Genomic DNA, 61,045 nt, shown 5'->3' with positions numbered 1-61,045 from the left:
ACAAAAGTCAGGGTCAAACACTAACTCACGTTGGCTTATTGTTGAAAAAATCATCTTTAATCATGGTCAATTGTACGTGGCTTTTTCCCGAGTCACTCATCCTTATGGCCTAAAGGTTTTAGCTCTAGACGATAATGGACAAACTTCTGTTACTACTACGTACTAATGTCGTCTACAAAGAGGTTTTCAACAATGTCTAATTCAAAACAGTTATATTATGTATTCTTCTTGCAAAAATATAACAAAATTGTTACATATTACGTATATATTCCGTTACAAAAATTTCTATAGCTAAATTACTACACATAAAGATAATGAGACCAATTAATTCAATTTTAAAACATTCATACAAACCTTAATTTAACGTTAAATTTACACTATCGAATATGAAGCAAATTACAATTCATATATTATAACGAATACATTTCGTGCATCGCACTATATAATATTTAATGTTCTAATTTAAATAATTATATATCGATCCAAATATTCTTAATATATTACAACAAATCTATTCCGTGCATCGCACGGGCGCAAATACTAGTATACATTAACAATTTTAAAGTTTTATCGTCATCTAACAAATAATAAATAAATGATTTTCAAATTGTTATAAAACACAAAAGGAAGGGGAAAAAAGGGGCGAGAAGGGGGCCAAGACGTCGTCGTAGGGTATACTCTATTATCTGATTCTCTTGGTTTGCTTAGACACAAACCTACCGATCTGTCTTCCCTCGTTCTCAATCAGTGCGATCTGAGCTTCACAAATGGAAATGGAAACGGTTCCCGGCGGCAACTCCCCGCCCTCCACCACTAGCACCACCTCCACCGCCGCCACTCCCGCTGTTCCCTCCCCCGCCGCACCCTCGTCGAAGCTGAGCCAGCTAACGGAGTCCCTGAAACTGGAGCACCAGTTCCTCCGCGTCCCTTTCGAGCACTACAAGAAGACGATCCGCTCCAACCACCGCATCGTCGAGAAAGAAATCTCTGCCGTCATATCTGGAGTCGGAGACGCCACTGACTCTGACTTATCTGGCGATGAAGCCGCTCAACGCCTCAATTCTCTTGTCTCCAGGCTGCAAGGTCTTAAACGGAAGGTATCTGTATGAAATTCGTTAATTCGGTATTGATTGAGATCATGATATATAAAGACATTATGATGGAAAGATATAATACATAACCTATATGCACTGCTAGTCGGAATGTAGGATGGCCAACAACCTAGCCAAGGCTCGGTGTTATTTTTCCGGTTTGTGCACAACAATATTTTGTGCCACCTAAAAAAATTGAATTCTATTAGTTTATGAGGATATGCTATGTTAGTTTACTATAGTAAATTTAGTTAAGTGATTGTCTTTTCAAATATTAAATATTTAATTACATTGCTTATAAGTTGTTTATTTGTGAATAATCAGTTGGAAGAAAGTGGTAGAATGGAGAACTTGCAAGCACAGAGATGTCGAGCACGGCTTGACCACCTAGAATCAATGGATGTGGAGAATTTATCAGATTGGAATCGCACCCGCTTGAAACGTATACTGGTGGATTATATGTTGAGGATGTCTTACTATGATACTGCTACAAAGTTTGCTGAAAGTAGCAACATTGAGGTAATTTGGCCCTGGAATTGCTCTTACATCTTTGGTCATTTTGTTGGTTGACGAATGCATTTCCAATGCAAAGATGGTCTGTGATGGTAACTGGATTTTTTATTTTCTGTACCAGGACCTTGTTGATATTGATGTATTTCTTGAAGCAAAGAAGGTCATTGATGCTCTCCATAACAAGGAGGTAGCCCCTGCTTTGGCATGGTGTGTAGATAACAAGTCCAGGCTGAAGAAATCAAAGGTATGGGTATAGACCTATTTTGGTTACTTCAGCTTACTTTTGATCATATAGTTCAAAATGTTTACTTGGTGTATTTCTACTATGTTGTTTTGCTGGGTTATTGACTTAGAGTGTTTTGAATGGATAACTTAATTGTACCAGAGATTTTCATAAATCAACTAGAGTCATATGACTAAGCATTTGTCTCCAAAGCTTTCTGACTATGACCTTGCTACTCTCCTAATCTGAATAATCCAGTAACTATGCCTCGCATAATGATCTTGTTCTCTTAGTGAACTTTATAATGTTCAGTGTGAAGTCATGAAGCAGGAAAAGGTTTGCTTAAAGTCGCCACCACATTAGTGGCATCTCCAACATTGTTCATGCGTGTTTGAGTTAATTAATGCAAAAGGGGTTTGGTTAGCCTAAAGAATTTGATATTTCAGTCTGTTAAGAGTCCCCCATTGAAAATATAAAAGAGAATATAAACCGCATAGATTCGGGTTGTTCGGTCCGGTTAGATTCAAACAGATTGAATAGAGCAACAAATGGATAATGTGCCTAATGTTGCATGTTAGGAGTAAAAAATGTGTCTTTATTGTTATCAAGCACAAGATAGGCTCTGTTGTTTCTATATATATCTTGAAATTATGTGTTTAAACAGCATCAAGGGTGATTATACATTCTATTATAGTAACAGTAGTTGCATAGAGAGCAGACCCAATAAATCAAGTCCTTGCAATGCAGCTTAATCTTGGTGAAGTACTGAAGCGTAATAGATGCTGAATATTCTGCTTTTGCTTTAGTGCTTTTTGTTATCTCCCATTGAAAAACAGTTCCAATCTGCTGTTGGTAAATTTCATTGCTGCATTTGGCAACGAAATGTCAAAAGCAATTGATGATAAATTATTTTTGTGATGGCAGAGCAAATTTGAATTTCAGTTGAGACTGCAAGAGTTTATAGAGATGGTAAGAGCTGAAAACATGATGCGAGCTATCACATATGCTCGGAAGTATCTGGCACCTTGGGGATCTACCCATATGAAAGAGTTGCAGAGGGTCATGGCCACACTTGCTTTTAGGAGTAATACTGAATGTGCAATATACAAGGTATGCACCTTTTTCTCATGGACTTCTATGATTGAAGATTTAATATATTGATTCATGCTGAAGAGAATAAACATCTCAAACAGTTCCTTCAACAATTTTTCTATATAAAAGAGAAGAGATTGCTTCCCCACTGTAGACTATCTTGTTTACTGGATTAGTAGGCTGTTAATCTATGTTTACTTCAACTGAAATTGGATCATGTTAATAATTATCTGAAGATCTAATTTATTCCCCTCTTACCAGTCCACCAAGGAAGATACGGAGTATTTTTTATGCTTGAATAATCACTTATCTGCAGGTTCTATTTGACGCAAAGCAATGGGATTACCTAGTTGACCAATTCAAACAGGAGTTTTGCAAATTATATGGCATGACTCTTGAGCCATTGCTGAATATATACCTTCAAGCAGGCCTTTCTGCATTGAAAACTCCGTATCCATATGACTATTTTTTTGGGTTATCTAACACAGTATATTCATTTCAGAGTGCATCTTCTGAACTTTCTTTTCCTAATCAGTGAGTGTTGGGCTTTATTGCATGAAACATGCCACATGGTTTGTGGAAATCTAATGCTAATCACATGCTGACATGCAGTAGTATCACTTTCCTGTGAAGACAAGACAATAAAAGATGTGGAAAAAAGAAAAATTAGGAATGTATTATATACATGTTTGTCTTGACCAAATATAGACTCTGTTATGAAGATGATTGTACAAAGGAGGACCCCCTGTCACAGGAGAGTTTCCGCAAATTAGCACAACCACTACCATACTCAAAACAGCATCACTCAAAACTCGTTTGCTATATAACAAAGGAGTTAATGGATACTGAAAACCCACCGCTTGTCTTGCCCAATGGCTATGTCTACAGCACTAAGGTAGTGCTTCATTAGGTGTGAACTTGTAACTTTGGTAACTTCTTGATGTGTAATCTGACTTGTATGAATGCCGACAGGCACTTGAAGATATGGCCAAGAAAAATGACGGAAGAATCACATGCCCCCGTACCAGCTTCACCTGCAACTATACAGATCTAGTGAAGGCATATATTTCATGAGTGAATTGTTCCCAGCTGGTTTGTCCAGTGAAATCTGGGGAAGTTCCTTAATATTCTGACAACTGCTTTGGACCAGCTCAAATCAGCTCCTGCAAAAATGCTTTAGGGGTCTTACTCTTTGAACTTTATACTCTGTGTCTTAACATATCACATGTACATAATGAACTTTGCCTGTAATTAGTGGGTATTTATTTAACTGTTGTTATTTTGTGGCAGAAATTGCTTCCACTATTACTGCAACAGTTTGATAGTGTTCATTGTGCTGTGAATTATCTCATTTATCAGATATGTATCTGCCAGTCTCCATGTTTTGCTAATTAGTGCTTTTGTGTGCTAGTTTACCAGGCAAAAGTTTTGCTATGATGATTGATGACACACTAGAAAGCACGGGGCGAAATCCTGAGCATATGCCTATTGTTGTGTTTCATAGAGTTTGTGTAGTGCATACAAGGTTCATGTCAAGTCCTAGTTTCGGGTAATAGTGACAAATTTTCTCATTAATCAAAGTGCTATATTTCTGTGTGTGGGAGTAAAAGTTGAATAGAAAATGAGAGTACATATAACATTTTATATTTTTACATAAGACACTTTTGTAAATCAAAAGTTCTATATTCTAAAAGTAATGACTACTTTATAATAAAAATTAGATTATTCCTCTCCCTTTTATTTGGAATATTGCAAATAATATTAATTCACATATTAAAAATATGTAACAACTTGAATGCATTTAACTCGAAGCAAAACCGACCCTATTGGAGTTTTTCTGACCTACTGGCTACTACTTCATTGATAGAGAGAACAGACAAGGGCATTGGTAACAAGAAAATTTGAGCACTCCAAATCCATTGATATTTGTTAAATTACCAATTCAATTTTATTCCACAAAAAGGAGCATTAAAGATGGAACAACTTGCGCTGCACTACCCTTAAAGCAAACCATGGTTAAAATTAGGGTGTGTTTGGTTCACATGAGAATTCAGAATGGGTATCAAATACTTAGTAATGGTAATAAATTTTAGTTAAAGTATTTTGCATGTTTGGTAGTAAGGTGAAATGGGAATAATTATCAATAATGCTGTTTGGTTATGTATGATCTTATAATGAGAATAAAGATTTTAAAAATACAAGAACATAAAATCAATACAATTGATTCTAATATAAAGACATCCAAAACACCCATATGAACAAAAAAAAAAATAAAACAAAAATCTAAAAACACTAATCAAAGGGGATGAAAATGAATAAGGGAATGAAAGAGGATGATACCTTTACCAGAGTTTTTCAATTAAGGAGATATTTGAAACCCATAATAGTGTGCTAAAAACCTATCAACCAAACAATACCAATCACTTTAATACCCATTCCTTAGAGCTAAACCTATCAACCAAACACACCCTTAATGTTATTGCTCAAAGGAACTCCAAATTCAAATTACAGCAAATTATTTCACGTTTCCTACAATTAAAAAAGATGAATTTGTTTTAACAGTCCTGGAAAAAAAAAAAAACAAAACAAAACAAAATGTTATTGGTTCAAACACCTTCAACTTATACATATCTGCAACATGAAAAATAAAACTGGGTGAATTAAGGTGACATGCTGGCCCTTGGAGAACCGTTCTTGTCATCGTCATCTATGGGGCTTCCATTATCCCTAGGGATAGGGCTATTGCTGCGACTGCGATCGTTTTCTTCCTGAGGACTGATGTTCTTCTCATCATCGTATCTTGGGTCATCCCTTTCGGTTTCCTCTTTGGGGCTCCTGTCATACTCTGAACCGCCATTGACTGGCCTGTTGTCCCTTGGGGATGGTGTTCCTCTCTCTTGGGGGCTTCTTTCATCAGGTGTGGGGCTACGCTTTCGTCCCTTTGGTGAAGATGGAGATGACTTGTTATGCCTTGGGCTCCTGGACCTTCTTTCCTCACGCTCAACACTTCTCTCCCTATTCACAGGTGATCTGGATCGGCTGTAGAAAAAAAAAAAAAAAACATATTGACAAGATTATACAGTGTAAACCTGCTATGCCTTCAATAAAATAAATGGATTCAGATATAACATGGTATAAGTTAAAAGAACCTGCAACTAATCTGTAACTACTATGACTTGTGACTTTGAAAGACCAAATAATTTCAATTTAAAAACAGGGATGGGAGAGGGAAACAGACAAGAGAACCTGTAACTACGGCCCTTGCTGTAACTACGGCTTCGGTTCCTTCCACGGCGGGGAGATGGTGAGCGAGAGTAACTGCGTCCACGTCCACTGCAACACAATTATTCATCAGTCAGCAGAATATCCACTTTGGTTATGTCAAAAAAATGTGTATGTGACTGGCACTACTATCAAACCTGAGCTGCTTCTTAGGGCTGTTTGGACAATTCCTTTCTATATGTCCTCGCTCCCCACAACGATAGCATTTGTTCTTCCAGTCTCCAGCCTTGCAATCCCGAGCCCAATGGCCATCAAGTCCACAATTGAAACAACGCCCTGTTCCTGGAGGAGGACCTCGGCCTAGAAATTCACGAGATTCACGAGATCCACCAGGTCCTCGAGGTACCTATGATCAAAGAAAATGATATCTATGAAGACTCAGAAATGGAGGTTAGAAGGTTAGAAAAGACACAACATAGCATATCAAAAAGCCAAGGTACTCTGCACGATGAAGAAAACAAATATAATATTCCATATACTTCTATTGCACATCTCAAGAACCAAAATACCTATAAGACAGGACACAAGCCAAAGAAAAATTTTCCCTAGAAGCAAACAAATGGAGATTGAGTAAACCACAATATGACATCAACGTCTCTATATACACCATATGACCATAGTATAACTAGTTGACCACACTACACCATATGCATTTGCAAAGTATCACAATGGGGATAATTAAAAGACAAAAATAAATGATAATATGCAATCAATCTATTAGCACTTGAATCTCACCCCCTTGGCAACCTCCACTATAATGCGGCTCCCATCAACATCCCGTCCATTTAAGCTATACCTGGCATCATCTGCATCTCGAGGATCACTAAATTCCTGTATTTTCCAATTCAACAAAAGAGGTAGGAAAAAACTCATATCATGGTTAGCATAGCATGATACAGATGACAGCTTTAGTCACATCTGATAAATCACAATCTTAAGTTGCAAAGAGAAGAATTGCGTACCACAAAAGCATAATCGCGCTTCATATCCACATCACGTACTCTGCGTAAATTGGTTCCAGAAACAATAAGGCCATCAAGTCATAACAACCAAGGGTTGATACTTCGCCACTCAAAGATGAACTAAACACCACTTTGGGATTGTTGCCATTTCCATCAAAAAAACACGCATTAACATTATAGAAAGAATGGCCACTCTCAGAGCAAGAATAGCGACCAATTCCACCAAGGGCAACCTCCCACCACAAACCTCCAGGTTGGGCAAAAACACAAACCTTCAGAAACATCATTCAAATTAAAAAACTGAGAAAATGGGACAACTTTTCTCCCTCAGATGCATTTTTTAATAGAAATGCCAAGCACAACAATGGGCTTCACAATTACATGGTTCTTCTCCACATGGAGTCCTCGCCACAGAAAAAATCCCAAAACAACAAGACCACTAACATGTAACAAACCAGAATAACATCTATTCTATCACACAGAAGTGGTATACTCACACAAAACAAGATACTCAAATTTCAAAGAGAAGAAAATTACTTTGGAAAATAAAGGTAAAAATTTTACCATCAAGCCTGGCACTTACAACTCTAATAAAACTCTTAGAAGTCCAAACTCCAGAAAATAGGCAATCAAGAAAAAGAACCTAAAAGTAACTTAATTACCTCCCATATCTACTAAAGATGTGCTCCAAGTCACGAGTACGGGTCCTGGTAGAAAGGCGACCAACATAGAGGCGGGTTCCTCCATAACGATCATCATATCGAGGCATTTTCCCTTAAATAACCATCAAACAGAATCAATATCAATAATAATAGTAATAATAATAATACACAGTCCATCGGCACGTAACATAAAAAATAACCTAAAATGGTATTGCACAGTTGAATATCGCAAATAGACCTGAACAGAGCTCGAAAATCACCAACTTAATACCATGATTAAAAGGAAATACCCACATGAAAATTGAACTATTCCGTTCGCATCTATCTATCTATAGATATAAATTCATGGATATATGACATACAAATAGAAGACTGAGATATCTATATACGGAAAAGATAAGGGACAGAAGCTCAGCCAGCATACCTGAAGAATGCGCTGCTTTAACGAACCCTAGATTTGATTTTTTTTTCGTTCAAAGAGGAAGACAATCCAGTAGCTTCCTCTCTCTCTCTCTCTCTTCAATTTATAGGCAAAGCATGGGCCAATTATTTAGTTAGTTGAAATGGGCTTGGAGTTTGTAAAAGGCCCATTCATCAATCACTGTTTTTGGTTTGTTTTTGTTGATACGTTGAATTAAATTATGAGTTTGACTTCTTGAATTTAAGTACTCCGTAGCTTCATTTAGAACAAACACTCAAATAAAATTTGTGAGCTTCTCAATAAATCAATCACATAACTTGTGAAAATAGCAAGTATTGCTTTAGGAAAATTGTTTTTAGCTTGGATTTATAATTAATGAACTTGATTTTGGAAAGTTTATACAAAACTCTTATGAGAAAACAACATGAGTAGAAGTTACATCTTGATCGAGTCCGTAAGTCCGTTACACATTTTCTTAATATGATTTATTTCTTTTATGTGATTTGCAAGTTATTACACAAAAATAAAATGCATACTTTCAATACGCAAATTATTCCGTGAATCCAGGCCCACATTGCAAGATAAACCCGAATTTAAATGTTCACAATTTACATACTAAATATTCAAATTTTACTTTTTAAAAATTCACAATTTGTATACTACGAACACATAATGTTAACATATATGTAATTGATTATCTTGTTTTGCATTCACAGGTTCCTTTCAAATACTACAGTCACAATATTAACAGATTAGGATTTGATGACCTTGTATTGTATTTACAAATTTTCTTTTCCAGTTGTTATGTGTTTTGACTTAAAAACACAATTTATATTCTAAAAGTTCACAATTCTACTACTAAAAATACACAATTTATACATTACTCTGGTCCATGGTATAACAACTCCCTTCGATAGTGACTAGATTTCCTTGTCACCCAGAAAAAAGATACATAACTTCAACTTCTCAACAAAAAAAGTTCCAAAATGTAACTTCCCAAATTACTGTAATTTTCGCTAATAGCAAACAAATAGACTACACCAAGCAATACTTGCTAAGTTGCAATTTTCAATGTGCTTCCAGTTGGTGATCCAACATGTTCTCTGTTGTCAACATAATACGCAAATATCAAACACATACAACACAAACAATTCAGTCAAATTTGGAACAGAGTCATGACTTTAATAAAACAAAAAGAAAGAAAGTGTTAATTGAAATGCATACATCAAAATTTGAGGAATGACAAGTGCTAAAGTATATCTGCCACATTTAAATGGATACCCATATTAGTATCTATTATCTGAAACAGGTGACAGATTCTCAATCACTGACTATTTCCAAGCAAAAACAGATGGTGTCTGGTTGCAGTGCAGTATCGCATCTCTGAGAGATTGTTTGGGGCATTATATAGAACACTAATCGCTGTGAAGCAAAATAGCTGAGGCCTCGGCATTTGGAAGAGAACCAAGCGAGCAAAGTATACTTGTGCCTTTGTGGAAATGTACAACCGAACCATGGCACATGTAAGCATTGAGAGGGTGTAGAAAGAGCACAAGTACAAAAAGTTCTATAAGGCCTCTGTTTTGGTTCACTGTGAATGGACATGATAATTCCTGTTTTATTTATGTAAGCATCAGGCAAGGTAATTTTCGAAGCAATAATAGCATGTAGCATAGATTTATGAAGTTTAGGCTCACCTGGCTGGACAAGCTTTCTCCCAACCTCGAGTGTAGGAAAATAAAGGTTACTGCTCTTAGACCTGCAAAAGTTTTACACAATAGTTTTCTAGCCACTCAGCAGCTGACTTTAGGATGCGAAGCTCACCACTGAGGAGGTCATGAGCCATCATATATCTACAGGCAGGCTTATTAACCACGCGGAGAGAAGTCTGCAGCTCCAATGACTGGATTGAAATATGGCATATAAAACATTAGGCACACCTCGCTCAGAGGTTAACAAATTATATTACGATTCTAGAATTAAAATTAAAATTTTCATAATATAGTTATTACCTTAATAGATGCATTATACAATTTTATCAACTCGGTTATTCTCAAAAGCAGGAATTGATGAGCTTCAATTTCTCTACATTTATCCCGAAGTGGACGTCGAGCCAGTCGACCATCATTTTCTGCAGCTTCTATTGCCAAATCATTTATTTCTGAATATGACAAAATGGTCCAGTCAAATATCATTTAGGATTTAACAGGATGTGCTTTATACAGAATAACCAAAATAATAAGTTGAGACCTTGAGGAGAGTTTGAACACATAACACGAGCATATGCTCGGAAGGACTGTGGGATGCCTCTCCCTTTACCTTGAGCAGATCTTACTTCCCTGGAGGGAAAAAATTACAGACAAGAATACAGATAAGAGACAAGAGTATATGTCAAAAAGGGAAACTCATATCTCTAACAACTAATCTATTTCAGAATACCAGCCAAATCTCCGTAAAATACTCATTCCCCTTGGATTTGATGATTCTACATTATTCAATACCTAAAAGAGCATTGTACTTACAATTGCAAACATCTTGGATGCTACTGTGCTAAAGCCAGCCTTGCTTTCATAGGTAATAAATGATATAAAATAAATGCATGTATTTTTAGTCAATGTGCATATCATTCATATCATTAATCAGACAAAGATCAGAGTATGAGTTTACCCCTTTCTGGTTCAGAGAATTTGTGCATAGGGAAGTAAAATTTTGTATGTTCTAGTTTGATTCTCTGTCATATGCAACAAGGTGAAACATAGTAATAACCACTTAAACCATCATTTCAAAGATTTCAGTTATTGCCGCCATCTATTTTTGTTGAATCAACTAACCATGTCAGACATATTTCATTTTCATAGCTGATTCAGGTTATATTTCATGTCCCTTTTTTATCTGAGTTCAACTAGTGGTCAAGTGTATTGCATGCATCTTGTGCTGAAACAATCAGAATAAAGGTGCCCATTGGCATCAATTTGTAAGAACATGTCTAGGTACCAACTTGAGTGTGAAAGAATTCCCAGCAGAATTGAATACATTGACATCTTTTATTGCTGGCGTGCAATGTTTGCTTAAAAGTTCCAACTTCAGTGAAGAAAGATGGTCTTGCTGAGGTATATTCAGTTTGACTTGAACCTGAGAGTAACTGATGTCAACTATGTTAAAGTACGAAAGAACAAAGAAGCAATTACAAATAAGGCATAGAGCAAATTACACTTTTGGTCCTGTGACTATTGGGGGTGTGTTAATTTGAGTACGTGACTTTTAAAACTAACAATTTAGTCCTTTAACTATCATTTTTTTAGCAGATTTGGTCCTCCAGGCCAAATTGTCGGTGGAATTTGGCCGGAAAGACGTTCGAATTTTTAAATCAAACGCTATTTTTTTTACAATTAAAAAGACCGAATTACCCCCACTAATATTTGATTTAAAAATTTGAATGTCTTTCCGGCCAAATTCCACCGTCAATTTGGCCAGGAGGACCAAATCTGCTAAAAAAATGATAGTTAAAGGACTAAATTGTTAATTTTAAAAGTCACGTACCCAAATTAACACACCCCTAATAGTCACAGGACCAAAAGTGTAATTTGCTCTAAGGCATATAATATAGTTGTATCGAATCAAGCTTTGAGTAACTGATAAGCAGATAAAAAAGCAAAGAGGTAAAACTGGGTGATGGAAGAAACATAAGGTAGAAGCAATGAAAATAGTAACACCAATTCTCAAAGCAGAAAACAGATTCTAATTGTTTTTTAGATGGACTAGATGGCACAATCAGATAAAACTACATATAAAGTCCTACACAAAACCCAAAGTTGTGAATTGGATCCTTTGCATCTTTTTGACCATGTACCTAATTTCCAAGTGTTGTGCAAATAGAATGAAGATGGCATTTTAATTAGTAGAAGATGGGTAAGTTTTCATGACTATAAGTTATAACCTATTGATAGAAAGAAGAATTGGTGTCTAATGATGGAAATTCGTAGTTGTTAAGACTTAAGACCAAATGCATAGAGCCAAGTGATGCTATGCAGTTCATTGAATCCTTTGTATAATAAAAATTTTCACATTCAGGAGTCGGGACTGGGTTCCAACCTGGTCATATGCATTATAAAGGAGGGCAAATCCAAAATCCAAAAGAAGTGTAGCATTTGAGAACTTTCCATATCTTATTAGGACCTGTACGAAAGAGTAGATGATTCTCAGCATGAAATAATCTCATCAATGTTATGAGGAGCAATCATAGAGTACTAAATAGAAGTTGATGAATTTCCAGTTGCTGCATAAATGCTCTAATTTTAAGATTTTAAGACTTAATAAACATGAATTTGCCCAACTGAAACATTATTGAGGCATTCCTACAGCACCAGTTTGAGTTTTGATTTTGAAGAATCACTAGAAAAACGCAACATAAAAACATATGAATCCTCTATAATTGTAGAAGAAAGAGTGTGATTATTAGGCTACTCTATTGCACAAGACCTGATCACCAGGAGCATAATCACGATCAGCAATCACCTGTACTTCAAAAAAAAAAAAAAAAACAAAGGATTAAGGTGATTTAAGAAACAAACTTATAAGCCTTATAAAAATGAGGTAAAAATGAGGCATGCAGTGAATATTTCATTGATATGAACTGAAACACATAAATTTTGCCAATGGAAAGACACTAGTGAACCAAACAGAAATAGTTTTCACATGCTTCTTTATCCTAAATGCTACAAAGAAAAAGAGCATTAAGAAACAAGTCCTCTTCAAGTTCTGATACGTTTCTATATATATATATATATATATATATATATATATATATATATATATATATGACCTGAGGAGGTTAGGAAATATTTTCAGAATAGATAAACTAAACCTCAGAGTGTTGTTTCCCATCATCATTCAAAACACATGAATCTGAGCCACCATCATGATTTAAGAAATCTGCAAAAGGTATCTAAGGAATAGTTAGTAAAAACCTTTTTATGAACTTCATACTCACAAATTAATCTCTCAAAAGCAAAAAACAGTAGATTAAAGGAATGAAAATGTCAGTAGCAGTGTGCCAATTGATTAGTCATCACATACATTTATCTATCGATCATAAGCAAGTACAGATCTTATAATTAAGTACCATGGATACACCATTGGAGCTTTCCCATGCTCGAGAAGTAACTGAAATGTTTGATGAAAAGCTAATCAAAAGGATATGTAAAATGTTAAATCCATACTGACAAAGAACCCACTGAAATGTTCAATACAAGCTCATCAATAATAGTCTAGCCCAGCAAAGAAACGTGTTATGAGTACAAAACATTTACCTAAAGCATATGCATACTTAAAGTCCTCTAATGTGATGACTAGGTGATGTTCAAGGAAGTGACTTAGAGCCTGGAAATGTGTTATACAAAAAGCCATACATTAGTTAGTTCAAAATATTTTTGCAAATGAATATTCAACAAACAATTCCGTCAGCTGTAAACCTCAGTTACCACAGGGATGCATCATTGCCCAGAAGGCTTAAATATAGAAAAATAAATTGTCCCACTAGGATTTGCTAAAACATATTCAGTTCCTTAATCATTCAAAGTTGTCATCAAAACCCCTTTTTAAGAATGACATGTTTTAAAAATAATCTACTACTGACTCAATACAGTAACTTTTTGACTGATGAGAAGTGAACTAGTCAAGCAAATGGAGAAGGGGAGAAAAATGAACTGAAACACTGCAATAAAAAACTAATTTCAGGGGATACTGCTGGTATTGACAATAACTGCTATCAGGAGAGAAATTGGACCAAGCAAAAAATTGAAGTTCAGGTACTAACCTCCATAATCACCAAAAAATCAGTTTCAACAATTTTCTTCTGCCTAATTGTTTCCTGATATAGTGGACTTTGTTGAATCATCTCTAATTCATGGTGATCCCAGAATATCTGCAGGCTTAATTGCTTAGTGTAATCATTTAAACTCAATACCGCAAAAAATAATAAATAAGAATCCTAGTCAGATAACAGAGCTATGAATGGCAAAGGTAAGCTTACAAATATATGAACAGTTTTCTCCTAATAAGCATGTCAAATAAAGATAACACTATCACCACTATCAACATGTTGATACAAAATTACTTTAATCACAATATATATATATAAACATCTACCGTGCTATGCATTTCTGTAGGTTGTGGAAGACGACTGATGTAAGGAGCCCATTCAGATTGCTGCAGGCAATGTGGGGAAACAAAGTAATTTCAATCAGTGTCCTCCACACAGAACTACAAGTAGAAGAAGGCACCTGACTGAAGCTAAAGCATGTGAAAATTTTACCTCACCCAGCTGCTGCTCATACAGAACAAATAAAGCAACTTTCGCCACATTACTAACTTGATCCCCTAACAAGGAATTGAGTCCCAAAGGAAGGTTATTTGAGGACAATTGCTGCAATTATCATGTTTCGTCAGTCAAAGCTTGATATGAAAAGCAAACATACACAAAAATTTTCGTCAATAATTGGCATACCACACTGTAAGGAACCTTCAATATACAATCCCCAGCTTTTATAGGCCTACAAGCAAACAAGCTCCTGCAGATACTCATGAATATCAGGTATGCTCATTTCTGTTTATCTGGTATTGCATTAACAATGAAAGTAATCAAATAAAAATAAATCGATTCACCAATAATTCAGGGACACCAGGCATTAATTAAACTATATGCACATTGCAAACTATGCAACCAAAACTCGATGACATCCAAAAGCACCGACACAGTAATGACAAAATAACGTTAAGAAACTCAGTCTTCATTGTTTATTCACGTGTGTGTGCAAAATATAAGGTTATAACTTATAAATGCATCAATTTTGGAAAGGAAAATAGCGTAAACATCAGGACCTTCCATATGCGGATTCTCCGATTGAAAGAACGGAAGATATCTCCGTTCCGGCGTTGAGCTCCAGCCACGGCAAAAAATCGGCACAGTCCCCATCAATGCACGCTGATTCCTGCGGAAATTAGTACTCAATTGTTAGCGGACTATTTCGCTGCTGCAAATACTACTAGCAATACAATTCAACTGCAGAATATGCAACGAACATGAGCCGCCGTGCGAACTTTGGATGAGGAAGCGGAGGAAATGGAGGAGTAGAGTTGACAGCGGAGGCGACGGAAGAGATGGCGTTGAGTCCAGCAGGTCTTTGATACAAGTGTGCTCCCGCGGAACCAAAGCATCTTCACTTGTGTTTCGCGGCTTTGCCCACATGCCTTTTTTTGATAAATAATACGGAGTACTCCGTAATAATAATGGTAACTAGCCTAAAAGTTCAGTTAATTATTTTCAATACATTTTTTGTTAAATTTGTCACACAAGACTTTAATTTGTAATCTATCTATTTATTTATAATAATAATAACTATAATAAAGTCACAAGTTTGTTATCAAAAAAAAAAAGTCACAAGTTTTTGATAAATAAAAAAATATCATGTTTCCCGCCACACTGGCGATTAATTGTATTGCATTATCTTTACTATAAATATATCAATATAGAGTGTATTTAGTTCGCACATGGGAATCAAAATGAAAGAGTATCGAATACTCAGTAATAGTAATGAATTTTGATTAAAGTATTTTGCATGTTTGGTAATAGAGTAAAATGAAAATAATTATCAATATTGCTATTTGATTATGTATGAAGAATAATGGAATGAAACACTTATTTTATTAGAAAATGATAATCTTCTAACTTTCAACAAAATATTAAAAAATTAAATTGTTTTCTAAAAAATAATAATTTTTCAAAAAATATTTTTCAAGTTTCTACGCCATAAATGTTAAAACCTGAAATGCTTTAAAAAATAAATAAATAAATAATCCGGATAACCGATAAAATTACGATTCATGCTATTTATGAACTGTGAACCAAACTAGAACGCAGACATTTTTACTTGTATATATAAGTTCATGGTAAAACACTAAAACATCTTAGGAATGGCAATTGTATGTAGACAAGAAATGAACAAACAAAACTTCACTCCACTGTGTCTGTAAGTTTACACTTGAATCCATCTCGTCTTCTTATTATCTTGCACGAGAAGCTTGTCTTGCTTCAATGTCCTGCAGCCTGAGGGTGACTGCCCTCTTGTGGGCTTCCAAGCCTTCAACATCAGCCATGGTGGCCACACAAGGCCCTAGGTTTTTCAGCCCTTCCTCAGTCAAAGACTGCACCGTGATGTACTTAAGGAATGAGTCTAAAGACACCCCGCCATACATCCGTGCATAGCCGTAAGTTGGGAGGACGTGATTTGTCCCGCTGGCATAATCGCCTACACTCTCCGGTGTCCATTGTCCTAAAAACACAGAACCTACCCCCCGGGAGTATTCTAAGTAAGCGATTTCTCGCGAATATGTTATGAGGTGCTCCGTCATAAATAGTTACTAGTGAAAACAAAACTACAAACGTACCTGCATTCTCAATGAAACTCTCCCACTTCTCAGCATCTTTTACGTTTATGATAAGATGCTCGGGTGCATACGTGTTTGAAAAAGCAATCGCCTGTTCCAAGATGGAAATTAGAGTAAGCGGTTACAAAAGGGAGTTAAAGGTATAAACCACATCTCTACCTAATCAAGCAATGTCTTACTTTATGCAAGAAAGCAAAGGGTAGACAATGTACCTCAATCATATCACGTGCAAGTACTGTAAAACTATGATCAAGTGCTTTTGAAGCAAATTCTCCCCTTGGAAGGCTTCGACACTGCTGGTTGATTTCCTCCTGAATAGCAGTTAGATTTACATCGTCCCCAACAATTACGAGAACAACCTGGCTATCTGGGCCATGTTCTGCCTGTAAGTTGGAGAGTCGACCACAAAACAGTCATTCATTTGATCAACCAAGTAGGTAGCATGACGATTCATATGCAACTAATGTCACTGATGCATAGATACAGAGATGATAGTTTCACACCGGTTTTTTCACTGATTCAAATGATCCTCTCTTCTTCTTTTTTTCCTTTTTTGACAATTTAATACGGATTATGTCCATTTTATTAATCACCCATGAAAAATACCTGTGGAGTTAGACATGAGAATCCTAATACGTTAATGCCAACCCAGAAATTCCTACCTTCATTTCCCAACATTTATTCTATTCCCACATCAAAAAATTCCAGTGAATAAAGCCTCAAACCTCAACTAGCTTGGTTGGCGTGAGTGGCCGTGCACTCTCATCCCTTAAGAGAAGTCGGGAGTTCAAAACCTCCTCTCGTATGGAAAAACCAATATGGCTAGCACTATGCCCCTTAATTGGGATGGCCCGGTGCAAACGGGGATTAGTCTGAGTATTGTACGGACTTAAAGGTCCCTCCTATAGTTAGGGCCTACTCAGGACACCTCGTGGTCTAATCAAAAAAGCCTCAAACCTCAACATTTAGTCTGAAGTTAAAATTAGAATGAAGAAAGGAGTTGAACAAACGTTTAGACCTGAGAAAGTAAATCTGCAGCAACATGAGCTGGAGTAGCATTCTTGTCAGCTATGACAAGAACTTCTGATGGTCCAGCAGGCATGTCAATTGAAACCATAGCCTCACTATTCTGTCAAAAAAAGAACACATTGGAAAACAGCTAAAACTCTAAATTTATACAAACATAGCAGAGATCTATTAACACCATTCACACGAAAATAAAGGTTAGCAAGCTTTTAATGCCTTGGATAGTGAATACCTGAAGAATCATTTTTGCAGCAGTCACATACTGATTTCCTGGGCCATATATCTTCTCAACCTGTCATATTACAGTTTACATATTACTGTGATCCTCTTTATCATTTTAGATGCATATCACATTATCACACGTACTTAGATAACACATATACAGGCATGGGAGCTTAAATAGTCACAATAGATTACAAAGATCTGGCTAGAAAAGATCCAAAATCTAGAATTGAATAATGACATAGAAGACATGATAGACCACCATTATGTCACCAAGAAGCTACTGTGCTTGGGGACATCATAATTTAGCAACTTCCTATGTAGTCAATGTACAACTAATTAAGACATAAGAATGGACAGATCAGACAGGACATTTCTGTTCCCCATACTCCATGAACAACCCCCTCCTCCCACCCTCTTCTTCATCTCTTTAATTTAAGTTCAAAAGATTTTTACTTTTAGGTAGCCATGCATGAATAAATGCATATTGATTTAATTACATATACATCACCACTGATAAGCTATCAGCAAAATTCAAAGAATGTTACAACATAAATAGTATTTCCGGTGCCAACATTTAATACAGAACATGTAGGGATATGCAAAAAGTTCAACTCTAATAAAGAAAGCATGATTAGCTTCGGTAACAAAAGTACATCAGGTATAAATTCGTCAGTACCTTGGGGCAAGATTCTGTTCCCCAAGCCATAGCAGAAATGGCCTGCAGAAAAGTCAAACACTGTAAATTATGCCACTATCATAAAAAAAAAACTTAAGAATCTTGTGAGCAGTATGGACCATGAATCAAACCTGAGCACCCCCAGCTTTAAGAATGTGAGTGACACCAGATTTCTTGGCACAATAAAGAACTTCCTGTAAAGAAATGTTCAATCAATTTCAATGGGAAATTTGTTTGACATATAATTGAAATAAAAATACCATTAAAAAAAAATACCTTGCAGATGTTACCGTCCCGAGTGGGTGGAGTTGCAAGTACAACAGTTTTGCACCCAGCAATTTGGGCAGGCTGGTCAAAAGAAAAAAGTCTAAATTCAACCTCACTTCCATTAAGTGGATAGTAACTATCAAATAAAAATCATAATGGAAGAAACATTCATATTAACTGAAACAGTAAGCTAAACCATCATACAACTGCAAGCATCAGAGCAGTTGAAGGTAAAACAGCAGTTCCGCCAGGAACATAAAGACCCACAGAAGCAATGCTCCTAGCTACACGTTTGCATCTAACACCCTGTTGACGTGAAAACTCAAGAGTTCATGAAAATCCACTATAAGATAAGATTAACTGATTAAGTACATCCTAGTACATAATCATTACTTACAGCCATGTTCTCAACAGTTCTCTCAACAGGCTTTTGTGCAGCATGGAAGGCATATATATTGTTATATGCTATATCAAATGCCTCACGAACATCTGCTTCAAGCTGAAACAAGGAAAACAAGTGTCCAGTAGCATATCTCTAGAGGATGAGTCAAAACATAGTAAGAACTATCTTCATATGAAATTCAATATCCAAATTACAAAACCTCAATCTCTAGAATCATATTAAAAAAAATATTGTATTTAAAATTTAATTAAGCACTGGAGGTATATACCTCTGGGTCAGGAAGTTCATTGACATTTTCAACCATTTTGTCCAGTTCAACCTTGTCATACCGGATGGTATAGCTGTCAAAAAGTATCAAAACACAAATAATACAACACTAACATCTATATTGGCTTGGCATCCATTTTGATTAACAAATTTACTTTCTTTCTGTACTTTGAATGTTAAAGAACAGGATATAAGAATCTTTGAATTCAAGCAAATAATTCCAACTAATGTACTTAGAAGTTAGAACTTAAAAACATCACTATAAGAAAGAAAATACCATATGATCTTGACCCTAAATTAAAGTAGGCATGCATCCAGGAATTTTGCATTAACAAAATACTTCTTAAGATTGGATCACGTGAAACAGCTGGCTTTTACACAGGTTAAGCATAATTTTATCTATGACATAAGTAATTCTAAAGAAAAACTACATTTAAACTTTAAATGCTCTACTTGGGAACTTAAAAAACTTTGGGAGTAATAATTTTCTTAGCCCAGCAAGTTCTTTCAAGTTTCACCTAAGTTTCATTTGTTTCTATTTAGGCCACAGTTGAGAGTTAAACTGCATTGTGATTAATTGTTTTAATCAAGATAATGTAACACATAGACAATAGTAAATAATTCAAATCCAAGTCCCGCAATCACATATGAGATAAATAAAACAAAGATATAAATGCAAAAAGCATTAACTCTTTTACTGCAACATCCCCTCTAGTACGAACATCATCAACAATGGGCTGGACCTGAAAAATTTTGAGTTTTAAGTCGAACAAATCAATTTAGTGGTCAGGATTTATTTTTTTTAATGACAAGAATTATATAAATTTCAAAAAAGTTTCTGCCAGACGTTAGTCATAAAACAAATAAGATCCTCACCATGTTGAAAATGGAAGAGAAATCAATGCGAGGACGAGTTTTTAGTTTATCAACCTCAGACTGTGAAAGCTCTGACAGCCTATAGGACTTCATTGCAGACCTGATTATCTTACAAAATGACCCTGCATCAATCATTAGCTCATGGTAAACAATCAAAATAAGAAGTTCTGAATGCATAAAAGATCATTTCAGTAGGCAACACAAACATATGCACATAAGCACGTGCAAGGAAAAAAAAAAAAAAAAAGAATTCTAAGTCCACAATTGAAACATGTGCTCCATCTTAACTAAAAACCTAAGTTGATAGTTGGACTATACATTTATATTTATATATTATATGCTCAACAAGCTCCCTTACGTGTGCGAGCCGGTTACTTTTGACGGGCTCCACGCAACACATTGGAACCCATGACCCTTGGCATGGGGTTGGGTCTTATACCAAATTGAAGCACATGTTTCATCTCAACTAAAGGCTAAGCTGATAGTTGGATTGCACATTTATATTTATATCATATATATGCTCAACACTGATGTTTGAGTGAGAAAAACCATCATGGCATCCCCGTTACCATTCCAAATGGGTGGTCAAAGATTCGATCCCCGGTGGTGGGGCTTAAATTCTTAGGGCTGAAAACGTTTGAGAAAGTATAGAACATATACTATTTTGTAAAGAATCACGAGTATTTCAAAAAAAAAAAAAAAAAAACAAGGGATAAATTCAAAATACCTGCGCGCAGATGAGGATACTTCCGGCGAGCAGAGTTTCCGCCCAAACTCCGAGTCAAGCTAAGACTCCCACTGAATGAAAGAACTCTACAATCCATTCCACTCCTTCAGTATCATAAAAAAGTATAGTAAATTAAAGAATAAAATATATACAAAAATATTTTAAAAAAAAAAAAAAAAAAAAAAAACAGAATTAAATAGAATCAGAACCAAAGTTTAAAGAAAAGAAAGAATGCAGGTTTACCCGTAATGGCACTCACAGCAATAGTAACAGTTAGTGAGCGATGGAGAAAATGGAAAGGATTAAGGAAGGAGAATAGCAGAGAGCCAAAAGTAGTTGACTCCTAAAATTGTAGAATATATCGTCTACCTTTGTTGCCTTATTGACTCCATTCAAAATATACTTTGAACCGTGGCCCAATATTTCAAAGTCCAAATAAGGCCAGTAGAGACAATGTCACAACCCAAATACAAATTCAGCGCAACCACCTGGGGGCAAATTATATCATGGACCGTGGTCCAAAATGACATCGTTTTATTTTAAGTGGCAATTAGTACATCATATTTAATAACATCATTCTGTACTTATATTCATAATATTTGTTATATATGTCAATATACCTAAACATTAATATCCATCAAATTAAACTAATGCATATCATATATATTTAAATTTAATTTGTAATAGGTTCATAATGTTCTTTCTATATGTTTATAAAAACAAAGTTTAATGTACATAAATATTATATTATATATGTATCACGTAAGAGCTGTCAATGCAGGCTAGCGGGATGGGCAGGGGCCGTCATTTTTTTTTTTTATAACTATGTTAATTCACTGGAAGAAAATGTCTTTCATATAATCATATATACATACATTACAATAAAAGGATACATATACACTGAAAATGAAAAATATCACTGGTGGTTACTGACTTACTGGTTAATTAAATTAGATGTAAGAACTTTGAAAATAAATTACCTGGTGGTTCACTGCCGACAGCCGACTGCAGAGTGCCGGAGACTGGAGGGCTGCTTCGCTGGGACTGGTTATCGGAGACCGGAGGGCTGCGTCTCTGCCTCGCTGGGTGCCTAGGTCACGCGAGCCGTCGCTGCTCAGTGTTCACTGGGAGTGGGGAGAAGACTCGCTGTCGTCGCTCTCTGCCTGTCTCACTGGAGTCGCTAATGGCTGCGTAAATTTTATTAGGGATTTAGGAATTAGGAGAATTCGGGTTGCCAGTACTAGGATGGCAACGGGGCGGGTGCGGTAATGGGGTGGCTAAAAATGCTAATTGCCTCCTTTTTTTTTTGAGTTTATGAATGAGTTTGAAGTTTAGAGTTGAGTAGCTTAATTGTTATCTTATAAATAACTTAATGATCTATTTGCAAATTTTCTCAATTATTATTGTGTGAATTATAGTCCACACAAGTTGTGCGAACCATATTTTATATACTGTAAAATAATATACATTCAGTATAAAAATAAAGTATTTTTAGTATATTAAAAATATACATTGTATTCAGGGGATATATATAATTTGTATACTGAATATATATTATATTGTATAATGTACATTCAGTACACAAATAATACACATGTAGTATATTAAAAATGTACTTTGTTTTCTGGTCCACACAATAATTTGCCACATTTATCCTTTTCATTTATATAAGGGTGAGTTCATAATTTGGATTGCATTTAATTTGATTTAAGGAAATTTTGCACTTTTCGTCCCTAAGTTATTATATGATAATTGTAAAATTTGTCCTTTGAGTGTTGGTCATGTTCATTATTCGTCCTTAAGTTATCATTAATGTTGCACTTTTCGTCTTTTCGTGCTCGCTTTTCATCATTGAGTTATACTAAAATTGCAAACTTCGACCCTAATGTTTTATTAGTAAAGGGACTAAAAGTGCAATGTCAATGATAATTTATGGACAAAAAGTGAGTTTGATCAACACTTATGAACAAATTATATAATTACCTTATAATTTAGAGATAAAAATACAAATTTCCCTTGATTTAATATTATTTTGTGAGATATGAGCATGATTTTAGGAGTAGTATTTTATGAAGATTCTTTTTATTGATTTTCGACTATTCCCCTATCTTCGTTTATGCACACTATACTTTGCAGAGTCTGCTCAAATGCATATCATACCTTACACAAACACAAACAAACTCACGCCCACCCCAAACACACCAGCTGCACATGAAACACCTCATGTTCTCACGGTCACCACCCAAACGCACACCATACCCTTACTAAAACACTCTCCCCACCCCCCGAACAACCCAGATGCACATAAAAAACTACATGTTCGCACGATCACCACCTAAACGCACACCATACTTTTTCCAAACGCAAACTCACTCCCACTCTGAACACATTAGATACACATAAAACACTACATGTTCGCACGACCATCGCCCAAACACACATTATACTTTTCCCAAATGCATAATCACTCCCACCCCAAGCACACCAATTGCATAGAAAACACCTCATGTTCGCACGATCACCACCCAAACGCAAATCATACCCTACCCAAACGCACACAATCACATACAGTTTATGACGCTTAGAGGCCATGATCGCTGACATCTAAGCGTGAAAGAACCGATGTAGGCGTTGAAAACCCTAAGAGTCTGATCCTCAAATCAATTGTGTCTCACAAAATGAAAGCTAACAACGCACAAGTAACCCGAGAAATAGAACGAAGAACACAAGGTTACCAACAAGAAAGAGCAAAAAAAAAAAAAAAAAAAAAAACCAAAAACAATCACACAACAACACATACTATAAGAAGAAAAATATTAAAATTATCCGGAACTGATGAAGTCATTGAAATTAAATCGGCAGAGCAAAAGCGCGAATCTAAGAACGAACGAAAGGGAGTTGGCGTTCAGCGGAAAAAGACGTATCTTTCTAAAATGCTATGCCTAAAAACATGAAAAAACTCACAAAATAATAATAAAATCAAATTAAATGCATCCTAAATTACCAACTCATCCCGCAATAAAAAAAAAAGTCAAAAAATAACAACCATCAATCCAAATTAGATCAGAAGATAATATTAGTTCTTACAAATTTATAGGGGCAATGGTTCTCACATGATTGTAATATGATATATAGTAGATAGATAAGTTCAATGACACCAAGTTACTCTCTTAAATGAAAGGTTGTGAGATCGAGTTCAGTGAAGGCAATATTGACTCTTTGTGCTTCATTTGGTTAAGAACGTAACTATAAATAAATACTGCATTGTAATACAGTAAGTAGTATTAACAACAAGAAAATACTCAAACTGATTTTGGTGATTTATTCAATTATGTTATATTTTTATTTCGAAATCTAAAAAATATATTTAAGACTTACTCCAGTATAATTTAATTTATCTTTATTTTTGTATTCCACCCAAACAGTGAAGTGGTACCAACAACTGGTAGATTAGAAAATTCCCTCCTGTTTGGGTTGTTTTCATACAGATATACGATATACAGTGCAGCAATTTATTTTTAAAATTTAGAATTTTCAATTTTAGTTTGCAAATTACAATCGAATAATTTTTAGTAAAATTTTATCACAAATTGTTCATTGCTAGTTGCTGCACGAAGAGGAGGAGATACTGTTTTCTGGCTTGTTATTACTATTATCTCTGAAGGTTCGATTTTGTTGGTTGCAACAAATTAGGGTTTTGTCGGTTAATTTCACATCCAATTAGTTGATTGGAATTGTTTAGTTCTCTGCAGAATACTAATGACAAAATGATAAATCAAGGAGGCAGTGCTATGAATACCGTGACTGCGTTCGAGCCCATCTCACAGGAGGTAAATTGTAAAAAGTTTGCGATGCATTGTGTATGATCGGTATTTATTATCTTATCATGTGAATTGAGCTTGAAAAGGAGCGATAATAGCGTTTAATTAGAGAAAAATGACTTTCTGATCCGATTGGTAGTTTTGGTTTGAGGTGAACTGGCGATGGGTGATTTCTCATAGATTTCAGCTCTGTAGTTCTATAGTTAACTGAGCACTTAAGAGTTTACTCAGTGCAGAGGGAAGACTGTGCGGTCAACTTTCTTTTCGCTGTAAATGCTGCAAATTTGTTTTAACACTTTCATCTAGAGTTCAAAATTTGGAGGTTTATAGGTGCAATGCTACATCTTTTTATTTATTTGTTTCTCTAGGAGTTACCAAATATAAGTAGATTGTGATGCAATATTCATTAATGGAAATGGTTGAATCATCTCCCTTTTAGAGATTCAGAACATCTTTCATCTTTCATCTTTCATTTTTATGTTAGTTGATTCATGCATGTTATGGATAAACAGTTGAATTTCATTTGCTATCTACCTCTCATTATGTTAATATAGCTCATTCTATATTTGAACAGTATTTGCATTATATTTTCCTTGCTCCCCCTAGTATAATTTTCAACAGCTGCCAATTTAATGAAGAATCTATCTGCTCATGGCTGATAATTGGAGAAGTTCTGCAAATGTAGCTACTGTTTTATTCGAAGCTTTCCTTTTATTTTCTCTATATTCTACACCCATATCCTTTTCCCTTTGATGTGTATATTTGTTTTCATCCACTGTAATGATTAATATTTCGAAATTATTGATATGTGTTCAAAATATCCCCTCAATTGGTCAGAAACACCAGGTTGTTGATGGAAATCAACATTATACATCTTCCTATTATGCTCCTCCTGGAACTGCATCAGCATCATGGACTTCTCATGGGGTGGATAACTACGCCACAAAGAATGGAGTTAGTTCCAATTCCAGTTATGACCATGATCAACGAGCAGGGATGACTTCTGGGAATGTTCAAGATGGCCCAAGTGTGACATCTACTAGTACTACAAATTCAGGAGTGACAAATGTAACTCAGGATTATAGTAGTTATCCCACCTATCCGAGCACTGATCCATATGGCTACAACACTGCAGGATATGCTGGTTACTACAATGGCTATCAACAGCAATCTAATCAACCTTATCCCCAACCGAATGGAGCATATCAAAATACAGGTGCTTATCAGCCTCTTTCCTCATATCAGAGTACTGGATCTTATGCTGGAGGTGCAAGTTTTTCAAGCACTTATTACAGTAATAATAATACTGATTATCAGACATCTGGAGGTTACCCCAGTGGTGGAGGCTACCCAAGTGGTGTCTATAGTAATCAGTATGGGCAGTATGCTCCATATCCTTCTCATCAGTATCCTAGTTCAGACTCTTCTCATCTGTACCATAGTTCAGATTCAACTGCTAGCTACAGTTCTACAACTGCTGTTTCCAGTTCACAATATCAGCAACAGTATCAGCAATGGGCAGGCTACTACAATCAAACTCAGACAGAAGTCAGCTGTGCTCCTGGAACAGAAAACCTTTCTGTTTCCAATGCATCTAGTTTGAGTTGTTCTGTTCCAGGTGTTAGTGGTGGATATGCAGCTTCAAATAACCAAACACCAGCACCTTATGTTCCACCACCGAAGCCAGAGTCTGATACTTCTCAATTGCCTACAGTGCAGGTTTGTTGTTCTTCTACTTTGGAGTTTAATTGAAAAGTTTTAATTGATCAACCAAATTTATTGGTGCTTAAATGCAAAGTCAAATAACTTAAACATATCACTGTGAATATTCATAGGCACTTTAACTGACCGTTGCTATTAATAAACAGTTTGAGGTTTGTATTGATATTAGTAAAGCAAGGCTAGTGTGTCATGTTTGTCATCGGACTACTGCTGCTTGTTATGATCTTTGCATTCTGGGTGATGTTATTTCCTATTCTTCCAAAAATGTCTGTATATGATCTCACTTTTTTTTGTTTTTTTGTTTTTTTTTTTAAATAATTTATTTATCTCCTGCTTTTGGAAATTAATATTTCAGTTATTCGTAATCAAGGATGTTCTTATTAGTTTGTAATTAGGGAAAGTTTTATTTATTCCGGAATAGTGGATTAGTTTTTATGTCTAAGTGTAATATTTAAGCCTCCAGCTGATGCTTCATGATTTGTTGGTATAGTTATTTTAAGAGTGATGGTTATTCTAATTATTATTATTATTATTATTATTATTATTATTATTATGATTATTATTATTATTAATATTTACACTCTATTCAGTCTATTGGCTTGTTGAACTCAGTTCTCTTTTACTTTTTTTGGTCAGTCTGCTGCAATAAGTGACAGTGCCCATGATAGTTACTGGAAACATTGGGCTCCAGCTTTCCAAAATCAACAGTCAAGTTCAGTGCAAGTTCACATTCAAAATCCATCAGTTTCAACTCCTTATGATAACTTTCAGAATCAACAGACATCCACAATTGCTCAAGGACCAAATGTTCAGTATACTGCTTCTCATCAGATGACTCCTACTAACCCTAATTATCAGTCAAGCTCGCAAAACATTCATCAAACTGTCCCACAAACAGTTCCACCAGAAGATACACGCAGGGTAAGCAAATTGCAGATTCCAACAAATCCTAGAATAGCTTCAAATTTGGGCTTGAATTTACCGAAAACAGATAAGGATAGCTCTACAACTACTGCAGCTGCAAAACCAGCCTATGTCAGTGTTTCTTTGCCTAAACAGAATGAGAAAGTCTCATCTCAAGCTACTGATTCCATTCTCAAGGTAATATTACTTTGGTTAATGATTTTGTGGAATCATCTTGTTTTTTAGTGTTTTATGTTTTGAAGTTTAATTGTATCTGCTCTTCTTGCTGATGAATTTACTGTGATAACACCCAAGTGACATGACCTCAGCAGAGGTTGAGTTACATATTGAAGAGAAATCTCTACAGAGAGCTTGACATAGCTTTAGGACTTGAGGACAAACCTCTAGAAAGCTAATTTCTTCTTTTGTATAGTTCACCTTTTCATTTTGGTACCTCCTGTCTTTTAGCCGTTTTAGGTTATCATCATCCTGCAATCTACCTTAGAAATATGAAGTTGTTGGATACACCCTGGTCTTTGGGGAAGTGGGCCGATTCAACCCTCCTCCCTGTAAGAAAGAAACATTGTGCAGAGCAGAAACAGTGTAATCCAGATAGTAATCTTTGATTTCCAGTTGGACGTTGATGTTTTTTTTGTTTTTTTTTTGTTTTTTTTTTTGTTTTTGTTTTTTTTGTTTGTTTTTGTTTTCTTTGTTGTCTTTATTCCTAGTCAGATTAGCATTGAATAAGTTGTGTTGATATTTCTGCTTGGGTGAATAAGATAATTGATGGATCTTGCTACTTTTACAACTGAAATGCTCTTACTTGCAGCCTACTGTGTTTCCAAAGTCATTGCGTGGATATGTGGAAAGGGCTTTAGCTCGTTGCAAAGATGATGCACAAATGGCAGCTTGCCAAGATGTCATGAAAGAGGTACTATAGTCTCTGGCTTGATGCTTTGCAGCTCCGTGTATTTGAATGTAAATGTTCATAACCTGGCATCAAAGATGCAGTAGCTCTTGACATTACAATACCATGTATAACTGTGCCATCTGTATTTTTTAATTGTTTGATACATTCCTTTATTTTAATTTTTTAAATTTTTTATGTGAACTAACTAATTAAAAGATTGATACAACCCAATGTAAAATATGCTGGGGACTTGCTATGCAACTAATATTAATGCTGGTGCACGATTATCATGCTTGTCTTAAGAAGCATCTAGTTTCTCCAATGTAACTAAATTGATAAGTTCCTTTTTAATGATAATAATATGGGTATTTAACTATTTCCTTAAGTTCCTAGGATAGCCTGCTTCCTCTATTCAGGGAAGGTGTAAAAAATCTTTAACCACTCACTCTAGCCATTTTTTATTTTCTAATTGCTATTACTATCTAATGTGAGAGATCAATCTGGAAGCACTTAATCATTTGTTTCACTGTATTGTCTTCATTTCTTTAAATTAGAAATTAATCAGGAAGAAAATTATCCCTCCTGTACAGGCAGACCAAGCATGTATGGTAAATTACACTAAAATTGCTCCTTTTGCTACTAGTTTTCTGTCTTTGTACTTTGCAGATCATCACGAAAGCTACTGCTGATGGTACACTTTGTACAAGAGATTGGGATACTGAACCTCTTTTTGCATTGCCTAATACAGATGGAGTGACAAAGGAGTATGTGCTTTTCATAAGCTCACATGAATTTATTTTCCCTTTTTTTCTTTGCAAATGCCATTGCATTTATAGTTATATACAGATACTCAAACATCAAATTTGATGAAAGCATAATGTACTTGGCTGCACTCCTTTGCTCAGCTTGCCAAACAGGGCACCTTGATAAAATTAGGGTTCCATTACTGGATAAGAGTTATAATCAACCTCGGAGAGCCTCTAGTTTGACCTAAATACAATATGGAAATTGGAAAGAATACAAGGAAATGCTGTAGCTTAAGTACTTGACTACTGTTCATTTGATGAAATCTGCATGAAACAAACAACAGTGATACTAAGCAGCAAGGATGTATTATGGGGGTCATAAAAACTTCTTTTCCTCTTATGTTTAGTAAATGTGAGTAGAAATATCTATATATGTACATAGGTTTGTAATTTGTGTGGGGTACATTGGGTGGAAATGTGATGGTGATGCTGAAGCTTTTGGGTCTTAATCCCTTCTTAGGATGTTGTTATTTCTTCCATTATAAAATAGGATCTGCTTGCTCTTTAATGAAATGCTCTTTCACAATAAACCCTGAATAGCCTTATAAGCTTTATACGTAACAATGAAGGCCATAAAATATGGAAATACTCCTTGCTCCCTTATTAGTTGTTGCAGCATTCAAGCCCCCTCCAGTTTCAAAGTTGATAATGGCATTGACCAGTATTACTTTAGTTATAGGCATTAGCCATCCAGTGTTGCAGATTAATTTACAACCTTATTTCTGCAGGAGTCTACTGTGTTCAACCCCAACTTCTTCATCTTCAAAGAGTAAAAGAAGTCCTAGTAGGCGATCGAAAAGCCGGTGGGAGCCTGTACCTGAAGAGAAACAAATTGACAAACAGGCACCTGTTACTCCTCACACTATGAAATATGGAAGTTGGAATAAACAGGTCTCTTCTTCTTGCTCCTCATTTCTTCATATCCTCAGTGCCTGTGGGTTGCCACCACCAATTTTCATCCTAGATGCTCTTCTAGTTTTCTTAATAATCCTGTCATCAAATATATGGATTGAGGATGTGAGGCTTCAAGGAATTCTTAGGTCCACCCAATAACCTAATAACCACACATTTATTTTATTTTATTTTTTTATAATTTTCCTTCTTCAAAAGCTGACATATGATCTATAATCCATGCCACAGCAGGATCCGAAGATTGTTCTAGTTGTAGAGTCCGTATAGAGCTATGGCTCATGTGATATGTATGTAACAAGTTGGGCATGATTAACATCTATGCTCCAACTTGAGGGGGAGTGTTATGGAATATATAAGTAATATGGAATCTATCTTATATTAGGCAGCTTGGAGATTTAGGGTTTTGAGTAGATAGTCATATGGAAACTTGTTTCCTTATTAGAGTCTTCTAACAAGTATTTATAGGGCTGTATTATCTTTTCTCAGACACAATACAATAAACAACTTGTTCAGAAACTCTCTCTTTACATTCGTAACAGTTTAAAAGTAGAGGAGTAAAAAAATAATGAGTTTTGTAATTACTAAAGGATTTGATTCCAACAGTAGGATAACAAAAGTAGGCAAACAAACATGGTAATGGGTATCAAAACCCATAGTAGGGTGCAAAAGTCCCCAACCAAACACACCCGGAGTTTTGGGTCTCAAGCAAACCCAGTGTTTTCTTCTTTTCCTTTTCCAACTATTATTCTTTGTTCTTTTTTCCTTATGTTTTCTTGCCTGTGACGTAAGCATATAACAACATGCCATATTGCCATCACTTTTATCATTCTACTCAGCGTGCAACCTATCTGAAGTAAAGCTTGGACAATGATCCATTATTTTCATTAGAGAGCCTTATGCTTTAAATGGGGGTTCTTTGACCTCTTTAGTTGTTGATATAAGATTTTATTTATGTTCAATACAATTTAAAATATCCATCTCATTCAGTTGCTTTCTGCAGCATTCAAGTGGAAAGACAGAAAGCAAGGTGGATTCTTCAGCTCATGTGAAGTTCTCCTTATCAGAACAGAAGTCCCCCAGCACGTTTTCCTTTAGGTCAACCAAGAGGCAGCGTCTTGGTGATAGTATGAATGCAACTGATAATGGTGAAGCATCTACTGATAGTGATAAGGAACAAAGTTTAACGGCATATTACTCTGCTGCTATAGCTCTAGCAGACTCACCAGAGGAAAGGAAGAGACGGGAAAACCGGTCAAAGCGTTTTGAAAAGAGAAATGGTAATCAAGCTGAAAGAAACAATTTTAGCCCAAAAAGTGTTGGAGCTGGAAATGTTTACTCTAGACGGGCAACTGCATCAGTGCTTAGTAGAACTTTTGAGGAAAATGGCAGTGTAGCTGTTGAAGATATTGACTGGGATGCTCTTACCGTCAAAGGAACCTGCCAACAAATTGAAAAACGTTATTTACGGCTTACTTCTGCACCTGATCCTGCCACGGTAAACTCATTTCACCTTCTGTGCTGAATGTTTGATATTGTAAAGGATGACTTGGGACATTATGATGATAGGTTTCAGTTCTGAAATATATTTGATTTTTTCAATAGAAAATTACCTATTGCAGGTAAGACCTGAAGAAGTGTTGGAGAAAGCTCTACTTATGGTTCAAAATTCCCCAAAAAATTACCTATACAAATGTGACCAATTAAAATCTATACGTCAAGACCTTACTGTACAACGCATACGTAATGAGCTGACAGTTAGGGTATGTCTTTTGCTTTTATCCACTCAATATTCTTCTTTTAATATTCTTATGCCATCAAGCAATAGCACTTGCTTATAGCTTGTTCTTCTTTAAAAAAAAAAAAGACCTGCTTTATCCTTTTATTAGGATCACTATTATGGTTGATTTCTTGAAAAATTTTGGGGATGCTATGCATCATTTCAGGTTTATGAAACACATGCTCGATTAGCGATTGAAGTTGGAGACTTGGCAGAATTTAATCAGGTCTGCCCTAACCTTTGGTTGAGTGTATTTAATGTATTCATTGGAGCCTCATTTGCTTAAAATTTTCTTCTGTTCCCCCTCTTTTTATTATTATTATTATTATTATTATTATTATTATTTTATTTTATTTTATTTTATTATTATTATTATTATTATTATTATTATTATTTTTTTTGGGGTGGGGGGTGTATTCTTATATGGTTGTTTGGGGGTGGTTTGTTTGTTTGCTTGTTTTCCTTTTTCTTTTGCCTTATTGGTTAAAAGAAAAAATAAATCAAACCTATGCGCCTTCTGACAATTCTATACCATCCTTTTTTAAAGTTTGTAATTTAGTATCACAATGTGGTGCAATTCTAATGAATTTTTTAACTTGATCCAAAAAAAAAAAATCAGTTCAACTTGCAGTTCAACTTGAACTTACATATAGACTCTGTTTGGTAGAGCTTATAGCTTATTTTAACTACAAATAATCTGTTTGGTAAAACCTAGGGAGTTTAAAATAATACGGAGTAGCTTATTTCGAAATGCTCTTTTCAAAATAAGCTATTGGCTTTTAACAATTTTTTTCCTTTTTTATCCTTGTTAATTTGCAAAAAATGACACAATCTATCCTTGTTTACCGTACTTGTTCATCAAGGTGGGAGCAGTATAAAAGGAAAATATTTTTCTATTTAAATATCTAATGAATGGATAAGATTAAAACAAATAGATAATATGAAACAATATATTAAAACATTCCATCTTTAATCTATTTTGTAACATATTTTAAAATACACAAAAATTAAATCCAAACATTGCTACTTTATTATGACTTATGAGATGCTAAATCATAAATGTGAAATATATATATATATATATATATATATATATATATATATATATATATATATATATCAGCTTTCAACTAGCTTATAAAAAAAGTTTCATTTGTTTTTCTATTAAGCATTAGTTTCATAAAAGAATCAATTATGGTAATATATATTGATCATTTATGATTTTTGCATAAGTTATGTTATAGTAATTTTAATTTAACTTGGATGCAATATTTTAGTGATATTCTCAACTGGAGAAACAATATTAATCATTCTTTATTATGTATGGTAAACATATTAGCCAATTCAAGTTGAATTTAATTTCTTTAAGTCAAGTTAAAAAAATTAGCTAGAATTGCATTCAGCGTTTCAAATTTTGATACTAAATTTCCAACTTCAAAATGTTTAGCTAGAATTGTCATATGGTGTAAAGGTTTGGATTATTTTGCCTGAGAGCTTGCAGAAGATTATCTATGCATGATTGCATGAAGATCAGAAGATATCATTATTGAAGAAATTGCTTTCTCTTAATTGTTTCACCTGCATATTATCTATAACCTTATTTTCCATTTTGCTAGATATTTGATCTACTCTTAACCTTGGCTTATGCAGTGCCAGTCACAACTGAAAACACTTTATGCAGAAGGAATCAATGGATGTCATATGGAACTTGCAGCATATAATTTACTTTGTGCACTTCTGCACTCCCACAACAAGAGAGATCTCCTATCGACAATGTCAAGGTCAGTGATCCAATTGTTGTTGCCTTGTATTGTATTTTATTTTATCATGATTATAAATACTACTCCGTATATCATTAATTCAGTGGTTGCCAGCATTAGGTATCCTTTGAATAGCTGCTACAGTTTTCCAGCTGGCTGTTTTCTATCATTCAGAGTTTCCATTTATTTGGAGTTGATTTACTCACATGCTATTATTTTTTTCTCCAATCTCCTTGTCCTTCTCTTTCTGTTAAATAATTCTTGTGGCCCACCTATCCCTTTTTGGCAAGCTTTATTGAATTACTAAATGCGTCCTTTTTATTGTGCTTCATTCCTGCCTTCAACTTTTGAGAGGAAACTGAATTGGCAGCATAAGATAGAAGGCACAGAACCTTGCATATGGATGGCCTGTTTGTAAACATACTCTGTCTATTCCCTATTGAGGACTCACACCTAAGTAGTAGTACGAACTGTACAATTCCTCTTTTTAGGTCATACCGGTAATTAGTTCTTTGATTTGAACAAAGTACATCATATTTTCTCATCTATTTGAAATTTAAAAACATTGTAGGAAGCATCTGTAGTTACATGTTTAGATCTTCCCCTTTAAATACGGAATAATATATTTTAGGGAGCATCTGAAGCTACATGTCTAGATTCTTTCCCTCTAAATCTATCATGATTGAATCTTTATCTACATGAGAGCTTTCAACTGTGTGAAAAGCACTAGGAAAGAAGCTTCTATAGATTATTACTGTAATTTACCTTATTCTTTTGTTTTTGGAAGTTACTTTTTGGGGGAACCTGGGGAAGGGTACAATTTGACATATCTATATCCTACCCTTTTAATTTTGAAGCCAGATTTAGTCCTAGGACCAAAAAGAAAAACTGAAGTCAAGGATGCTATGTGGTCAAATTAAAGGGTAGGACTAAATGTAGAAATGCTACCATAGCGGGACTAAAACTGAAATGAACTCGTTTAGAAATTTATTGGGGTTAATTTAATTTAATGCTGTGAACTCTGCTTGGCTAGCTAACTTTCTTGTTATTCTTTGTGATGGCACATCTACTTTTCATTTGTTTTTCAGATTATCAGCTGAAGCTAGGGAGAACACAGCTGTTAAACATGCTCTTTCAGTTCGTACAGCAGTGACCTCTGAAAACTATGTGCTGTTTTTCAAACTATACAGAACAGCTCCCAACCTCAACAGCTGTCTCATGGGTACAATTTTTGCTTCTAACGCATGTAATCTACATTATAATGTAATTATTATTATTATTATATATATATCTCTGAACTTGAGGATACATGTACCTGGTCTTTTTCAGATCTTTATGTTGAAAAGATGCGGTATGCAGCTGTAAGATGTATGTCTCGTTCATATCGTCCTACAGTTCCTATACCCTATGTTGCTCAGGTTTTAGGGTTCACTTCTGTCATGCCCACAACTGAAGTCAGTGATGCGGAGAGAGATGGTGTGGAGGAATGTATAGAATGGTTGAAGGCACACGGTGCATGCCTTACTTCGGATAATTCTGGAGAGATGCAACTTGATACCAAAGTATGTTTGCTTTTCCTGTTAACACTTACAGACAATTGCACAGGTGCAAGTGCAACTGTGCAAGATTTTCTCCTAGCAATATCTGTGAAGGACTTTGTTTAACCTAGATTAAAACACGTGAAAACACTAATTATGGACTTGGCATTACACTTGACAGCATTCCAGATACTATACTAAATTTATGAATCTCTTTTCATATTTATACTGTAATTCTGTAAATATCTCACTCATTTGGTAATATGTTCTATTCTGGGCACTTATGCATCATACCTCGGTGATTTCACTTCTCGTTAATTGCTTTAAAAAAAATGCAGGCATCCACATCAAGCCTTTTCATGCCAGAACCTGAAGATGCTGTGGCGCATGGAGACGCGAGTCTTGCAGTAAGTGATTTTTTGACCCGCAATCTTGTTGTATGATTAAAAGAACCCTCAAAATGCTGTATTCAGTAATGGGCATTTTGACTAGTTTTAGCTCTTCCTGTTAAATCTTTGTTTGTTTTGGAGAAGCGCTCAATTCTTCTTTACATGTAAGAAGATGCAAATTTAATGCATATAGCTGAGCAGAAATCATTGTAAGCAAATGGAAGTAAAATTGTATTCTATTAATGGATATAGAGTTGTATGATTGTTAATGAATATAGCCAATTTTGATTATTTATCTCTATGACGCCATAAGAAGATTTTGTTTTAAATGTATTCATCAACGGTGCAACGGCGGTTTTTCGTCCCAAGTTTGCTGATACTATAATCTCATGTATATTCTTTAGCTACCTTTAAATAAAATTATATATTATGATATCGAGTACATTAGCATGTGATTTGATTGGAATGTGAGTAGAATATAGCTAAATTAAGGGTCCCTTTTTCGGATTTTCTCTAATGTTTGGTCAGTTGTTATATCATGAACCAGGGAATCTTGGTCTTAAATTGTGTATTTTTAATATTGAAATTATGAACTTCTAGAATATACATTGTGTATTTAAATTTTGGGAATTTGTGAATACAATACAAAGTCAACAAGTTGTGAATTTTTAAAAAGGTAAATTGTAAACATTTAGTATGTAAATTGTGTATATTTGGATCTCATAGAATGATTTGCTGATTGGTTATAAAGAAAATAAAGTTAATAAAAAAATTAATTCTGATCAATAAAAACGATTCATTTGAAAGACATTTTTAGTTCTTTCCCCTGTTTCTGTTGGTGTTCTTTTTCTCAGAGTTGGTTCACTCAAACTCTCTATCATTGCCTACCTCACCTCTCAACGAAGTTGATCAAGTCCAGATATTAATATTTTATTAGAAACAACTTTGTAGTAATAGATTTTTGTTTAGTTTTTGAAAATTGAATTAAATAGAAAAAAATTAAAATTTTAACTTTCAACTCAATACAAAATATAATTTTTTTAACTTTTCGTCAAACACTATAAAATGAAAGTATTTTTTGAAAAAATATTCATATTCTTAGTTTTCAAATCCACTCTAAAGGAAATTTGTATTTGTACAAACTACAAACTGATGCTCTGGTTATCTGTAATTTTGTGTGTTTGACCTTATTTGAAAAATTAAAAGAAATCCACAATCTCAAAATTAAAAATGAAATTAAGTACACTTTGGACAAAAATTCCATTCTATGTAGACATGTAGTCTACGTCTCTACGACTACGACTCGAGGGATGGCAATGATCACTCTCTGGGGGGGGGGGGAGAGGGGGGTTATTTTTTAAAAAGAAAATATTATTCATGTGAAATAATTATTTTTAATTATCAGGACCTTCCAATATCTAATAATTGCATTGAAATTTAATTTATTTAGATTCAAATTGTTACCTATTCTCAACGTATTTTCCTCCGATTGTAAAATTAAACCATTTTTTTCATTTTTAATTAATAATTACGTTTTTTCAATTTATAGGCATAAGTAAAGCATCCATGCTTTTTTTTTGAAGGCAACAACTTAATTCATTATATCATCAGCAAGGCAGCTTACAAGAAAATTTGGAACAGTATCAAACCATTCCCCGCAACTTGACACAGAAAAAGCCTCCCAAACAACTCTATGGACGGCACAATTCACAGATCGCCTAACAAACTGAATTCGACATCATTAATCATGGATGCCAATTCTTTAATATCATCCACTAATAAGTCAAAATCAGAATAAAAAGAAGTGCTAGAAATAGATTTAAACAGAATTTGAGAATTTGTTTCAATATCAATCGATCCCATTCCTGTATTCTTCATCCAACTGAATAAAGCATCCATTTTATTTATGAAAAATAAGGTTACAGATAAAATATTACAATGAGGTAAACCAATTTAGGTTGCTTATCGCTGACTTGCTCAAATCAATAAGACCAAATAAACAACTCTCGCAAACATTTAAATTTGAAACGTTATGGTTATCAAATCAACTATCTGATTTGTCAAATGTCTCATGTGTTGAGTGGCCGCCAACTAAGTTTACTGTTACAAATAGAGGAGATATTTATTTTTCTGTCATTAAAGGGATTATTCTTCTAAAAAGGTTGAACCCCAACCTTAAAGGAAGGAATTATTATTATGATTTATGGAGTTTGTCACTATATGGATTATAGTCTTTGACTATTAATACATATTGTTGCCAAGTAGCTTATAGGTCAATGACATCTTTGTTAAAAATCAAAATCATTTTAAAAGTTTGTAAACACGTATTCAATTTAAAATTTCAATTATTTTTGTAGATTTTTTTTTTAAAAAAAAGTGATAAAAATTTATAAATATTTTTTATATAAATTTTTATAACATCTTACAAAATTTTAAAAAGTTTTGAACAATTCTATAAAAATCAATAAAAATTTATTAAAATTACCATTTTAGTAGTTTTTAAAAATTTACAAAAGTAATCATCGAATACACCCGATTTATTGATATGAAAAAAACGAGTTATTTTTTAAAAAATAATTAATAATCAATTCATTTATTCGTCAAATAACAGAGATTTAGAACAGTGTTCAGGAGCCACTTGCAAAACATCCTTCTCACAGCACTTTCCCCTTTCTGTCTTCTTCTTTCTTCTTTCATTTCCCTAACGCTTTTACTTTCTGTTCTGTTATTTCTTAAATCTCAATCGAACACTCAAAATTCAACTCCATCAAGCTTCCTTCTGTATCCTCTCAGCTCAGCCATGGCTTCGCCTGTTCAAGAAGGTACAGAATTTGTTTGTTTGTTTGTTTGTTTTTTTTTTTTTTTTTTTTTTAAATATCTATGGGTCTGTGATTGTTCTTGGTTTCATCAGCATCTAGAGCAAGTGTTTCCGTTTTATTTTATGAGTATATTATTCTCGAAGCTGTAGATGAATTTTGTGATGATCTGACTCTGTAAACTCCAGTGTTTGAGAGATGTGAAAAGAGTAGAAACTTTGAGGTGGAAAAGAAAGTCAAATTTGTTTTGAAATTAGGTTACTTGATAACTTGATTCATGACTATGGTGAAACTTTGGATGCTTTAAGTCTTAGCATATTTAGTGAGCTGGGAATCCTATTTCCAGGATTTTAAGAAATTGTTATCCAGGTGAAACTATAATAACCAAGGAGGAATAGAGAGCTGGGGGGGAGAGAAAGAGGAAAAAAAATTGGGATTTTTGCTTAAAGAAAAGGCAATATTTATCAGTTGCGAAATCCAGATTGATACATCTGATCAATGATTCACTGTTTGTTGATCAATATTAAGGAGCAGCTGTTAATAATTTGGTTATTAGTTTAGTGTATGTGGATACATGGAAGAACACATTTATGATTCTACAGCCAAAGGTCAAATATGGGGGAGGAGCTTTAAATTTTGTTTTTTGAACTTCTTTTGATGTAAAGTTAGCTTTTTCTAGAGTGTCGACTAATTAAAGAGAATCTGATACATGCAACAGGTGAAATAGACTTAGAGAAAGGCTTGATTAGTCCAGCAACCAGCCAACATTCTTTATTTGAGCCATCACCAACCCCATCTCCATCCTCGGCAACAGCACCTGCTCTAGTGCTTTCAAATTCTGGTAAACGAATTGATCAAGCAGGGAAAAAGAAATATGTGAAACAAGTGACGGGCAGGCACAATGATACGGAGCTTCACTTGGCTGCTCAAAAAGGTGATCTTGCAGCGGTGAAGCAAATACTTGATGATATTGATTCTCAAATGGTTGGGATGTTGAGTGGAGCTGAATTTGACAGAGAGGTAGCAGAGATTAGGGAATCTGTCGTGAATGAGGTGAATGAATTAGGGGAGACAGCATTGTTTACAGCAGCTGATAAGGGGCATCTTGAAGTGGTAAAAGAATTGTTGAAGTACTCAACTAAGGAAACTCTCACTAAGAAGAACCGATCACTATTTGATCCTTTGCATATAGCTGCAAGTCAAGGACATCATGGTAATGATTTGATCTTTCTTCATGATTTAATTCCTTTATTTTTTCTAAACAAAATTCTGTTTCTCCATTGTCCTATTTTTTTCAAAACGTATCTTTTGCCAGAGCTTATTTTAATAAATCAACTATCCTAATTTTTATCTGTGTTATAATCACTCATTTATTGCAGCCATCGTGCAAGTGCTATTGGACCATGACCCTGAACTAAGTAAAACAGTTGGCCCTTCAAATGCTACCCCCCTTATAACGGCAGCATCAAGAGGACACATTGCTGTGGTCAATGAATTGCTTGTAAAGGATTGTACCTTGGTTGAAATTGCCAGATCCAATGGGAAGAATGCATTGCATTTAGCTGCCAGACAAGGGCATGTGGAAATTGTCAAGGCCTTGCTTGAAAAAGATCCACAACTAGCAAGAAGGACAGACAAGAAAGGGCAGACAGCATTGCAGATGGCTGTGAAAGGGGTTAACGTTGAGGTGGTAAAATTGCTTCTTAATGCTGATGCAGCAATTGTTATGCTGCCAGACAAGAATGGGAATACAGCATTACATGTAGCCACCAGGAAAAAGCGTGTGATGGTATGCTTTGCATAGCATTCTTGTTGTTATCTTCTTTCTCTCTCTCTCTCTCTTTTTGTTTGTTGTGGGTAGGGTTGGGTAGGGAGCAAATGTATGCTTTTTGTTCAAATGCTAAACTACCAAATCTTACTGGAGATACATAGTCACAAAAACTTCTGGTATAAAATGAATAATCATTTGAGAACTTCCACTTGCAGATAGTGAATGAGTTACTGCGTCTGCCTGACATGAATGTCAATGCACTGACCAGAGATCACAAAACAGCTCTTGACATTGTTGAAGATTTTCCCCTTTCTGAAGAATCGACATTGATAAAGGAGAGCCTTTGCCGTTATGGTGCCGTTAGGGCCAATGAATTGAACCAACCAAGAGATGAGTTAAGGAACACCGTGACTCAAATCAAGAACGATATCCATATCCAGCTGGAACAAACTAAGCGGACAAACAAAAATGTCCATGGAATTGCTAAAGAGCTCAGAAAACTTCATCGGGAAGGGATCAACAATGCCACAAACTCGGTGACTGTGGTTGCTGTGCTTTTTGCAACGGTTGCCTTTGCAGCTATTTTTACTGTGCCTGGTGGAGATCATGATAATGGGATGGCAGTGGCTGTGACCTACACTTCTTTCCAAATTTTCTTCATCTTCAATGCCGTTGCACTTTTCACCTCTCTTGCTGTTGTCGTAGTTCAGATTACATTGGTTAGAGGCGAGACAAAGGCTGAAAGGAGAGTGATAGAGATTATAAACAAGTTGATGTGGCTGGCTTCTGTGTGTACTTCAGTAGCATTCATGGCCTCGTCTTATATAGTGGTTGGGCGCAAATTTGAGTGGGCTGCTATCTTGGTTACGGTTGTAGGTGGCAGTATAATGGCCGGGGTTCTTGGAACCATGACATATTATGTTGTGAGGTCTAGGAGAATCAGGTCGACGAGGAAAAAAGAGAAGCACGCAAGGAGTGGCTCCAACTCATGGCTTCCCTCTGAGTTGTCTAACTCAGATATTGACAGGATTTATGCCATCTGATCTGAGAAGCTCAAGATGAAGAGGGACTTATTGGCAACAATTGAAGTAAAATCATAGGAATTTAAGAATGTGTTCTGTCTCAACTAAAAGTCTTAACTGTTAGTGAGGCTACACATTTATATTTTATATATTATATGCTCGAAAATAGAGAGGGAAACATGAAGGATCCACCCTCCTCCTCGGCTTTTCTGATCAATTAGCCCATAACATGTTTAGCGGCTTCCTGTTTGGTGGAATGGAGGAGATGATCAGTTGTTGCTTTCTGTTAACTCTTCTAATTTCAGAGGATTTCCTTGAGAACCTGCACCCAGGAGGCAGGAATGAAACATATTGTCAGATTAGCTAATATTTACTGTCAAGTTACAGACTTGGAAAATATGTATATTTTGTTTGAAATCATGGTCTCATGAATGCAATTCTACCTTTGAAATGAGGATTGTGTAAAAATTGCAAATCCCTTAGAGTTGAACATCTTTTTTCTATTGGTATATATTACTGGCATCAGCATTTCGCAAAATAAGACTATTCAGTAGGCAATCGATCCTGATATATTACTGGTATTGGCATTTTATAATATAAAGACTATTCAGTTCCTGTTTGAAGGGGAGGAGCTCTCTTAAACTATGTAAAGTAACATCTTTCAACCCAAAAAAAGGGAAAAGAATTCATCAAAAATGCTCTTTCAATTGTGTAAAATTTTACTTATTTTAATTATTCTTTAATTACATTAAGACTGTCGTTAACCCAGTTAATTTTGGACTTTCAAGATGATGTGAAAATTTAAAAAATATTATTTCTTTTGTTTTAAATCCACCGTGGTTAGTAAATTTACTGCTTTTACAAGTTTGCTAATGGCAGCTTTTGCTGCCCGCGCCATGTACTTTTCATTTTTAAATTTTTAAAATTTTAAATTTTGTATTAGTTATTTTATTATTAGTTTGTTATTATATTTATAATATAATAATACAATATGAAAGTTTTTTTTTTTTTTTTTAAACAAAACTTTATTAAGCAAAAGAATTAAAATGTCTTACAACTGATGGTCCAAAAGTGACCATAACACATATTCAGCCCTTGCAAACCATCTCCCTTGTGGTTGGTATCCGGTATAGACTTTTAAATGGAAGGTCCTAAGATTGATTCTCATCCCAAGCATGGGTCTGAATACTGTTGAAAAAACGGTCTTGGAAGGTCTCAAGATCGAATCTCATCCCGAGCATGGGTCAGAATAATTTGTTGAAAAACAAAGTTCGGGAAGGACTAGGTGAACTTGGAATCAGGTAGGAACCAAGTGGTGTCTGGAAATGGGAAACCAAGGTCTAGGTGGAACAAAGTGAGGATCTAGGTGCAACAAGGTGGAACCAAAAAAAAAAACGAAGAAGAGAATCTTGCAAGGATGTAGAGAGAATAGTTGAGAAATTACTTGAAGGTGTGAGAGTATTGTAGAGATAAGGATAAAATTATAACATAATCTAGATTATTTTAGATATTATCTCTTTTAAAAAAAATTAACTTTAGGTAATTAAAAAGAGATGAGAATAAAACACTGAAACTGAGACGACAGAAACTGAAGAAGGCCGTAAAGCAAAAAGTTTTCGCGCGAAGTAGAATCTGGTATTCTAGTTTGTTCGAGATGGTTAGAATTCAGGTGAAGCACGGCGGCGGGAGTGAGTTTCTGTACGATACTGAATCCACTTCGTCAGTGGACGAATTCGCCAAAGACGCAACAGAAATTGCAAACCTTCAATCGAAGATTGAGCGTCTCTCTCTCCAACTTGAACCTCATCTCTCTCCGCTTCTTCACAGTGATTCGAAAGGTTATTTTTGTTCATTTATTTTTTGTTTTTTTCCTCGTTGTGTTTAGCTTTCTCAACTTGAAGTAATCAATTTGTAATGCAGTGATGGCTCTCGCTCGAGCTCTCTCAGAAGCCAGGTCCTACGCTTCCAAGGTTTCTGTTTCTTTCTTCATACGCATACTCAAGTTCAGATTAGACATGGTTATCAGCCCAGTATATATGAATATAACTTGTATTTTGTATGAATAGCTATATGTTTCGTGCTTTACTAAAGAATATATACTTGGATGTGTTAACTGAGATTGATGCATGCAGAAATATCTACGATGATAAGCATTTAATTTTGACATTTGGTTTTCACCGTGATTATTTTTATTAAATCCAATATGATTCATTGCATTGATATATGTTCTTTTATTTGTTCTAAACTTGTTGAGATGGACAACAGAATCAGGTTATACATAACAAGCCTTTATCTATTTACGTGTTAAGAGACCACATAAGGAGTGTTGAGAATTCATTTGCCGAAGCATATTCTCTAATTGGATTTTCAAATGGCAGCTTACAGAATTTATTTCCAGGTATTTTTTTTTCATAATCACTTCTGTGGAAACAGTAGAGGGAAAAGGAAGAAATGATGCTTTATTTCATTGTATATCTATCTAGTTCTCCAGATTACAACCATATATATAGGCATAAAGAAAGGCATATGAAAGGGCATAATAAATGCTGAAAAACTACTCATCTTCTCAAAGTTACAACTTCCTAGAGTAGAGTAAATATGACTGCCTATTTCCAACAACTTCCATTGGCCAAGTTTCCCATCTTAATTCTGTTGGAATTTAGTGTAAAATTTACTTCCCTCTGTGCATTAAAAAATTGTTTGTAGAGCATTTATCAGCAAAAAAACTAAGTTCTCAAGAAAGCTAATGAGCAAATTTACTATGAGATTAAATCAATATTAATCTCTCCACTTTCCTTCTCTTCAGAAAGTGGAGTATTTGGAATTAGACACTGCCTTAGTCTGAATTTGTTCTTGTCAAAATAGATCTGGAGAGTTTTATCTAAACGCTCATATCCCTTTGATCTGCTAGTTCAGTTTTATAACACAGTGAAGCAGTATCTTTAATTTTCTGTATGAGGTATATCCTCCTATCGGGAGGAATGAGGGTGCAGTAAGTGATTTATAGTGGGAGAATGACATCAGTAAAATATTTGAAATTATAAGGTTACAACTCTTAAAATTTTGCTGTCAATGATGAAATATGATCAGCTGAACACTTACTGGATGAAAATGTATTCTCAGATTTGGAGCTTATTCAAGAGCCTACAATACAGCTTTGGTGGGCAGGAAAAGAGTTGGAAAAGGGTAAAAAGTTGTGTGACTATATTGGGAAAAATGAGAAAACGAAGGTACTTACATGTAGTGTCTGTATTTAACTACTCTGAGGATTATTGCCTAAAGAGGTGGAATAATTGGTGGCAGGTTGTAATCAGGCTACAGTCACCTATGATTTTATCTCCTGCATCAATTACAGGTACTTGCGCTTAACTGCTATATACAATTTCCTCTTACATAGTTGAGTTTAATTATGTTTTCACTGCCTATCTTGATTCTACAGATTATAACAGTCTCACTGCTTGTATTTCATTTTATTTTGATGTTGTGTATAATGAAGGTGGAGAAAGCTCATGCAAATAAGATTTTGTCCCGGGATTTTGAATGGCCTTCTATTTGTTTCCTTGTTGGTGTACTTTCCTCCCTGCAGTCAGCTCTGGGCACTACACAATTTACTAATGCTTGCAGTAATTCAAATTTCCCCAGCTTGTAACAGTATATTACTCGCAAATGCGAGTGATTACATAACAAATATCTTACTTATGCAAGTTAGATGAAGCTAGAACCCTTGGATTCCACAGCTTAATGCTACAAAATTATTTCAGCACGTACATCTTATTAGATTTCTATCTATAGAATTTTCAACTTGTTGGACACTGAGTCTTTCATTTCGAGCTGATGTACTGAAATTTGATGTTCTAGTTCAAATAGATTGCATTGTGTTAAGAGTATCTCTTCTGCTAGCTGATACTGATGATATATATGGTTTGAGTGTCCTGTTCCTACAGTCCATTTCTTTGTTGTTCTGCTTGAACTATTCTCCTTGCTTATATCATAGGAGACTCTTGTCTCTTGATATCCAATCCAAATAGGTTATATACATACATATAGTCATGAAAGATATGATAAGTGCTTTTAGACTTCAGTATATATTAGCACAAAAAACGACGATCCTGTTGTAAACTAGTGGCATGAAAATTTGTTTAGCCCATTCATATAAGTAATGTATGCATGGACTACCAAATGGTCTGGCAGACCAAGTTCTATCAAATCCTCTTCAAGACTGTCTTTGTGTTCTCAATACATTCTAACATATATCCTGAAACTGGTTCAATTCTCTAGTCTTCTTACAAGAATTAGTGAAATTACTATTTGAGTTCGTTTGCAGATGATTCTATCAATGAAAAACATTCATGACAGATGCACAAAATCGTTGATACCTGCTACTATGAGTTTATACCTGAAACAGTTTATCCACCTAATTTAGCTTTTCTAAGCAATCCTTCCAGAAAACATAGGGTCATCATAATGTAGATAAGCATTTCTCTTCTCTACTTTGTTAAACCACAGGCTTAGAGACGAGTAATTGAAAGTCACTATAAACATGTGCTAGCTCTTTCCCCTCTTTGAATCTTTGATTCTGTAGAAACCCAGGAAATTGGTGGGGAAAACAGTTTATTGTTATATGCTTATCAGTACCCCCAAGTGCTGAACATCATGAATAATCTTTTTAGGAGTGTTATTTACCACTAATCTTGTCAAAAATCTGGCTGACACTTGCACTTAGTTTAAGATTTGGAATGCCCACTTCAAAATCAAAAGAGGGCTCAATAAAGCCAATTTTTTCTCCTGTTTATTTGAAAAGGAAACTTTTTCTTTGCTGCCATGTGGAATACTAAAATTTTCTGAGAAAAAAAAAACTTTAAAAGTTACCTGAAAGCTGTTTGTCTGAACTTGGAGATTTGCCTTAATTTATGATTTATCTTGAAATCATTGTGTTTAAAGTCAGTTCTTAACTTTATCAGCTATTCTCATGAGTCAGACAAGTGGGATTGTATCATTTTTCTATGATTATTGGTGATAATCTTTGATTAAAAGTAATGTTATGACTTAAAACTGAATAAACTTCTAATTAAGTAATATTTCAGGTGCTGGTGATGTCTGATCAAAGTATAATTGCCTCATGACCAAGAAATTCACTTTACTAATCAGGTTATTTGTTATCATTTGTTTCTGATTGATTGAAATGATATGCTTTATAATTTTATTTCTTCTGACAGAACATGAAATGTTCAGTTTCAGTTGTTTGCATCAATTCTTGGTCTAATTATGACAGATGAGCATATATTGAATCAAAAAAATAATAAATAAATAAAGTAAACATGCTACTTTGGTTCCCACTGATCAGTATACATAATTGTTGATATGCTGTAAGCCAGAATTATAATAAATTAGGAGCAGAATTAGGCACTATTAACTATAAATCGAAACTTAATAATGAATTGACATAATTCTGAAATTGCAGGACCACATGGGCATTTTCCTCTCTCTACTCCTGTAGAACCTTATTCTTAGGTATGCTCATCATTTACGGGATTAAATTAATGGAACTTGGAGTTTATTAAACAAACTTAAGGCTGAAGCCTTCTTTAAGTGATGGCTGTGATGCAGCAGTCAAAGGATAATTAATTTAAAAGTCACTTTGTGCTTTAATGCCTCAAAGTGGTAGTCACTTCAAAGTCCTCTACTGCAAGAAAAAGAAGAGTAAAGATATTATGTTGAAAGTGTCTCTATTTATAATATATAAAGATTAGTCAGTATTCATAGTTTAAGCATAAGAGTTTTCGTGAGGTAAAATGCTGTGATTTTGATAATCAAGTGATACAAAAATTCCATTTTTTGCATTCCTAATAATCATCATCTATGAAATAGAATACTTTATTGTGGCGTTTTCACAAATTTTTGTGGATGGAAGTACAAGAAAGTCTGCAAAAATATGGGTTTGCTTCTTTGCATGATGCTTGTTAATTGTTATACTAAAGTTATATAAAAAACGCATCATAAGGCAAGCAAAATTGTTCGTGTCCAATCTCTTCCATCATTCCACCCTAAAGTAAACAAAAGTAAAATACTTTTAACTCTGGCACAGTGCTGGTCTTTCTTGTTCCTCACAGGTAACTTTAGAAGCAGACATTGAGCATATCCCGAGGTCAGTTACAGTATTCGTTGAGTGTAACTGCTGTTGAGATCTTTTACAATGAGCGATTGCTGCCTGGATTGAATTCTCAATATCTGAATATGCACTGGCGCTTCTCTTGAAAAATTGCAGCTCTTGAAATCCGTTTGAATTGTTTGAGCTTGAAGCTGATGAGCAGCCGGAGGATGATGTCACTGAGGATGAAATTTTTGTTGTTGTTGATATCCTTTTAAAAGCCGCTGAAAATGACCTTCTATGATGGCCTCCTTCATCCCCAGAGGGGTTTTCTTTGTTGAAGCTCTTTGCGAGTGAAGATGAAGTTTGGCATCCACCTCTCTGAATCTGCCCAAGTGGCTCCTTCTTAGCTACTTTGGCATGGGTTTTACAACCTTCATTGGCCTGTGGAGCTAATCCTTTGTTGATCATTCTTGAAGCAGCTGCCGAGGATTGACTTGAGCAGCTAGATTTGACAAACAATGATTTTAGATAAGCCCGGGAGGCTTTCAACTTTGAACTCAAAGAGGACTGCTTCATCAGCCTAAGCTTTCTTGTCCATGTCCGTTTTGGGTTGTCATTTGCTACATGTCCAAAGAAGTATTCTTCTGGATTGAGTTCCCTGCTGACTTGGCAAGACTCCGCGGGGGAAACGTTGCAGGATTCAAATGGGGTGTTGGTGGTAGGGGTATGATTGGTAGGTGTGCATGATGGGGTTCTAAAGGACTCTTCAAACGCATCAAACTGGGCGTCAACTTCAGCCTTGATGTTGTAAGTGCTGGGATTCTGAAGAAGTTTCTCTACCATTTCTAGGCGTGGGGGGAGGTGAAGGGGGAGGAGTTTGCCTTTGTAGAAGAGCTCATCTGCAGGGGAAGTTGTGGTGTCTTTTTCAACAGAGGTTGAGAACATTTGGAACTCGAATTCTCTGGGGTCAGGTTGTGAGCTTTTGGAATGGCTGAAAATGGTGGAATGTGAACAAACTTCCATGTCTATGTAGTCTTCTTCTGCATGCTCACATGAATAGGGACTTTCTTCTTCCATCTCTCTCTCTCTCTCTTTGACTGTGTTTTGACAATTCAGGACTTCAGGTTGAGGTTTGCTAAGCATATGGATGGAATAGGAGCATTTTAAAGAGGATGCAGAGTCACCAAAAGGTATTAATTAACACTAAGTTTTTTAATTTTTTTTTTTAATTTGTTTATTTTATAAACTATTCCAAATATGAAATTCAGGGCATAAAGGTGAAGTATGTTTTTTAGGTCACATATGCCATGTCTTGCAATCATGTACATGTATATACTTGCCCAATTTTTATAATGTTTACATAATCATATATAAATAATAGACAACTCCTAAGGTACTGCGTTGTACTTAATACAAATACGTTGGTGTAGTAGATTGTACAGGGTATTTAATACAGTACAAAATATAATTCACTACATTTACGCGTATTTATAAACATAACATTGTCTACGTGCTCAACTAAGAGGACGTCGACAATAATCAAACTCGTAATTGTTAGGCGGAGACCCGTGAAGGGTCAAGTCCAGCACAAAGTGGCTAAGTGGAATTATTGGACGGAAGCCTGAAGAGTCAAGGTTAGCACACTGTCTCTCGAAAATGTGACGATATAAGGAAATAAAGTTGTGTTTTTTATACTAGCTATAGCTTTGACGGACTGGTAAGCGCTTGATCTTAACATTAACTTTTTAGTAAGAGAATTATGTTTAATTCACTCAGTTACCCTTTTCGGAGCTTCATTGGACACATTTTAATCTATTGATTGCTAGGGTTTAGGGGTTGGGGTAGGGGCTGGTTTTCAAAAAGGGAGAAGAAAACTCAATGAGTGTACGAGTGGCTACACAAATTATTATTCAATAACAGTGTAATAACTAATAAGTTGTTGAGATTCCCCACTAAACACTGTTGAGATTCAAGCTGTACACATTGTGGGGCCTAAGTGATAATCAATCTCAAAAATCATACTTCAAAAAAGGAATTCACATATACATGTATGCTATCTGATCTGTCAAATTGAATTAAACAAATTCTTAATCATATATATTAGTTTGAGTTAGCGCGCATATGTATGCGTGTATATATGTACGCATATTGGCTTGTATATATACGTGTTGGTCAAACAGTTAGCTTGATAACTATAACATTTTATCTCTGTGTGTTTTTACAGTTTATATAACTATGAAGACTAATTTTGTCATAACATTGACAATACAAGGACTAAAGGTTGTAAGTGGTGATTATAATGATATACTCCGTAACTAAGATACTAAGTTAACTATTTGTCTACAATTAAAAAAATCATACATATTACTTACCCTTTAATTTAATTAATTTTATAAACAACAGAGAACTATTTCAAAATTCAAATGGGAAGTGGTTGGAGATCAGTAGATGTGATCGAGTTGAGTAAACGTTCACAACGGTTGAGTGAATTCAAAGTTTAAAGTAGTTAACAATTTTAACCAACACATGTCGCATTGATGCGTAGCCAAATAATTAAATTAAACATGTACCTACTCTATCAAAACAGTAGTAGATTCAATGCTTCTAATAACCCTTTTGATTCTGGATTAAGTTTTTATAGTGTTGGAATATATGAATTGGAATTGGGATCGAACTCAAATACTTGATAATAATTGGAATAAGTTTTAGTAAATTCTTTGTTTGATATAGGGGTAAGATCAAATGAGAACATGACACTCATGTAAAAAGTGATTATTGATCTCAGTTGTCCATTATTGTTCTTCAATAGTCGAGGGTTTTAGTAAAAAAAATTGGGATCAATTTTACAATTATTAAAAACTTTTAAGAGCGAGATTCATTTTATAATAATTACAAACTTGAAAGTTTAGTAATGTTAAGATCATAACATTTGATTTCTCAATATGGAGAGTGTGGATGTGCCCGCACTTTTTACAATATAATGGAGGTGTTCTTACCTGAATCCTCCCCATATATATATATATATATATATATATATATATATATATATATATATATATATATAATGTTAATCAAGATTTCTACGAATCTAATATGAACGAATAAAGTTAGGTCAACTAAATATTATTGATGTAATTGTTTGTTAAAATGAATAGTTCATATTATTTTGATTAATATTCTGATATTTATATCCCCTCCGTAGTGTATTACAATATCATAAACATTGCTAAAAAAGATGCATATAATTGTCTATAGAAACCAAACTCTACAACATATGTTTTTCTATTCTTTAAACTCGAATCTAAAACCTTAAGAAAATCTAAGATTTTTATTTTTATTTTATTTTACTTGAATATTGATATTTATTTTATATTTTTCTTTTTAAACTCTATTGATGACATGTGATATTCCCATGATCCTACCATTATAAAACTTATCTAAATTCAACTTGACTCAAAGTTTGATAACACACTTGACTCAAAGTTTGATAACACATACTGACTTTATAATTACATTAGTAGTCTACTTATCAACTACCCATTAGTTTCTATATGATAGTACTTTGATTACTCTTTTTGTGATAAACTAAGCTTATATACTATAAAAATGATAAAAGATTTTATTTTGCTTTACAATATTATTACGTGCTCTTAAAATGAAAAGCGATGAAAAATAATGGCAATCAAACTTCATTTATTTATTTTTGTTGCAATCAAACTTCATTTATTTATTTATTTATATAAAAGGCTTGGTTCATATGTAGTCAATTGTTCCCGTATGGTCGTGTAGCCTGGTGCATTTACATATCTTGGTAATGCATCTACTCCCAGTGCACCACAGGACACTCATAGGTGCACCACACTCCAGCACGTAGTGTACCACCGAAATATACATGGTACAAAAAATTATCAAAATGTCATCGCGCTTTTTTTTTTTTTATTATTTTTATTTTTTATTAATGCACCACAGACTAGCACTTTGTGGTACACCACAGTTCACTCAAAAGTGCAACATACCTCAACACTTAGTGCACTACCAAAATATACATGGTACATGAAATTATCAAAATGCTACCACGTTTTCTCCCAATAGTGCACCATAAACCAGCACTTTGTGGTTCACCATAATTCACTCTAAAGTGCACCACAGAGCACTCACAAGTACACCACACCCCCGCACTTAGTGCACTATCGAAATATACGTGATGCATGAAATTATCAAAATGTTACTACATTTTTTTCAATCTCCATTGATTCAATAATCTGAACAAATTCAATGATCAAGATGAGTTTACACGACCGCATAAGAGAGCAGCGTCGCATTTGAACGAAATAATGCCGTAAAATATTGAAAAGGTTTCTAAAAAATTGTAAATAAAAACGATGTAAAGAAGATCCCTATCTCGAACATCCAAACCTAAGATGTCATTCTCTTGTATTGGGATTAATAATTATGTTTATGCGTGTGCGTGTCCGCTTGTGTGACAACTAATTTAGTTTTAGTGCTCCATATTTATTTACTATAGAGAAGACAAACTTTTAATATAGAAATAGTTGGAGCTCAAGAACCACGTTAATAAGCTTCCTACTTTTACTGGATTCCAGGGGCTAACTTGTCTAATTATTTATTTATTTATTTTTTTAAGGAAGAATATTATAAATTTATTTTAATATAATAAAATTCTCACATGTTTTGATTTTGTTAGAAGAAAAAATAATAAAAATTAGAGTTCTACTACATGTATTTCCTACTACTACTCTATCAATTTTACTCCCTTATGTGGCAATTGATGATTAGTTATCTTCATTCTGTGGGTCCTAATGAAAATGTCAATATCAAAATTTTGTGAGATTGAGTAAAAGTTAGAAGTAGAATTTAGGAGCAGTATTTTCCTAAAAATTATGACTCTTTTTTTATGTTTCCTTATATAAATCAAATATGTCATGTTAACATGGAGTAAAAAGTAAAAGTGTCTTCGAAGCGGCATATTAACCTTCTTGGTTTGAACTAGTCAACTATGAACAACTTAAGATGGTTTACCTCTTGTGATTTTTATTGATTGAGACACAAAGCGAGATTTATCCGATGCACACCCTTGATACTCTCCTCCCCCGCCCCCCCCCTCTAAAAAAAAAAAAAAGAGAAAGTACATTTTGCAATTTATCTCTTTTGTGTGATTTGCATACTATTATACAAAAACATAGTTTACTCATTGCGCACCTTCAAGTAGCGACTACTGATTTTTCTTCTTGAACATATAGTAAAAAGTGAACTTTTCTATGGCCTATTGTCTCTTTACAATATTGATCACTTCGTGTGCACCTTTATGAATGTATCTTAGTAAAAAAGACCATCTAACAGCTACTAAAGTCATTTCTTTTTTTTTAATGTGAGTGAAAGAAGAGACAAATAAAAGGTGAAAAGAAAATATAAAAAAGAAAGCTAATCTGTGAACAAGACAACATAGGATCCGACAATTGATGGTGGAGAGTGGAAGAAAGGATGGAGAAGAAGAGGATTATGCTCCCCTTGCAGAGCTCGAGACTTTTGTCAGTTTTTATAAAGTTTAAACTGCCCCCTCCCATCTCAAAAGACTGGCGATATGATGAAGCAACCTGAGTTAGAATCCTTATAGGGGACGGTAAAACACTCTTCAAACAAAGTTATATATTTTGCATGAAGAAAGTCATTGGGTAAATAAATTAGTCAATTTTTTGGAAACTTGGGGTTATTGGGAGAGATCGACCATTCAGAGGTGATAAAGACTTCTTGTGTGTAAAGTGTAAAAAGGAGGAGGTAAGAACCTAAGGCTTAATGGAATGACTCGAGATTTACTTTTTAACGCGATTTTTGGACAACGATTTTGAGGGCTTAGAATTAATCTAATGTAAACGGAAAAATTTAATGTATTGAAAAATTAGTTCATTTTTATTTAAAAAGTTATAAAAATCTCGATAAAAACTTTTTATTCGTAAAGTGTAAAAAAGGAAGGGTAAAAACCTAAGATTTCCTATGGTTTCCCTCTTCTCTCTGGTTTTTGACTGCTCTATTTTCCACATGGCTGCCGCCTCCGTGAAGCAAACGGAGGCGGCGTCCGATCGTCTTCCCTTGCCGCCATCTCAATCGCAGACATCGTCCGCCTTCATTCTCTTCCTTCGCCACCAATTTTGTGTTTTTCCTCTCATTATTTTGACGGGTTTCTTCCTCTCGTTTACTTTATTTATTTATTTGAAATTACTATGTAGCTATTGAAAGTTTACCGTTTCAGAAAAACTCTCAAATAGAGTATAGCTACGGCGCCTATGCCAATTTGTAAGAAGACACTTGTGGTCTAGAACTGTGGGTTCCATTTTTAATAATGAGTTTCAAAACAAACATTTATTGTAATTGTGTGTTTTTAACGTTTATTTTTACTAACATAAATTGTTTGTAAATATGTATTGTCAATAAATTAATGCCAAACATGGCTTTTGAGCGTGGTGGGGGGGTGAGGTGCAGACGTTAATTGGAAACATGCCAACCTTTTACTCCATGTTTAGCCATTTCTGTTTCAAGCGGTATGCTTAGGGTCTCATAATTCTTCCACCTACACACCCATAATAACAATAATTAATAATAATAATAATAATAATAATAAGAAAAACCCGGTCCGTATTATCATTATACATACATAATTGTACGGGATACTATTAATAACAGTTTTCAATAATACTCGATACAATCATGTATGATATGCAGACACTACCGCACAAGGCTGGCCGGCACCATAGTAGTTTCTACTAAAATAATAATGATTTTTAAAAAATAAATGTAATTTATGTCCCTTCATAATATGTCAATTATCAATGTCATTCATGAATTATTATTAGTGTAAATGTTGCCCCTCAATTTTAAAAACAGTACATATATTGCCCCTCTCGTACCGTCGAGAGGAAAATTGAGGCATTTGAGGGGCAACATTTACACTATGGGAAAGGCAATATATATCATATATGTACTGTTTTGAAATTTGAGAGACAACATTTACACCACTAATAATTTAGGAGTGACATTGATAACTGGTATAAACTACAATTTTTTTTTTTTTTTAAAGGTTAATTAGAAGGAAACACAGCCACAATGGGGTGTGACCCACCAGCCACCACAACCAGAAAATCTGGACTATAGTTTTACTTTTGTTGGTTCTAAGCCAGCCACAGCAAAGGAAGCTTTAAACCATTGCATAAGGCCGGCGGGCATCCTGTGCCGGCCATCCCACAGGCACCAGAAAAAGTAGATGACTTCACCATAGCTCAGCAAAGTTTGGATGACTATACCTTAAGCAATGGCAGGTCATTTTCCAAGCCAGCCGCTTTCTGAGGATTTCATGTGGCTCAGTTTCAACTCCCACTATGTTTTGCATCCCTAGTAGGGAAAACATGGGGAGGGCCAGACTAATGATGTTGCCCTGCAAAAGAAAAGACAAGTTTCAACTTCTATTTCAGGAAACTATTTTATCCCAACAATGTTAGTAGACAAAGATTTCTGCTCTCCATACCTTCCTTCCAGAAAGGAACATTTTCAGATCCCATCATGCTTCTCTCATTACTTAAACAAAACTTGGCATAAACTGTCCTGTCAGAAAATTTCTCAGATCAATCATGTAAGCCTGCATCCACATAGAGAAGTGACATCAATTTGCAAAAAAACAATCCATCTGTACCACAATCAGTTGTGTATAATAAAAAAGAAATTAAACCAAAAAAGAATGCCATAGTGCTACCAGCCTAGCTGAAAATATAATGTTAATGGAATGCCTCATTTCCACATGCATTGTTGGATCCCAATAGAGGGAAAAAACAAAAAGATTTCTTTTGAGTGTGTTTGTTACGCAAAACAGTGTTACACCAAATTGAGTATTTACATGAAAGCGAATACTCGGTACAGCATTTCAGAGAATACACGAAGCAATTCCCAGGCCTAATTGTTTGAACCTTGAGCCTAGGAATCATTTCTCCCAAGCATACACACAAGTATACAACTGCTCATTGTTTTTAGAGTTTGGATACAAAAGTTTTTTAAATAGCGTGTGACAATTCTACTTGTGGGTTGCAGAGTCCTCGATTCTCAACTCCTTTTCCAGCTCATCAAATTCCCAGTCACCAACCTCTTCTGCCGAGTTATCCACATTGACTGTGCCAAATTCAGACTCCAATTTGGCAAATTCTGTGTTGGGGTCTAGAGACTCCTCTGGTTTGGCAGCTGATGGTTCTTTCTTCTGAACATTAGTTGCAGAAGGTTCATTTTGCTCCTTTTCCCTGGCTTCAGGAATCTCTTTCACCTCCCCTGCAGGAGTTATCACATTTTCTTGTGGCCTTTCACCATGTGAAGTCTCTGCTTCTTGGCCTGGAGTCTCCATTTCAAGAATTGGTCTCTCAATTGATTCAAATTCTGCTCTCAACTTTTCAATACTGTCGAAAAGTTCCTGAACTTTTGAATCATTTTTCCTGCATGGAAGGCAACAACTAGTTTAACTCGTAAAGAGAATAGTTAACAAAACAAAAACAAACAAACAAAAAAAAAAAAAAAAAAAAAAACGTAGAAGGGCAATGCACAAGGAAACCTGGAGATTTTCCCTTGGTGAGCATAGTACTGCTCCCTCATGTTATCCACCACGCTGAAGGTGGTTATAATCTGCAGTTAAAACAGACATTTCATCAGGAATTCAGTATGTGGTGATTGCCATAGTGGCCACAGAAAGGTTTGAGCTATGAAACACCTAGCTAAGAAGTCTAGAACAAAGAAAATACAGGGTTTAGCAAGGGAACTAAATTGAGACCAACAAACAAATAATCCTAAAAGAAAAAACTATATATCCTGGTACTAGAGTGACAGCTTAAGGCAACCTTTCCAAGTTGTCAAGATTCCAAAAGCATGTCTGAAAATTTAAATAAAATCAGATGCAAAATTACAAGTTATGATCTTACCTTGGCTTCATAATCCAGGTATTCCTCCTCAAGATTTTTTCGTGGGGTCAACACCTTGGAATCATCATGATCCGCACCAGATGCCACCACTGACCTGTTTGTACAACTTTAAGAGTTCTATAAATATGAAAAGAATAAGATATGTATAAATTAATACAAACAGACATTACCTTTTGTCAAAACTCCTCAAGTTCTCCACATATTTCCCTATACGATCAATAGAAGGCTTCAGTTCTCTCTGTACAAGAAAACATGAAGTTAGTCACACACTTGGTCTGTGCTTGGCCAGAAGGCTATCATGCAAAACCAATTACATACCTCATAAGCAGAGAGGAGTTCAATGATCAAGTTCACAAAATAATCTTCATGCCTTTCCAGTTCATCACTTGAAAATGCAAAGTAACAATTAGCAATGAAGCAAATTGCATATATTTCTATCAGGGATACTTAAACGACACATAGTGATCACATTATATCCAAAGTCAAAGAGATCATTTAGGTAAGCCGAGTTACGTACTTGGCCAATTTGTCTTTAGTCTCCATATAAGCGCACTGAAGAGCCCAAGTATCTTCCAAAAAATTGGTCCATGCAGTAAGAATATCTGCTTCCACTCTACATGAGCTTATGGACTTTGATAGTTCATCTTCCTGCAAAAGTTGAAGCAACATCAAAAGAATGAAAATGACGTCTTTATATAGATGAAATATCAATAGCTTGGAACATGAAGTCTAGGAAAACCAATGGCGAATCAAATGCACGAAAATAAACATGTTACAAACAAATAGTAAAACCTTAGTTTTCAAATGGGCAACAATCTGATCATTAGCATCATAGAACTGGTCCCTCTCCTCTCTAACATTTTGAAGGCGTCCATTAGCTGCAACCAAGGAGATATTCACCTGAAAGTTTGATCCAAACTGTGAAATGCTATGCTTGAATAAAAATGAATGTGCAAATGAAAGTATGAAACACAAGTTCACTTGAAAAGCAAGAAAACATAATCTTTTGATCTCAACAATTTCTTCCAGCTATATAAATGCTAAGTCCTCTTCTGAAAGTTAAATTATTTTTCTTCTGCAACTCTTAAGACTCCAAAATTGTATAACAGAGTTCAACTGTTCGAGGCGATAGTGGGTCCCTATCACATCCAATTTCAGAGTGGGGGGACACTAAGAAAGACAGTTGGTTATCAATCAATGTGAAAAAGAGCAGACAATAGTCAATAACTAAAAACAAACATTTCCATCAAAGAATCTAAAAAGAAAAACGAAAATAGTAGGATTCTATCAAAACAAAGACCTGTTTCAATTGTGCTTCAAGTTCATCTCTCTGCTTCTCCAGTGCAGTAATCTCAGCTGTTATTTCCTGAAGAATACATAAAGGAAACAACAGTTAACAGAACCAAAGAACACAATAAAGGTCCAGGAGTGCACCAGTATAGCTCTTCACTCATTCATTTATGGACTGTACTTCAACAGACAGAAAGTACAAAAACAGCAATAAATAGAAAGAAAGTTTATGAAGATTTCATCTCACTACTCTAATAACCAATGGTTTTTCTTGCTTGAAATACCTTCTCTAATTCACTGACTTCACCAGACTTGGAAACACGAAATCTTAATGCTTCCTCTTTCTGAACTCTGCAAAGTGTATACATGGAAAATGAAATCCAGAACAAAAATTGTGCTTTCAATGGATGAGAGAGGAAGAGAAGAAAAAAAAAAAAAAAAAAGAACCAGCAGATAACACGTGATTAACATATGAGACTCCGTTATTAGTAATCAAGAAACCATAGGACACTAGTGTACATACCTGTTCAGAAAGCAAAAATCACGTTCAGTGACTAATATACGAGACATTACTAATGAAATAATGGATTAAATGACAAGAAATCATATTGAATTTTTAAAACAAATATATGAAAAAAGGAAAATGATACTTGATACTCTTCACTTTGGACAAGCTGGTTCAAGAAAATTTAATTATGCATTTATACTCAGGTATTACTTGTAAAAGGCAAAGGAGGTACCATATCACAATGACACAATGAGGCATCATAAAAGAAGGACCAAGGATGAAGATAATAGGACAAAGAAGTTCACAAGGAAACACTAAAGAATGTGACAAATAAAAGAACATAAATTGTCACTCACATCCCTTGGAACTAAAACCATTGCATAAATAGATACCTGTGGTCAGAGATCTTCTTCTCAGATTTTGAGCTGGAGCTGACAAGAGATTCAGATAAGACTTTCAACTTGTCAACCTGCAAATAACAAAAAGTTGCTTAATCTGTGATGCATATTGCTTTCTAAATAATGCAACAAGTTTTCGACAAAATATGTGATGAGCTATGTGAGAACAGATTTATAAAATAAAATAAAATAAAAGGGACAGAGCCAAAAATAAAATAAAATGATGACACCATGATATAACTACTCAACAATGCTTTAATCTCAAACCAGTAGATCCTTGCATTCTTAGTGTTTGGAAAGGAAGACATTGAAATATAAACATAGAGAACAAGAACTTTCATGTGGAAACCCTAGAGCAGTTATAAAAACATCGCCAATGAGTTCCACTATATTTTTCAAGTTGCAATATTACAAAAGAGAGAAAAACTATATTTATAATAGAGATTAGGGAGAGAGGTAGAAGAGCCAATAAGATAAGAAAAACTTTAATAAACTTCCAAAATTTTTTGAGAAAATAAGTTTGTAGTGAAATGAAACCACAAAGGTTATTGTAACTTGGCAAATGAATTTTCAATTGGCGCAAAGAGACCATACAACATACTAATCAAGAAGCATGTTGCCACTTGGCACTACTACATTATTTCAATTACAAAAGTAAAATTAACCATAACAGCACAAAAGGGTAATATACCTTTTGAGCATGAATTTCAGGGGAATCTCCAAATTTAAGAGTTTTCTTCTTCAGTAGAAGTGCTTCTAATCTTGAACAGACTCGGATAAGTGCAAGTGCTTCCTTCAAAGCCTGTTGGAAAGGAAACAAATTAAATATTAATGTCAAAAGTCTCTAATCAAAAAGATAAAAACATGCAGTGCACAGTCACAAAAATGTTGTAAGAATATTTCTGGCTTACTAAAGACAATAATATAATCAATATTGAAATGATCCAAAATTACCAATATCTATGGCCAGTGTCTATGAATCTGTTGAGTCTCAATTATGAACAAACAAAAATAAATAAAAATAAAGGAAATACTGTTTAAGAGAACCAGGTTCACCTCTATGGTGGGGGCAGTCTCTTTGGAAATTGTTTCATGAACTTCACCAAAAGATTCTTTCTTTTCTCTTATCTCATCCAGTCTCTTCTTCAGCATGGAGACCTCAGCATCAATTCTGCATTAGTGCATGGCTTAGGACCAAGGAATATAATTCAGGGAAAAAAAAAAGAACAAAAAGAGTGAGATTTAGCATCTAATATAGATTTGTGTATGCAAAAAATTCAAGGAAATTAAAGATTCTCCTAATACCTTCCAAGATCCGCATTAATTTTCAACCCTGTGATAGCTCCTTCAGCAAACTGGAGGAGTTCCTCTCTCTTTGCCTGACATGAAAAGGAGGTTTAAATAGCTACAAGCCATAACTACAATTAATGTTGAATAACATTAAGTTAAAGTAGCAAAACATCTAAAGATTAGGCATTCCAAGCAAATGATGAGGAAACTGTAAGTAAGGTTTGAAAATGCCAAATCTAGATAAAAAATACTTCAGAATTCATTAACATAACCTTTTGGTGAAACAATCTTAAAACTAGTAACTTAACATATACCAAAATACAAAGTAACTAGTTACTAAAACACTTCTATAGCACATGCTGCAGAACATCACCAAAAATACATGCTAGTCACTATTTTACTATATTGATACATTTGAAATATTACAAGTTCTGCCAAATGACAACTGATCCGAAAAGTTACTCAATGATAATTAATGTTTTGGCCTTTACCAGTACTTCATCATTGTATCCTGTAAATGCTTTTGAAAGATCCTGTATACTGCTGACTATTGCATTGTGAACTTCTTTTCCTCCAGTAAGGCAAAGACTGCACAATAAAGACATGTTATTAAGGGTTATCTCTAAGTTAATACCACCTTTTGTCCCTCTATTATAGTAACAATTCCATTTTTAGTCTTCAACTATCAATTTGACCAGTTTAGTATAACACTTTTAGTTGTCAAATATATATTTCAAACAATCAAAACATGTTACAGAGTATAAAACAGAGTTCATTATAAGTTCAAGAAACAAAGTTGGACTCTGAATAAGTAAACTTACCCAAACAATTCAAGAAGGAGAGAAACTTCCTCTTCATTTGGTGCTTCAAGAATCTGAACCACACAAAGCGTTAACCGGTAGACGTTAGTTAACCTTGGTGCTCATTGCTCAACAATTATAGTTAATAACAAATGATTACACGCATCAAAGGCAGATGATATTGAAAACAAATAAAACTAATTACAATATTTTGGGCAACTCTAAACAGATAACACATACCATACATATTGATATGCCCTCCAAAGCTTGACTGTAAAGGAAAACATCACGAAAATTCATTGGTGCACCACCCATCTCGGAGTCATAATATAAAACCTATCAATAGTAGAAGGCATTAGAACAAGAACTCTAGTTTGGAAATATGATTAATAAGCAT

General features: G+C 34.7%; 9 protein-coding genes across 21 annotated transcripts in view; 4 read left to right on the top strand and 5 right to left on the bottom strand.

Moving 5' to 3' along the window:
* The first annotated feature begins 668 nt into the window (after positions 1–668).
* LOC109148226 (macrophage erythroblast attacher) lies at positions 669–4,292 on the top strand. 2 transcript variants are annotated; one of them, XM_019296097.1, is made up of 8 exons: positions 768–1,097; positions 1,416–1,610; positions 1,726–1,848; positions 2,752–2,937; positions 3,236–3,369; positions 3,628–3,814; positions 3,892–3,999; positions 4,035–4,292. In XM_019296097.1, the coding sequence occupies exons 1-7, from the start codon at positions 768–770 to the stop codon at positions 3,991–3,993; spliced, it is 1,257 nt and encodes a 418-aa protein (XP_019151642.1). In that variant the 3' UTR covers positions 3,994–3,999; positions 4,035–4,292. The 2 variants fall into 2 exon arrangements, with proteins under 2 accessions (XP_019151641.1, XP_019151642.1); XM_019296096.1 differs by having other exon boundaries at positions 669–1,097; positions 3,892–4,292.
* Positions 4,293–5,373: 1,081 nt separating this feature from the next.
* LOC109148208 (serine/arginine-rich splicing factor RS2Z32-like) lies at positions 5,374–8,331 on the bottom strand. 4 transcript variants are annotated; one of them, XM_019296066.1, is made up of 8 exons: positions 8,250–8,295; positions 8,064–8,154; positions 7,826–7,937; positions 7,164–7,203; positions 6,937–7,032; positions 6,339–6,547; positions 6,166–6,252; positions 5,374–5,958 (listed from the first exon to the last, which is right to left on the bottom strand). In XM_019296066.1, the coding sequence occupies exons 2-8, from the start codon at positions 8,119–8,121 to the stop codon at positions 5,580–5,582; spliced, it is 981 nt and encodes a 326-aa protein (XP_019151611.1). In that variant the 5' UTR covers positions 8,122–8,154; positions 8,250–8,295; the 3' UTR covers positions 5,374–5,579. The 4 variants fall into 4 exon arrangements, with proteins under 4 accessions (XP_019151611.1, XP_019151612.1, XP_019151613.1 ...); XM_019296067.1 differs by lacking the exon at positions 8,064–8,154 and having other exon boundaries at positions 8,250–8,331; XM_019296069.1 differs by lacking the exon at positions 8,064–8,154 and having other exon boundaries at positions 5,399–5,958; positions 7,164–7,435; positions 8,250–8,315.
* A 1,043-nt stretch (positions 8,332–9,374) lies between these two features.
* LOC109148045 (histone-lysine N-methyltransferase setd3) lies at positions 9,375–15,491 on the bottom strand. 3 transcript variants are annotated; one of them, XM_019295780.1, is made up of 16 exons: positions 15,327–15,491; positions 15,126–15,235; positions 14,752–14,815; positions 14,560–14,670; positions 14,394–14,453; positions 14,062–14,169; positions 13,556–13,625; positions 13,369–13,409; positions 13,111–13,191; positions 12,726–12,761; positions 12,339–12,422; positions 11,245–11,378; positions 10,497–10,585; positions 10,259–10,407; positions 9,944–10,149; positions 9,375–9,859 (listed from the first exon to the last, which is right to left on the bottom strand). In XM_019295780.1, the coding sequence occupies exons 1-15, from the start codon at positions 15,459–15,461 to the stop codon at positions 10,000–10,002; spliced, it is 1,422 nt and encodes a 473-aa protein (XP_019151325.1). In that variant the 5' UTR covers positions 15,462–15,491; the 3' UTR covers positions 9,375–9,859; positions 9,944–9,999. The 3 variants fall into 3 exon arrangements, with proteins under 3 accessions (XP_019151325.1, XP_019151326.1, XP_019151327.1); XM_019295781.1 differs by having other exon boundaries at positions 9,375–9,837; XM_019295782.1 differs by having other exon boundaries at positions 15,345–15,491.
* Positions 15,492–16,106: 615 nt separating this feature from the next.
* Positions 16,107–22,441, bottom strand: LOC109148044 (histidinol dehydrogenase, chloroplastic). 4 transcript variants are annotated; one of them, XM_019295777.1, is made up of 15 exons: positions 22,139–22,441; positions 21,159–21,262; positions 20,432–20,553; positions 20,246–20,298; positions 19,557–19,629; positions 19,283–19,384; positions 19,090–19,191; positions 18,895–18,966; positions 18,750–18,812; positions 18,619–18,660; positions 17,950–18,009; positions 17,710–17,820; positions 16,904–17,074; positions 16,692–16,782; positions 16,107–16,591 (listed from the first exon to the last, which is right to left on the bottom strand). In XM_019295777.1, the coding sequence occupies exons 2-15, from the start codon at positions 21,253–21,255 to the stop codon at positions 16,308–16,310; spliced, it is 1,443 nt and encodes a 480-aa protein (XP_019151322.1). In that variant the 5' UTR covers positions 21,256–21,262; positions 22,139–22,441; the 3' UTR covers positions 16,107–16,307. The 4 variants fall into 4 exon arrangements, with proteins under 4 accessions (XP_019151322.1, XP_019151324.1, XP_019151323.1 ...); XM_019295779.1 differs by having other exon boundaries at positions 21,159–21,244; positions 22,139–22,363; XM_019295778.1 differs by lacking the exon at positions 22,139–22,441 and adding an exon at positions 21,402–21,534 and having other exon boundaries at positions 21,159–21,244.
* A 2,137-nt stretch (positions 22,442–24,578) lies between these two features.
* Positions 24,579–36,025, top strand: LOC109148043 (SAC3 family protein A-like). 4 transcript variants are annotated; one of them, XM_019295773.1, is made up of 14 exons: positions 24,579–24,822; positions 24,911–24,988; positions 25,826–26,698; positions 27,338–27,802; positions 28,434–28,535; positions 29,181–29,278; positions 30,049–30,211; positions 31,233–31,727; positions 31,852–31,992; positions 32,176–32,235; positions 33,660–33,790; positions 34,858–34,991; positions 35,099–35,331; positions 35,646–36,025. In XM_019295773.1, exons 2-14 carry the CDS (start codon positions 24,926–24,928, stop codon positions 35,748–35,750), a joined length of 3,063 nt encoding a protein of 1,020 aa, XP_019151318.1. In that variant the 5' UTR covers positions 24,579–24,822; positions 24,911–24,925; the 3' UTR covers positions 35,751–36,025. The 4 variants fall into 4 exon arrangements, with proteins under 4 accessions (XP_019151318.1, XP_019151316.1, XP_019151317.1 ...); XM_019295771.1 differs by having other exon boundaries at positions 25,817–26,698; XM_019295772.1 differs by having other exon boundaries at positions 24,901–24,988; positions 25,817–26,698.
* Positions 36,026–38,323: 2,298 nt separating this feature from the next.
* Positions 38,324–41,797, top strand: LOC109148173 (ankyrin repeat-containing protein ITN1-like). Its single transcript, XM_019296008.1, has 4 exons — positions 38,324–38,518; positions 39,231–39,725; positions 39,892–40,301; positions 40,499–41,797. Exons 1-4 carry the CDS (start codon positions 38,497–38,499, stop codon positions 41,324–41,326), a joined length of 1,755 nt encoding a protein of 584 aa, XP_019151553.1. The 5' UTR covers positions 38,324–38,496; the 3' UTR covers positions 41,327–41,797.
* A 1,076-nt stretch (positions 41,798–42,873) lies between these two features.
* Positions 42,874–45,512, top strand: LOC109147714 (UPF0769 protein C21orf59 homolog). Its single transcript, XM_019295356.1, has 6 exons — positions 42,874–43,143; positions 43,226–43,275; positions 43,571–43,703; positions 44,429–44,535; positions 44,609–44,660; positions 44,802–45,512. The coding sequence occupies exons 1-6, from the start codon at positions 42,960–42,962 to the stop codon at positions 44,822–44,824; spliced, it is 549 nt and encodes a 182-aa protein (XP_019150901.1). The 5' UTR covers positions 42,874–42,959; the 3' UTR covers positions 44,825–45,512.
* Positions 45,513–47,173: 1,661 nt separating this feature from the next.
* LOC109147713 (probable membrane-associated kinase regulator 4) lies at positions 47,174–48,770 on the bottom strand. Its single transcript, XM_019295355.1, has one exon. It carries the CDS (start codon positions 48,537–48,539, stop codon positions 47,376–47,378), a length of 1,164 nt encoding a protein of 387 aa, XP_019150900.1. The 5' UTR covers positions 48,540–48,770; the 3' UTR covers positions 47,174–47,375.
* A 6,488-nt stretch (positions 48,771–55,258) lies between these two features.
* The window catches only part of LOC109148206 (coiled-coil domain-containing protein 18-like), a 7,809-nt gene continuing 2,022 nt past the window's right edge, over positions 55,259–61,045 (bottom strand). Inside the window, exons 3-18 of the mRNA XM_019296064.1 lie at positions 60,889–60,984; positions 60,670–60,722; positions 60,340–60,436; positions 59,864–59,937; positions 59,615–59,729; positions 59,250–59,360; positions 58,553–58,629; positions 57,937–58,003; positions 57,663–57,728; positions 57,155–57,262; positions 56,880–57,010; positions 56,681–56,747; positions 56,533–56,600; positions 56,363–56,456; positions 55,999–56,069; positions 55,259–55,882 (exon numbers count right to left, since the gene is read on the bottom strand). Coding sequence (XP_019151609.1) covers positions 55,474–55,882; positions 55,999–56,069; positions 56,363–56,456; positions 56,533–56,600; positions 56,681–56,747; positions 56,880–57,010; positions 57,155–57,262; positions 57,663–57,728; positions 57,937–58,003; positions 58,553–58,629; positions 59,250–59,360; positions 59,615–59,729; positions 59,864–59,937; positions 60,340–60,436; positions 60,670–60,722; positions 60,889–60,984 — 1,704 coding nt within the window. The 3' untranslated portion in view covers positions 55,259–55,473. The remainder of the gene's footprint in view (positions 55,883–55,998; positions 56,070–56,362; positions 56,457–56,532; positions 56,601–56,680; positions 56,748–56,879; positions 57,011–57,154; positions 57,263–57,662; positions 57,729–57,936; positions 58,004–58,552; positions 58,630–59,249; positions 59,361–59,614; positions 59,730–59,863; positions 59,938–60,339; positions 60,437–60,669; positions 60,723–60,888; positions 60,985–61,045) is intronic.

Source organism: Ipomoea nil, unplaced genomic scaffold (genome assembly GCF_001879475.1).
Source record: "Ipomoea nil cultivar Tokyo-kokei standard unplaced genomic scaffold, Asagao_1.1 scaffold2036, whole genome shotgun sequence".
Taxonomy (NCBI): domain Eukaryota; kingdom Viridiplantae; phylum Streptophyta; class Magnoliopsida; order Solanales; family Convolvulaceae; genus Ipomoea; species Ipomoea nil.
The sequence above is the reverse complement of the archived record's forward strand: the minus strand, read 5'-3'. Positions and strand labels throughout refer to the sequence as shown.

Coding starts and splice junctions, on each gene's coding strand:
- LOC109148226 (XM_019296096.1), top strand. CDS start 768: ATGGAAATGGAAACGGTTCCCGGCGGCAACTCCCCGCCCTCCACCACT. Junction 1,611..1,725: donor CTGAAAGTAGCAACATTGAG/GTAATTTGGCCC, acceptor TTTCTGTACCAG/GACCTTGTTGATATTGATGT. Junction 3,815..3,891: donor GCTATGTCTACAGCACTAAG/GTAGTGCTTCAT, acceptor GAATGCCGACAG/GCACTTGAAGATATGGCCAA.
- LOC109148208 (XM_019296066.1), bottom strand. CDS start 8,121: ATGTGGGTATTTCCTTTTAATCATGGTATTAAGTTGGTGATTTTCGAG. Junction 7,033..7,163: donor AGCGCGATTATGCTTTTGTG/GTACGCAATTCT, acceptor TGGAAAATACAG/GAATTTAGTGATCCTCGAGA. Junction 6,253..6,338: donor AGCCCTAAGAAGCAGCTCAG/GTTTGATAGTAG, acceptor ATTGTGTTGCAG/TGGACGTGGACGCAGTTACT.
- LOC109148045 (XM_019295780.1), bottom strand. CDS start 15,461: ATGCTTTGGTTCCGCGGGAGCACACTTGTATCAAAGACCTGCTGGACT. Junction 14,170..14,393: donor CTACAGAAATGCATAGCACG/GTAGATGTTTAT, acceptor TTAAGCCTGCAG/ATATTCTGGGATCACCATGA. Junction 13,192..13,368: donor GCTCCAATGGTGTATCCATG/GTACTTAATTAT, acceptor ACTATTCCTTAG/ATACCTTTTGCAGATTTCTT.
- LOC109148044 (XM_019295777.1), bottom strand. CDS start 21,255: ATGGATTGTAGAGTTCTTTCATTCAGTGGGAGTCTTAGCTTGACTCGG. Junction 18,967..19,089: donor CTGCTCTGATGCTTGCAGTT/GTATGATGGTTT, acceptor TCTTTTGACCAG/CCTGCCCAAATTGCTGGGTG. Junction 17,821..17,949: donor CTGCAAAAATGATTCTTCAG/GTATTCACTATC, acceptor TTTTTTTGACAG/AATAGTGAGGCTATGGTTTC.
- LOC109148043 (XM_019295771.1), top strand. CDS start 24,926: ATGATAAATCAAGGAGGCAGTGCTATGAATACCGTGACTGCGTTCGAG. Junction 26,699..27,337: donor CTCAATTGCCTACAGTGCAG/GTTTGTTGTTCT, acceptor TTTTTTGGTCAG/TCTGCTGCAATAAGTGACAG. Junction 30,212..31,232: donor ATGGAAGTTGGAATAAACAG/GTCTCTTCTTCT, acceptor TGCTTTCTGCAG/CATTCAAGTGGAAAGACAGA.
- LOC109148173 (XM_019296008.1), top strand. CDS start 38,497: ATGGCTTCGCCTGTTCAAGAAG. Junction 39,726..39,891: donor TGCAAGTCAAGGACATCATG/GTAATGATTTGA, acceptor CATTTATTGCAG/CCATCGTGCAAGTGCTATTG. Junction 40,302..40,498: donor CCAGGAAAAAGCGTGTGATG/GTATGCTTTGCA, acceptor TTCCACTTGCAG/ATAGTGAATGAGTTACTGCG.
- LOC109147714 (XM_019295356.1), top strand. CDS start 42,960: ATGGTTAGAATTCAGGTGAAGCACGGCGGCGGGAGTGAGTTTCTGTAC. Junction 43,276..43,570: donor CCAGGTCCTACGCTTCCAAG/GTTTCTGTTTCT, acceptor GATGGACAACAG/AATCAGGTTATACATAACAA. Junction 43,704..44,428: donor CTTACAGAATTTATTTCCAG/GTATTTTTTTTT, acceptor ATGTATTCTCAG/ATTTGGAGCTTATTCAAGAG.
- LOC109147713 (XM_019295355.1), bottom strand. CDS start 48,539: ATGCTTAGCAAACCTCAACCTGAAGTCCTGAATTGTCAAAACACAGTC.